Genomic DNA, 72,089 nt, shown 5'->3' with positions numbered 1-72,089 from the left:
CACACGGAATATTGTTAATTATAATATTATATATATATATATATATATATATATATATATATTATTATATTATATTATATATTATATATATATATTATATATATATATATATATATATATATTAATTTGTATAATTTAGTAGTATATGTTATGGAGTCGTACCCATGTCAGAGAGCTTCATCAATTCGAATGAAACATAAAAATACCTCCGAGATAATTAATGGTTGTTGTACTATTGGATTCAACACAAACTATTCCTTCATGTGAAATAAATCAATTAAGAATTTTGAATATATAATATACGTTATAGGATTTCGATGAACCGTCAATAATCATTTGAATAAAATTGAAAAAGAGGCATTGGTTATTTACGCAGCGAGCTGCTTGCCAGGTACGACGATCGACAAGAATACCGTAATTGGTCACAGACACCGTGCGATCGGGCACAGACTATTCCCAACGGCAGAACCGAAGACATATCAATTGTGAAAGGAATAAGGAATAATTGCAACTCCGAACCGCTCGTTCACTTCGAATCGTTAAAATAGACCGAATTGTCCACTGTCATACCTGATTCGACACAGACGATATTCTGTTTGCAAACATTGTCCTCTTCGACAGAATTCATGCTTAATTAAGAGGAAACATTGCCTTTGTACTAAAGAATACATTACGGAGCTTCTATTAAAAGGCGATGACTTTTTGCGACTATGCTATGTACGCGATTTGTTAGGGTTTCGCGTAAAAATAAACATTGAGACAGGCCAATTTAAAAAATGGTTTCGCAAAGTTAAGGTCGTAATTTTCGTGCACCTGTCCGTCGCGAGCGAACTCAACCTGCTTTTCTTGCGAATCAAAGATGGATGATTTTTTTTTCGTTTTCGATCAACATTTGTTTTTTATCGACGGTCGGAATAAGATTCCTGGGCACAAGAGCGCGGGGTGGACGCAGCGGTAGCCGCTCATATTTATGAGCCAGAAGTATCCAATAAAACGGATCGCTTTTGTTTCGAAAAGTCTTTAGATCCCGAGTTTTTTTCTTTGATTCGAACACAATCAAGAACCCAATCAAAATGTCTCGAAATACAAAGTCGAAGGCCCGAACGGGGACAAGTAAGGACGTTATCGTACCGAAGGATAATGGAGGAAGATAAAAATGCAATATGAGTGAGCTTTAGTATTTTCGAAATTTAAAACTTTGCATATTTTTGAATATTAAAAATCATATCATTTTTGATATTAAAAAAATAAATATAAAAGAAGAGCTATACTTGCATTTTCCAAAAACACAAGCAAGATGTTTTTTGAATCATTTTAATCGGATAATCCATTCTCGCTAAAATTGTTATTAAATCCACGATTTGCTCCGTATCTCTGAATCGTTTAAACCTACCTTTAGCAAAAACTAACCAGTACATCTCCTCGTCAATACCAACCGAGTTCAATTTGTTCAATGAGGGTACTGTATTCAAAGACTTTTAGTACACCTGTTATACTAATATTTTAATTAGGCACGCGCAGATTTTCTTCAAATAATTTTTGATGATTCTTATTTGGAAAGTTTTTTTTGCCAGAGAGTTCTGTTGTAATCACTATTTACTAACTATTAATACTTAATAACTATGTATTTATTTTTTATAGATGGCACCCCAAACAGTTGCCGCATCTCTTAGTAATCAATTTTATTATTACAGTATCTGTAGCAGTAAGGTGACAATACGTCCTGGTTTGGCCGGGACAATCCTAGAAATCAATCTAGTATCCTGGACTTTTCTAAAAGCAATAAATTTTCCAAATTTAGAACTTTTGTCCCGGATTGTCCCGAATTTTCGAGAAGTATAGGTTCAAATTGAATCTTTACAATTACTTGATAATAAAATTGTATATTGAGTTATTTAGCACAAAGAACACCTCCCCTCCCGGTCTCGGATTAGTACTTAGTAATTAATACTAAAAGTAACCTGAAAAAAATGGTTATCTTAGTAATAGTGTTGACTTTATTTACAACGCTGAGTAAGAGCTATTTTTCTTATAAACATATTGCTATTTATATGTTCAAGTAAAAACTGATTCACATTTGCTCGACAATCAGGCTGATCAAACCGGGTTTTACTTGGGACCTCTGATTCAAGTTTCAGTCTCTTACCTACGAGCAAGCTCTCATTTGGGAAAGTATACAACTATAATATTTCTATTACAAATTTCTTCATGTATCTGGCAGCTGCCTTTGGTCTTTTTTTTTAATTTGTAGTATGGCATCATCCTAATATGCATTCCTCATCTCTTTCTGCCAGGGGCATCAAGTGAAGATTTCATTTCTTTCGACCATCTTCTTAGGATGAGAATCTTAAGTCATCGATAAATAACAGTCGTGTATTGGCCACTGGTAGGAGTAATTCGTAATACTAATATCCAATTTCAGAACGGTTTGTTTATGAAAGCAAATAAAACGGCCGGAGTTTGTTGTTGCGCTTGTACTGCAGCCAAACAATTATTTATATGGCGCACGTGTACACATCAATTGTTGTCCGCTTTCGTGCAGGAATCTCATACGGTGCTAGGAGTAAATTCATAACATCACTAATACTTCCACAATGACCGTCTGCATCTAGTCTGTTCAATATTCATCTGGTCCAAAAAAGATTAAATAAAAATTTCATATGCATTTTAATGTAGATTTTGGTATGATAATTTATTGGAATTTTAATGGTAGATATTAATTACAAAGTTTTATTGGCTATAAATTATTTGTTATATGTTTATCAGCTAAGCATCAATATAATACCAGATCGTCTGGATAAAACAGCAGGTGTTTCCAAAATACCATTTAGATAGTTTGCAGTTTGCACTGTGTTAAAATACGTATACACATTCATAGTAGAAATGAAGTAATTTACAAGTTATCGGATCCAAAATGTGAATGAAATGCTAAAATATTAATTTATATTTGTTTATTTGATTGGTTATTTGTTGCGAATTAGTTGTTGACATAACTTGAGTGATATTGTTTGGAATCGGCGGAAAGATTTTGTGAATTGTGCGAATGTGATATTAATTTTATATAGAGCTCACTCGTGGGTAAGCTGCTAGAGCGACTGGACCTGAATCAGAGGTCCTGCGTTCGATCCCGCTTCGAGTGACATTGTGGCTTGGAAGTATCTATAACAATATGTTTCCAAGTAAAAATTGCTGCATAAATAGAAATACTCGACTTATTACAGATCTTGTAATAATAAAATTAATCACACAGAGATGAGATAATTGTTTGGGATGCTATGTGTAAAACCGACTTAGTATTAAATTAAATTAGCCTAATAGCTCATATGACTCATAAGTCCTGATTGCTGTTCAAAAACAAAAAAAAAACAATAAAAAAATTATATGCGAATATATGTTAAAGCTATAAATAAGTCATATGGTAATAATGTAAATTTTTAAAATTTCATAATAAATTTTAAATATACACTACAGTAGCAAAATTGTTGAATATAAATAAAAGGTGACTAAAAATATTGTAGCATTATGTTAAAAGTTTTTGTATTTATTCTTAAAAAGTGCAAGTGTTCAGCAATTGTTGATAATTAAAAATAAAATATTATAAACAGTATAGTTTTTAACGTAAATTACAAATGAGTACAAAATTTAAAATTTAACTTCTTTTATAGGATGTTGGCGAAGCCGCGTAGAATTTTTTTTTTCAGATCCTTAGGAAGGATTAAGTTTTCTCACAAATTAAAAAAAAGAAATAATATAAAAAATATTTATTTGTCACAATTAGTCTTCTATCAGTTTTTCCCAAATTTTTACAAATAATTAAAATGAAATATACACTCTTCTTGCATTTTTTTTAAAAATAGATTTAATAAAATATTTTTAGCTGATGATGATTTTAGTTTTTCTCATATTTCTGGCCTATGGAATATTTAGAATTTTGATACGAAAGCTAAGGATATATAAGGATAATCATAAACTTTATAAAATAATTATGTTAAAAGTAATTGATAAAACAATATTTTTATTTTTTTTTTAACTTTTTACTGCAACCTGTTTATACAAAAACACAATGAGCTGAGACTGCTGACAATATACATGAAGAATATAATATTGATTTGAAATTAGTTGATACACCCAATTAAGGGACCGTATTAGTGATTAAGAAGTATTTTTAAATGCGCAAAAGCATAGGTATAATATTATGGAATAAGTTATATAAAAAAGTGAGAACATCTATATAGCAGTTTTTTTTACATCATTCGTATTAAAGCAATCTTCTGATAAAATATTACTGATAATGTACCAAATTTCGTATAGTTGTGCAATAACGTGTTGGAAGTCTATCCAAATGCCTTACGGTAGTTAAAAACAATGTAAAATTATTTTTATATCTTGCGAATTGAGAATTTAAGCTGGTGTATTTTTATTTATTTATTATTTCCATCGCGGCCCTGCTTGCAATCAATGATGGTTTTGGCTCTGCATCTCTTTCGTGGCAGATGAAACGATTCACCGACTACAATTGAACAACGGCGGCGCCACAAAAGGAACATGGCGTATCTAGTTAAGATATTATTCCCACCATTTTGTTACTCGGGACCCATAATTCGGACCGCGCCCTCCAAACGACGTGTGGGGTCCCAATTTTCGAATCGTAACTAAATTAAAGACCGCGCGCGATTACATTATGTCAGAACCTTACCTTTATACCTGTATCAACATATCATGGTTGTTTTTTCTTTATTTTATCGATAATAATTTGATCAAGGAGAAGGATCGCTGGAAATGCCAAAATGTATCTATTATGATTTTATATTTTTTATTTGTGTGGTTGATTTTCGAGGACATATTTTATGAATGCCTTCTACTTTGGTATATAATTTTTCTCCGTATATAAAGTTTTCTATGGTTTTTATTTTGGTGTTAAAAGAAAAAATATTAACATTATAATTAAAAGGGAAGCAATTGTGAGATTGTTTCACGACGGAAAAGTTGCATTGTTCTGAAAAACCTGTACTAATTTATTTAAAAATACATTTCTAATTTTTTTTTTAAATTTTTTGAGCAGCAATCAGAACTATAAGTCCTATAAGCTATAGTGCTAAGTTGACCTAATACTAGTCCAAAAGTTCAACATTTGCCTTATCTCTGTGTGATGAATTAGTATTACAATTTCTGTAAAAGCTCGAATATTTATTGATGCAGCAATGCCGGATAAAGGCTATTTTCACTTGGAAACATATTGCTATCTATATTTCCAAGTAAACACCGTTGTCACTACTGCTTGACAACAGGTTGCTCCAACTGGATCGAACGCGGGACCTCTGATTCAAGTCTAAACTTCAAAGTTTATCACTCTGAATTAAATTGATCAGACTGATCATTTGTTAACGTAATATATAGTTCTTCAGAAGTGTAACTTTTGTTCTGTAAATAAATTTTGATTGGTAAAATATGTTGTACTTGGTCCGTTCAATTGCGCTACTGCGCGGCCAGCTGTTTCGTACAGCAGTGTCACTTCTGCGGAAAACACGGTCGTGTTTTTCCAGAAATGACATCACTGTAGCAAAAAAATTAATAGCATCTCGATAGCATTTATTAATATAGTTATAGCTTGATAGCATTATTTAATATATGCATTGTTCGGATGCGTAATTACTTCTGTTCTCGTGTTCGATTCTCTGTACGAACGGTGTATTTTCTTTTTACTTTACTACCAATGTCTGATTTATTTTTTGTTATTGAATTTACGCTAGCCGTTTTTAATTTTTTTACATATATTCTCCTGTTATTATTCAACAGTTGAAACTGGGTAATTAATTGCAGATCCCTTGGCCCGAGCAGCTGCCGACCGTGCACTGTTTCTTCTACTATATCTAAAATCTTGAAAACGCGAAGAAGTAACTTCTCGAGAACGGAAATCGAGTATTCTTACTTGTCACACAATCACAAATCAGTGATCATAAATTTGTGCTCCATTTCTTGTTCTTTTCGTACCTTATCTGGCTTGTGCATCTGTAGTAGTTTGTATATCAAATTGTTCTTCTTTCCAGATTTAAAGATTTAAATAAGTACCACTAATGAGATCAATGGTAGCAAACTAAATGTAGGAGCCATCTTGCTTTATGACCAAATTCAAATCACCGAAGTAAAAAGATATCTAATTGTGCTGTACTAAAATGGTTTTGTATGCTAGCACCAGTTGCACTTAAAATTTTGAAATTATCAGGCCCAAGAAATTATAAATTCTAAAAAGGCAATTTTGAAAGATGTATAAAATATTTCGATAAACTATCAGAAAGGTACTTGTTTCTGTTTAATTCAGTAAGCAATATTTGATTATGGTAGAATTAATATAAATTGCTAGAGTTTGACCCGAGTATAATAAAAATTTTGGGGCTTCGCGTGGTTAGAGCTATGAACATGGAAACGAAGGTTTCAGGTGTAATATCCGTAGTGACAGGTTTTTACTTAAAAATATACATGGCAATATGTTTCGCTATCAAAAAATAGCCTTTACTCGGCGTTTCTGCATCTATCAGTATCTATCTATATTATAAAGATAGGATAACCGTTTAACTTCCCATTTATAAATCATCATTAAGTTCTGATTGCTGTTGAACATATATATTTAAAAAAGAAATTGCGATTTTTTAACGTTAAATTATATTGCATTTTTTATTAATATTGCATTTTATATTCAAGATCATTTCCTTCGACCAAATTAAAAGTACGTTGTTATATCACTCTCCGTGAGGGTTCAAGTTATGATTTTGCAAGATACTGCATTAATCCTCTCGCTATATTTATAGCTACGCAAAAATTTACGACCGAGAAATATTTATTGGCTGACTTTTGAAATAGATCTCAAAGAAAATCTAGTTCAGCAATTTAAACTCGAATCGCCATCAGGCGAAATGTGTGGTGAAGATTTCTCATAAGCAGTTTTGCACACAAGAATATTATTGACCATATTGGAAAGCGGTTTTATGTCTTCTTAAAGTCTTTGTAGAGATAATTAGAAATGGTGTAATAAAATTAAATCAGTTGAATTAAATTTTAAATTTGTTGTAAACATAACAAAATGGCAACATTGTATACTTATCCGACCAAGTTGGAATGCATAATTGCAGAATAACGCAGTATTATCGAACTCGGGATATAAATTATAAAACACTTAAACTTTGGGACAAGCTTCAGAATGTAGTTACTTTGCAATATCATGGTTATAATAAATGCAAAATATAAATGAATAACATCAAATAATTTAAGAACCCAAGAGATTAAATTTAATTATTTATATTGATAGCATAAACTTTATGAGATAAATTAGTAAAAAATCTGCATGTAAGAGGCCAGGAAATTTGCACAATTAATGGATGTGATAAAATTACCTGCACATAGTGAGCAAAGTTAAATTAAAAATATTTTTAATTTATCAAGTTCAATTGTTTATAAATTCTTTAAAATTTACGATAACTCAAAGGGGTCAAAAATGCAATGTCTTCGAACTGAAAATGGGGGTCCATGATAGTGAATCACAATGCACCGTGTTAATATCTATTTACTTAACATTATAAATATTAAATATGATTTTATATTATAGATTATATAACAGGACAAAAGTGTAAAAAGTATTACATATTATTAAAAAATTGCAGGTTGTAGGTCCTTGTGGTCACAACATGTTTGAAATTATGAAAACCTTAAGCTCCTTAAGACTATTATAGAATTTTTAGATACTAAATTTTAAATTTTAATCTTTTCGTTCGTAGCAGAGACTCTGCTGTACGGGACAACGTGCCGCCCAGTAGCACTACTAAACAATCCAGTCACAGCATTATAATTTAAGAATTTCTAATTATTATCATCTTAAATGTATTTGAAAATTGAAAATGACAAGTTTAAAGAAATAAAAGTTACAATAATAAATTACAATTCTCAATAATGCAACTCGGAGAGATAAATTTTGAATCAAGGGTCAACGTCAATAGGCGACACTAGTGCTCTTACAATTAGGTCGACATGCGGATGTCGTCTATAGACGACGCTAGTAGCAAAAGGGTTAGAAGACAACTCATTGTGAATGAAAAATAGATATTGTCTAATTAACAGATTTTCTTGCAAAATATAATAATTAGAACAAAGTCGATTTTTTCAGCGTTTTTTATCGGAGTTAAAATTTCTATGCATTTTTACTTTAATGTTTAATGCTAATTTTCAGTATAGTTTCTAATTTACAAAAACTAAGGGGGTCTGTCTTAAAGCGAAAAACATTGCAAGGACTCCACGACACAACAGTTTTAAATCTATAGTTCAAAACTATTTTAATTTTTTTTTTACAATAAGTTTTCTTGATTTGACTTGACCTTCACTCTGTTCAAAACTCTAAATTACTTTTTCAGATAGACAATATAATATAATTTTAATAACAAGCATAACATTAGTTACATTCTATGAGCTATTTGGTTGATATTAATAAAACATAATTGTATATAGTAGTTACCCCAGTGGGTATGTACTATTTAATGCAGTTTTATTAGATTAAATTATTTGGCCATATTTTTTTTAGTCTTTTCAATTGTTTTGTTTAGAGCATCGGAGAAACGAGTGAATCATGAGTGAATTAAGGTGATTTTCTAATTTTGATTTATTAAAATATTTAAAAAATAATATTTTTTTCATGCTATAGATCAGAAGGCAATTAAAAATGAAAAATAGTGTAAAAAAGAGTTAGGTGTAAATACTACTGTGCCTTTAGCACATAACAAGGAGGCTGGTTATGTTAATAGCAGTATAATCGCACCCAATGTCTTCTAACCAGCAGGCATTGCGGATAATGTAGTTAAGTGTAGAAAACAAATAAATTGACCATTCGCGACAATGGATTGCGTGTTCGGACGAAACACAAAACGCACCTTTGTGGTCGGGAGTCGTTGTTCGGTGCCGACGGACTCGTGTTTTCAACCCTATGTTGCGGTCAAAATGTCTAATTCAAGGGTCATTCTTAGCTAGGTAATTGATAATCAATTTTACCTAATTTAACTAATAGTTGTGTTTATTTTATAATAATTGTATTCCAAATAATATCGGTCGTGCATGAATGGTAACTGTAAGGTGTATAAAATTTCTAGCTTTTTCTTTCATCTTCCAAACCTTATTCATTGATGTTATGACAATAATTTTTATATATTTTTATAAACATTTTCTCTTATTTATTGCAGAATACTGTAACTTAAACATTAATATATCTTTTCTTATATAATCAAATACTAAAAATTATGACTTTTTTTCAAAATTTTGAAAATGCTTACAGTTTTATGAGAAAAGTACTAGATCACAGTTTGATGTTATATAATGGTATAGTAAAGTTTAAGATTTTTTTTAAATATTTTTGTTTGTTCTAGAATGCTGTAATTTAAGTATGTTATATTTCAATATATCTCTTATAATAACGGATACTAAAATTGATGACTTCTCTTGAAAATTTTGAAAATATTTACAGGTTTATGAGAGAAGTATTAGGACATAGCTTGATGTTATACGATGAAGGATTAAAGTTTTAGATTTTTTTAAAAAATATTTGTGTTAGTTCAAACAAGCTGCAATTTAAGTATGTTATTCTTAAATATATTTATTATAACAACAAATAATTAAAACTATGGGGATTTACCGTGGCTCAGTAGTAGTGATTAGAGCTATGGGCAGACGTTTCAGGTTCGATAATATCAAGCAGCAGTGCCATCGATTTTTTACTTGAAAATATAGATAACATTTTTTTTCAAGTGAAAATTGCCTTTCGGGGCATTGCTGCATTCAATAAAAAATCTTTAGTAATAAACTTTCAAATAATAAATTCAATTAATACAGTGAGGACAATCGTTGGGTTTTCTTCTACAAAGCTACGTTATTAGGAAGTCATCACAATAAGTTTATAGAGATATCAAGTTCTGATTGCTGGCAGTGATGAAAATAAAAAAAAAAACAAAGTAGAACACATTTTGCTTAATCCTTCATATGCAATGAATTTTACCTACATTTTTCTGTATTTTTTTTCTACTTATTCAAATTAGCTTTGTATGTTTTAATTGGAAGTTGTATTGAAATGTTTTTTTAAATTTAATTATGTAGTATTTTTCTTTGGCCTGTATATTTACAATATTTTTTTATAATATCTGCACTCTTTTCATAATATTTGGCAAAATAGTTGAATAATTTTTTTAACAGATTTTGTTTTGTTGTTTAATTTTAAATTTTATTTTTATTTCGATGCATTGGCTGTTTAATAATAATAATCAAATAATTATATATATATATATATATATATATATATATATTTGCTTCCCTCTAATGCATATGTTATACAAAAACAATATTTGTTTTTTATAATTGTCCCTGTCATGTAATAAATATGTTACGTTTCAGTAATTGTTCAGTTCTCAGAAACCATTTAAATTGTTCCGTGAGCATAAAATTGTTCCTGTTCACAATAGTGGTCGCTATTAATTTTTTAACAAATAACATGTAATTTTTATGTGAATAGAGTTTAATTTGTTCTATTGTAGGAACATAATAAAAAAAACAATTGTTTGTTTTATTGATATATTTTTGGTAGAAGTAGAAAATTTTTTATATAAAAAATGAGAATGGGTCAATTTTTCATTGTGGTAAAATTTTGATATTCATTTGTTCTAGTTTTTTATTTGTAAATATACTAAATTTTTGGTAAGTGATAATTGTCACTATTTTACTATCATATTGGGTATCAGTACTTACGTATCAGCCCTATATTAAATGTACTACCATAGTAAGTCCAACCTTTATTTGTGTCAAGAAATTCACCAGACTATTATAATGAGGCCTGGCTTTTCAGTATTCATAGGTCGCGATGTATGTATAATTTGATGCAGATTTAAAATTGGCTAGACGTGCTGGAACAATTGAGTTTAGAATACAGTTATTTCATAATTGCCTTGTACTTAAAGTAGGCTTAGTCGTAAAATCCATTATAAGATAATCAGTTACGGACACCCAGCCATCGGATAAATAATCATTGGATTGGACATAGATTTAGGAAGCAAATTGGAGAAAACACTCTTGAAAAGAAGATTGCTGTTTTCGCTAGTCATGTATTGTTACATTAAATAGGTTTAATGATATTATATACTTAGTATGATAAAAAATATCAGAAATTGCTAAAATATAAATTTTTCTATACATCTATCAAATAGTTTTGAATATCACTATATAACACCAAGAAGGAGGGAGAGACCCAAAAATCCTTAAAAATGGCTCATGTCATTAATGGACGCCTCCTTGGTGAATCACGTGCTTTTTCTTTAATTCCTTTATGAACTATTTGGGTTATAACAGCACTTATAATAAATTTGTTTTATTGACATTTGTGCATTTTATAGGCTAGATTTTATGTGTAAAAAGCCTGATCGCACAGCAAATACATATTTTTTTGGAAGTTCCTTTCCTAGAATCACATTCACTATGACGGTATGACTTTTAGATTATTTTAGCCGAGTTTATTTCATATCTTGTTCTTGAAATATAATTACATTTTTATAACCTATTATAATAATAATTAAATTAGTATTAAGATTAGTAGTAATTTTATCAACTAATGCTCCTGTGAATATGTGCATGACGCATTTCTGCTTTTAAACGATCTTTTGTCGTGTGCGAAGTAGAGCGAATTTGATTATGCGATAACTATTAATCTATTTGCAATTAATGATAAGGTTAGTTAATAATAAACACTTTGTTCTAGTAATGTTTAATTACTTTCATATTGTTATGGAATTATGTGCACAATAAAACGAAGGGAACAATATGCATTTAGGTTAATGTCTCATTAATGTTTATATGGCGAAAAAATAAAATCTTTTTGTGCGTTTCGTATTGATCCGAGAATATTTATTTTTGGAAGAAGAATTCTGGAGAAATTTGTGCTCTAATTCATATCCGGACGTCCAATCACTGGATTGGCATTCAATTTAGACATTCTAAGTACTACCAAAAATTTGCTGATGTTTCCATAATGGAATAAGCCTAAAAAAAGATCCAATGTCAAATTTATACTAGTGGTGTATGGTATTGTGGTTTAAAATTTGATGCCTTATCTAATTGCTGCAACTTTCAATACCAAAAATTTTAATTTTTTAAAAAAGCTCTGACATATTTTGAAAACTGACAAACTTTGACGAGTGAAAAATGGTATAGAACCCATAGAATATAAACAAAATTTGTACTTATTATTAATATCTCTATAAAGTATCCTTTAATTGGATGTGCATGATTAATAATCATTTTTGACCTCCAAATGGCATTTTTTTATTTTTTTTTATTGGATCTGCGACACCCCTAGATCTGCATTTCCAAAAATATTAGCAGTTCTTAATTTTATCAATACAAATGAAATGTTTTTTTAATTATTTAAATCGATCGCTCCGTTATCTCAAAAACTGAATTAACATTTATTTCACTTTTTGCCCCGTATCTTCGAAACGGCTGGACCTGTCTTAGCCAACAATTAATCAGCGCGTCTCCTTATGAACTGTCACACACTCACTCACTCTCTCTCTCACACACACACATACTTATTTTTTTAAGGTATGCCAAAAGGCTCAGAAATCTATATAGAAATTTTACTTTGGATTTTTTGCGATTACTATAACTTATTCTACGTAAGTTAATAAGTAAAGAAATCTGCAAACCTCACTCAGCTTATTGTTTTCAAAATAATAAATGTTTAGATCACAATTTTTTGTTAAAGAATGTGCTTAATATCTATAATATTTTCTCAGAATAGGGGCAGTATACTAATATGGGCTAACAGAAAACATTTTGGACAAAAAATTGTTTTCATAATAACGGCGTTGTCAGTTAAGCGAAAACACATTGTTTCTCATTCATCAATGAATAATGAATAATTAATAATAAATTAAATATAACAATGTGATAATTAAATAATAATGTTTGTCGTTCATGTTCCGACAATAATCGCCGTTTTATACAATGCATGCACAAGGCATATTAAGTGCACATGAGCTAATGGCGTGTCTGTCCTGATAAGAATAAAAACCAGAAGGGGCGTATGTTACCACCGAAAAATAAATGAGATTTGTCCTGTTTGTATAAATTAGGAAAATTAAATTTGTAAAAGAATACTAATTTCTGCAATATTTCTAACATATTCATAAAACATATTTCGAAAATTTGATGCCTAATCAATTTTTGTTTCTACCAATAGCCAGTAGAAAACATGGTAATAAGGTATCTTTTTATTTGGCATGAGGTAAGTTATCAAAAATACAAATATATTCTTATATTTATCTGTATATGTTGCCCACGTTTCTATATAAAAAAATATTCGATTTGCACTGACGGTGTGAAAAGTTTTTTTTTATTATCTGCATCTATTCCATATCAGTAAATTTTTGGTAGTACCTAGAATATCTAAATCGAATGCTAATCTAGTGATTAGTAGGGTGTGAAATGTCGATGGAAAAAGTTTTCGAGAAAGACATGTGCACCAATTTAAGAGATCCGGAAGAAAGTGCCAAAAAAGATGACCATTTAGTGGTTAAAAATAATCATCGAATATTGGTCAAGGTTTTTGTTTGTTGTGGGGTAGGTTATTAAAACTATAAGAAACGATTTTTTGTATATCTCTGTTTATGTCAAACCGTGTGAAGACGGTGTGAAAAGTTGATTAGTTTTTGAAATAGGCATGTCTAGCGATTTTAAATATGCGGAAGAAAGTGCCAAAAAGATGACCATTTGGTAGTTAGAAATGATAATCGGAAATAGGCACTTCTTTTTGTCGGATTATAAGCGATTCTAGAAATGTTGATTTTTATATAATTTTCATCACTTGTTCCGGGAGTAAAGTGAGTATAAGAATAATACCTTCTCTTCAGCAAAAAACTGATGTAAAATTTTATTTTTATTTACAGTAATCTGAGTAGGTTTTGCAGTTTTATTCACCCAAAATAATTATAAAGGACATTTTAAAAAATAATGATTGTTGTTTGAAACATTGCAGAAATGAAGAATTACTTTTAAGTTAAATTTTCATAATTCTTTGGCGTTTTTCTTTTTATGAGAAATTGTTATAAATACATTTTCATAAACAATAGAAAAAATATTTATAGTGTAAATTTTTGTAAAGACTTACAAAAAGTGGGTACTGCTGTTGCGTTTCTGTTTAAATATTTATAAGCTTACCAAGTAAACAATACTTACAAATAAACACATCGAAAAAAATGATTTTAATTATTTAATTAATTTTTCTTTTTTCTTTTTATATAAATAAAACCTTAAAAGGCATAACATTAAGCAAGAAACAGAAGGTAAATTCTTAATTTCAGACCTCAGAATTTTTTTGTAGGTTCACTTAATGAAGGCTAGGACTATAGCCGAAACGTATGGATTTTGATTATATAATAATTTTTAAAAGAAATTCATGTTTTTTATTGATGTTATGTCCGTTTTTTAGACTCTGTCAATATACGACCATACAAATGAGAATCATTAAACAGTTATTGTATCTAGCTGTTACTTAAATATTTAGTGGCGTATTGTAAATTGCACATATGGTCTGGGAAATAAAGTAGAAAATAGTGGTGCATGACATTATATCTTAAATGCAAAAAAATGTATCCACACATACATACATACATCCACATCCATTTTTTGGGGTACGCCAAAGTGCTTAGAAAGACTTTGAAACGTGAAGATATGCAAACATTTTCAATTTCGATTTGTGGGATATGCAAACATTTTCAATTTTTGATTACCCTACGGTAGGTTACAATTCTAATCATTATCAGCAATTAAGTATACATGAATATTTATATGAAGTCGTTAAAAATTACTTTACTATATACCAGCAGTTAATCTAAATATTTTTTTTCTTTTCAGGATCTTCACTTTACTGGACTACTCGGCGTAGTGCTCACTGCTCCACAAAAGTAGGGTTTATTTTTTTCACATTTTTTTAATCTAAGGCGACATTTTATAATAAGATCATAATGGTTGCAATTTTTCGATTACATGCAAAACGCGAATAATAACAAGAATCGCGTGTGACCTGCACTTAACTTCGCCGTTCTGGATGTAATACATCATTAGAAAATAAATTCGTTAACGAGGAGCCATTTAAAAAGAATTGTTGGGATAATATTTCACCTGGGTTTTTGATATTATTCATGTCACGTAAACACTTTAATAAAGTGTTTGTTTTTAAGTAATTTAAATTCAAATTGAACGATTAAAGTTCACGAAAGTCTGTTATGGAATTGAATTGAGTTTCGGCGAGACTAAATGAAAAAGTATCCACCATAATTAAATTGTGCACCAGGCTACTTTTGCGTTTCACTTTTTACAGTACATATTTTATGAAAAATATTTGTATTTCATAATTGTCCTCGTCATGTAATAAATATGTTACGTTTCAATAATTGTTCAGTTCTCAGAAACCATTTAGTTTGTTCCGTGAGCCTAAAATTGTCTCTATTCACAATAGCGGTCGTCATTAATTTCTTAATAAATAACGTATAATTTTTTTGGAATAGTTTTATTTGTTCTGTTGGATGAACACGATAAATATCGGTTGTGTTTGTTATTGACGTGTTTGTCTTGTTTTTAAAAATGTTTGCCTGATGTATATCAATATTGTTTTATTAAAATGACGTTCTGATGTATCAATTTACCTAATTTTTATTTGTTTGCATTTAAAAATTTTAAATTAAATTTTTCAATGCCAGTTTTTCTATCGCATTTGTTAAATCTCGATTATATGATTTTACTCCATGGAAGCATATTTTTTTTAATGATTTTTGATAAACTTTTTAACTTCCTGTAAGTTATAGTAATCGCAAAAAATCGAAAATGAAATTTTTTATGTATCTTTACGGTTCTGAACATTTTGGCATACCTTAGAATAAATTAATGTATGCATGTGGGTGTGCGTGTGTGTGTATTTATGTGCTGATACAATTTTTCTCCAGGATTTCGAGAGCACGTATCAACCGATTTGAATGATTCAAAAACATTCAAATTCTATTGATTGATTAATTTTTACGATTTAAATCTTCATATTTTATTCATTTTAAATATAAATAGAATAAAAATTTGAACGTTATTGCAAAAATGTTATTCATAGGGGTTATATACTAAAATGCATACTATTAGCATAACCATCAAATTCAATTTAAAAAAAAAATACATGAGAATTTATTATAATTTTTTCATAATTAGATAATTTGAAGTAGCTAGTATTTGTATATTATAAATCTATGCATTTTGTTCATAATATTTGAATTTACATTATGAATTATATTGCTGCAGCGATAATAACATGATAATAATATGGTTTGAATACTGTTTTGCGGCACATAATATAATTTGATGTTCTTTATAATAGATATAAGAATCTTGATGTATTCCCTCGTTAAAAACTAATTCAGAGGAACGAAAGTAATAAACTTATATATGAAAATTATTATTTTATGAACGAAAGTTATATCATTATTTTACCAATTTATTTTTATGCGAAGTTTTTATGTATCGATATGAATATAATCATTAGCAATGAAAATTGTGTTTGTGCGTCAGGATTTATATTGCTTTATTTCAGTTGATTTTGTTTTATATAGAGATGGTAAAATTTCTACTGCAGCAACAACAACAAACATTTATAGTAATCAACCGAATTTGTTATAAATTATTAAAAAAAAACAGGTTTGATTTTGATGTCAACAATCTAGATACTAATATATAAACATTGTTTTCAAATTTCTATAATGATCTGCAATGGATTTCTGATCAAATATGGTTTCTGAAATTCCGCGTTCACAATACAAATAATCTGAGTCATTTTTAACCTATTCATTTAAGTATCTAAATATATAAAATCTTTGATTTGCACTTGTTAGGATTAAAAATCATTTTGGATTGTTACTAAGAAACATGATATAAGGATTCACGAAAGTTTTAGAACAGTGACTTGAGAATAATTTCAAATTTTATGGGCATAGTTTTAAACTATCACTAGAATGATTAGATAATAATATGATTCTTTATATAAAAAAGAGACTAAATTTTTTACAAGTGCGAAAGCTCATAAAATATATTATTACCGGTATACCCATGTTGATTGCTAATAGTTCTGAATTTATTTTCTCTACTATTATATTATTCCCTATAAACTGTGTTTTTCTCACATATGTTATAATCTTTTAATTTTTTTAATATGCTATTACAGACGATAACTTCAATAATATAGAAATAAAGAAGTAATAAAAAGTTTAAATAAATGTAAAGACATAGATGTAAAGTAATGTATGTATATATCACACATACATTACTTTACATCTATACCTTTATATTTATCATTTTCTCATTTTTATATATGTATTAATATTTTTATGGTTACAGTATACTAAAATTTTATAATTAAATTAAATTAAATTTTCATTTTTTTTAAGTAAGAGCAAAATACAAATACAAAAAAACCTTGATAGTACTATGTTTGCATTATATAAGTGTGGTATGGAACATGATTCAGTCTCCATTATGAGCTTCTTCAAATTTTTGAAGCCTGTACTTCAATTTGTTCGAATCAATTAAGTTTTGACAACCAAACACGTCTGGATTTTATCACTTCAAAATTTTGAATCTAATATTTCTTGAAATGTCTAAATTTTTCAATGTTCAGAATATGAACGCCAAGGGAAGCTGCGGATCTTCTTACAAGAGATTGCGCAACAGTTTGGATAAACTCCCACGCTCCCGTGGTGACTGGTTTATGTTCCTTCAATGCATTGTACTGCTTTGCAAAAGTTGACTTATTTAATCAGGGCTTGCAAACTAACAGAAAAACTTAATCGACAATTAAAATTATTTAATGAATTATTTCACGACGAAATACTACCGACGATAAATGTTCAGCGTTTCATTCATACTACTTACCGACTTTTTCTTTGATCATATTGTACTAGTTCTGTCTAATTTCCAGTAAGTTGATAATAACTCAATTGAGATTTTTCGAAAGATTTTTTTTATAACTAACTATATAATATAGGCATATATTGACCATAACTTTATATTTTAAAATCGTAAATTTATATAATGATTCAAACTCATCTAAATGCATTACATCGTCTCCGAGAAGTGTGAAGTGTTTCACAAAAATCAGTTGACAGTTTGAACTTAAATTTTAATTAAACTGAATACCACATATTACATAAAATTTTATGACTATTTTTTATTTAAAATGTAGATAAAAATAATTATATGGATTTTGGCAAAATTTGTTAAAGTTATCTTCGAAATGTCCTCGTGTAAGGTGTTTCGTTTCTCAAAAATTATTTGTCTAAAACTGAATACCACATATTACATACGATTTTATGACTAATTGATGAGCCTATTTTAAATTTTTACATAACATGTAGACAAATATAATTATATTAAATTTTGGCAAAATTCAAAATTTTATAAAATGTTTCCAACTCATCCAAATGTATTCTCCCGTCTCCGAGATGTCCCCGTGTAAGGTGTTTCACAAAAATGCGGCACCTTTTCAGAGAAAACCTGCACAAATTCTCGATGATCATGAGCCGGTGCGTCATTATTTTCCTATTTTTTTCGTCTTCTTCGTTTTTGTCACACGTTTGACCTCTGACGGGGGTGCCGGCTTCGGACGCGGTCTCAAAGCGACCCCAGTTCGGCATGGGGCACGGACCACCGGGCTAGTGAAGATCATCACAGATACTCTATCTCACGTCAAAAATTCAACTCGTTATTCTCGATTCACAGTTTGCTTTTGATTTTCCCAGTTTTTTTTATAAAACAGGACATCCATTATGTCATCTCCGGCACGTCATAAACACGGGCACGTCGAATGAGAGTAAAGGATTCAAAAAAGTTAAATTTGATTTTGATGATGATCCTCTGGACACGGATCTTGTTTAGAAATCTATGTAATAATCTGTAAGAGATGCTTGTCGGAGATGTGGAGGAGAGCGTTTAATTTACCACTTTATATTAAATGACATTTGACAGGCTAATTTCATTCCGACAACCGCAACGTTATATTTTGGGTGGATACTTGGAATATTTTATTATTTGGTTAACCCATTGTCGACTTGTGTTATCAAGCAAACTTTCAATCATTCACTACTTTTTCTCAAATTCTGACTGTACCCTGAGCTTTATAATTTGTCCAAACTGTATATTTATTGTAAAAGTTGAGTTGTGACAAAGTGTCTTCAAAATCTTCTTTTCCGGCGGTATCCAGTCGCGAATTGACAATACGAGCAATATTGATTTTTTTTATTGTGTGGATGCGCAAGTGAACAAGTGCGCGCTGAATTGCTCACGTACGATGTTGCGGTAAACCGTTTGTCCCTGACTTTGGGCTTCAACAGGTACCGCCCGGGGTGCTTTGTCACTTTGTCCTAGTGGCGGCGTCTTCACACAAACATTGGAAGATAGGTGTATTATAAATTGTGAATTTTATAAAGTTTGTGAAAATAAATAAAGTTTCGAAAAAAATGAAATGTTTAGGATCGTTGAGATCTGTGATGTCCAAGTAAGAAATTGCAACGGACTTCAGGAGGACACTCAGATTGTGCGTTCTCAATTGATTTAGTGTTATTTTTATTAGAACCTCAATAATTTTAATTCGTATTCATTTTTTAATTTTTAACTTTCTGGAAATATTTCAAGTTCAACAGAAGTTAGATAACGGACGAAGGTAGTGCAATAATGAAAATACTAAGTCGTTAGGATAAAGCCGCATATGCTGGTTGCAATCTTTGACACAACCCCGAGCATTAAGATTAAGAAAAAAACGTTTAATAACTTTTATCAAACTATCACTTACGTTCGGGGCAGTTGTCCAAGTATGGCGCATTAAATTGTAAGCAGTGACATCAAAATTTCCTCAAGTACCAGCATCAATTATTTAGGATTGTATCTAGACCGTAGGCTCACGTGGAGTTACCATATCAGCTTTGCACTGGCTTTTTGGTAGAAAAACAAAAATATCATACTCAAACAAAATATACGAAACGGTACTAGTACCAATATGGTGCCACCGAATAGAATTATGGAGATGTGCAAGTACATCAAACATAAAAATTATACAGCATACCTAGAACAAAGTTTAAGAGTGGTGGTAGTTGCGTCTTGGTATGTGGTATGTAACTAATGAGATCATTCTCAGAAATCTAGGAATTAAAATAGTAAAAATGATACAGACCCGGAGTTGTTCTCATCACAATAAAATCGACGAACATTTGAACGCATAAATGCAAATTATCAACAAAATGGACCGAATAATAAAAAATTGCCGAAGGACCTACAATTGTGATTACAGACAGCTATAGATTTATTCTAGCAGAGAATCTATTGACTAGAAGTTGTTGTCTATTTTAAAGAGGACTAATTGTAAGTAATAAAAAATCAGTTGGGAACCACTGATTTGAGGGAAAATGCGGGACGTTTCAATAAATTCCGCATCGAACGCATGAACGGATCGTTTGAGTGGAGGCTTTGTGTGGTCAATCGCGATTCCACCAGATAACAAAACAATGCTGGTGCTTTTTTCACTTCTGATCGTGATTTATTTCATTTTCAATTTGTAACTGGTTACGTACAGTAAGAGAGTTGGAATACGGTATATTAGTAGGTAGTAGGTACATATGGGATAAAATGCAGGGTACAATACCACTTATACTTTTATGACATCAAATGGAGGATTTTATCAGCATCGTCTAATTACCAAATTTATTTTATTTTAAAATCTTTTAACGCAAGATATTTATATTCAAGAGCTCGCATTTAAGCCATTGGAGTTCCAAATTGATAGTACTACGGTATTGTTAGATATAAAATAAAAATGATTTCAATTACATTTTTAATCAAGAAAGTGCTCTAATTCAAGATTTCTTCGTATATTTTTATATCTGATTTCGAAAATTATATGCCTTCAAATTGAAAAATATAGTAACTCAGCTCTCTGTCTCTCAGTTGACATACATGCTCGTAATTCCTACCTTTCGCGTAAGTCGATCTATGAAACACAATATATACTGATACAAAATAGATTATATGTAGGTTTGTTGCTCCACCGGATTACTTTGACTTTTGTGCAAGTCAAACGCAATTTTCGAGCCGCCTTTAGCGATTATCTGCTACTTTGATCCAATACGGAGATTATTAATCTTGTGCTGTAAACTCACAGATGTATATAGAGAATGAATATTTTCAGTGTGTTGGAGAAAATTTGTGTTTGTTGAAAAACAAACTTATATCAAAGTAGTGATACCCTCTAAATGATTATTAAGATTTGGCAAAAATAGCAGATGTTAGTAGGTGCAAACTTGATAAATATCGGTATTAATATGATGATTAAATATTTGATAGATTCAAAAAATCATTTAAATATATTTAATTAGTTTTCTCCAATATTTAGAAAAAATATGATCTCCCCTATGTAATATTTTATGTAACCCCATTCATTTCTATATCTGCAATAACCATGGTCTATAACAATCCGTGCAAATTTAAAAAAAAGTAAAAAAAAAATATTTACGCTACGTTTTCCAACTTAAGTTATAAGTTAGTTATAAGTTCTATTGGGTATTGGATTCAAATGCCATTTTTGTTCATAACATGAGTTGTTTGTTCTTAAATTATCCCTTTACATGGAAATTTTAATCAATTTCAAAAACTTTAAAATTAAAATTAAATTAAAATTTGTTTTATTACCGTGTGCAAAATGGGACCTCACGTGTACTATTAAAGTTGAAAATTAGAACTTAAAAGTGCAGTACTAGATATAGTATTAAAATAGCGATTTTGTTAATAACTAATATTAAGATCGCAGTACGTTCAAATTACTCTGAAATTTTCTCTTCAAGCCTTTAACAACATTGTGTTCTCAGCTAAAGATATCATGCATTACACGCCTTTGAGCGATTCTAAATTGTACCTCAGATTAATAGGTGTGCGTAGGCAACCAGGTAATGGCCGGTACAGAATATATGATAAGTATTAAGCGGTTTATGATGTTATCATCTAAATGCGCAGCCAATGCAAAATAATGATGAGCAATTGAGATTTTGTCATTACGACCGGTCCGAAACAATAGTTATTATCTCCATACCAAAATATCGTTTGTTCTACATGCATAAATGTATATATGTTACATGTACTTTTTCATACTTCAAGTTAGAGAACTTGGTCTACAAAATTAAATATGCTTCTCTTTGAAGTGGTTAGAGCTGTGAGCTTTCAATCAGAAGTTCCAGGCTCGATTCCCGCCTTTGACAGCATGATGTCATTGTCAAGTAGTAGTTACATAAGTTTTTACTTAAAAATACAGATAGCAATATGTTTCCAGTTGAAAATAGTATTTACCTGGTGTTGCTGCGTTCAATAAAATGCCATCAGGAATAAAGTAATACAATTAGTATTCAGATAAGAAATTTATGAAAAAGATTTATGCTAACCTTATTATTAAGAAGTCAGCACATTATTAAGAAGTCATCACAACAATGTTACATGACTCCTAAAGTCTGATTGCTGTTAATAATTTAAAAATTTAAAAATAATAAAAATAAAAAATTAAAAAATTATACACTTTATCTTACACATATTGTACAGTGGCTTTGCGCGTCATAATCAACTATTAGTATTAAAATAGTCTCCTTTTGCTGAAAAAAATATTTTTAATAATTTGTATATTAGTTTGTATTTCTATTTAAAAAGGTCTCACAGTTTTAGATATTCCAAAATTATGGCAAATCCTAGTTTTTTATATGAGCTGAGCTGTTTCCCCTTATTTTGCAATTAAAAAATTGTCTCTTTTTGTTAAGAAAATTCTATAAAATTTAACCAAGCTGTTTGTTTGAATTTACATTCTGAAAAAGTCACACAATTTTAGATACTAAATTATTAGATAAAGCCTAGTTTTTGAAGTTTTTAAACATATAGCTTAAGATTTTTAATATAAAAAGATATCAGTTGAGAACTTGTGTGTAATAAAACTGTGCAAAATTGGCCGAGTTGATTTTTTTTTTTATAAATTGTAACTAAATTCTGGTGGCGGTGATCGTTGGTTTGATTCTAAAAAAATGAATTATAGTAACGAATTTGTATATGATATTAAAACTGTAATTGAATACATTAGTCTATAAAATTTGTAAAATCTTGAAAAGGTATCAAGCAAAAATTTCGACAGAATTAGAAGAAGGCATAATAGTATTTGTAGAAGAAAAAAAATGATGGATTCAGAAGGAAGAATTACTAAAATTAAAAAAAAGTTAATAACACAGAATTTTAAATGTTGAGTTAAAATTAATTGGAATTTGCATTGGGAATTTGAAATTGCATGAAAAGATAATTAAAAAGTTGAATTTAAAAAATAGTATAGAATATAAAAAATTAAACGTTGTAGGTGGCTAAATGCTCCAAGTAAGCGAGGCTAATAAATACTTTAAAAAAACTAAATTCTGTAATGCTCTTTTGTAGCGACTTTACCACGGTTTAAATTATTATTATCATATGTTTAGTTTTTGAAATTTAGTGTGTCTCATTTTGTTACTTTATTATCCTCGTGGGTAAAAAATAAATTCAGTTAAAAACTCAACTTGAACTTCACATAACCTACACCTAGTGAATACTGTAAAAGTTGACATATTCTAGTTTATATTCTGTTTTAATTAATCTGCCTATTGCAATTTAAATTTAATTTTTTTTTCACAAATGCCGGTGACGAAATATTATTTGAATCTATATGTTCTGTTTTCCGACGGCTTTCGTATGTTCATCTTCGGCTTGTTTTTACGCCTGATATCACGTATTCGATTTACCTCAACGCTTTCTGCCCAGATGGTGTCAGAGACATAATTATTTCATTTGTTGCTAAAAAATAATTAATTATTATATAGTTAATTACTTACTAACTACTAACGTGTTTTCAATAATTTTTATAATAATCGACAGTAATATTTACTCATTATACAATCATTTTGTTAATAGTGATAATTTGTAGAAAGTATATTTTTACAGCAAAATGATGAAATAATGCATTCTTTATTTCTATCGTGTTTTTCATCAATTTTATAATAATCGATAGTAACATTTCCTCAACATTCAATTATTTTGTTATTAGTAATAATTTATAGAAAGTATATTTTTATAGTAAAATCATTGCCATATTCGTATTTTTAATTGCATTATTATTTAATATTTTTAGCTAATATTTTTACACTTATAAGCCAATAAATACTTTGATATTCTAATATTGATTTTGAATACATTATTAAGTTATCGCAGGCTGTTGTTTTGAATATTTTGGACAAAATCGTGTAGATTAAGTTGTTGATATTTTTTATGAAATGATTTTTCAAGACGGGGTTACATTAAATCCATAAATTTTTATATTAAATTATTTGTGTGTTATTATTTATTTAATAGACAACTCCTGGATTTTTTCATTAAATTGATATATATTTCTTTTCCGAACAATAAATCCAATTAATAAAAAACAATTCGTTGTTTGTAGATGTATAATTACAACGTTTCGGAACTAGATACGTTCTATCATCAGTTTTTTTTTCTGTCAACAAAATTTTTTTATGTAGACTAACACTATTAATGACGAATAAATATTGTATTAAATCCTGTTTTGCATATTTTGGAGCGTATTCATGCGCATGTCTATTTTTATATTTATATTTTATACTTTAACACGGAATTTTTATTTGTTACATTGAATATTTAAATTATAAGTTTATTCCTTTCGCTATGTGTGTCGTCCATAGACGACATCTACTCGACTACCTGTGGATTCAAATGCCGTCCATGGACGACATCCGCATGCTTTTGTTGTGTGTATAAGTGTCGTTCATGAATGGCATGTTTTGTGTAATAATTTTTATAGTATTGTACCAGCATTTTTATAGTTTTTTTAGATCTTTACAGTACTACATAATTGTAGAAGTTATAAAATAATTCAGCATTATGCTATATTATACAGTTGTATTGATTCAACTGAATACAATTTCAGTTCTAAAATGATTATTCTTGCCAGTAGAACATTCTCACTACTTTCTAAGGAATCAAATCCAGTTAAGGATTATTATTGCCTTCGTTGCTACGTTTTTGACATTTCGTGAAAATTGTGTTTTCTCACAGTGTTAATTCTGTTTTGACCTAGGTGTGCAATATATATGAAATCTGCCAGGCAGAGGTACTATGCATGCAGTAATTGTGTTTCATAAATATGTATAAAAGCAATAAATTTCAGACATCCATTTCTGCGCGACTCGATCATGGTTCTCGATTATTATTTTAAAGCTGCGTTTACGATGCGAGCACTAATGTCGTATATTACGCTCCGAGATTACACCAATCTGTAATGCTTTCTGTTTTCCGACAATAAATACGCCAATGATACACGGAGGAGGAGGAGGACATGTGTATTTGGTCGGACATTATTTTGGCTTTATGATTAAAAAAATTTTCAAATGACTTTGCGAAACAAATAGTATTGTAAAGAGCAAACTATCAAAGTTGGAAAGAGTAACTATCAAAAATAAACTTATAAGAAAAGTATAACACTGTATTAGAATTTCTGATCGTTTTATATATTCGAAAATTTCATCATACATTTTATTTTGTTTTTCCACTGCAAAGCCAACGTTTGGCATGTAAGGTCCCAGTTTGGCCGGAACAGATCTAGATTTTCACCTTGTGTCCTGGGTTTTTTTAAAAGTAATATTTGTTCCAGATTTATTTATGTACAAATTGAATTCTGGCTTTTACTTGATATTAAAATTACAACTACAAAGCAAATATCTGAAAATGTAATGTACAACTAGTATGCTTATATGGAACAATACGTTATCATTGTTGAGAAAGTTGTTGAAAACAAAATTTTCATTTTCAATTTTATGAAAATTAACAAGAATTACGAAAATTAACAAAAAGGAGTATGAATGTATAATAATAAAAAATAATATAATATTAATTATAATATAATGATAAAAATAACAAATGTGGTTCGCCCTTTGAGATGTGAGGTTCAAATTTATTATTTTTTTTTTAATAATTTTATAAATACAATTCATATTTATTTTTATTATTTTTTCATTAACATGTTTTCAAGTAACCATTTTTATTTATAACGTTTTCGTTTAGTGTTTAGTGCATATTTACTTATTTTGTTTTATTGCCACTGAAGAAGAGTCAAATTGGGACTCTTCAAACAATATTGCTAAATTCTGTATTACATTAAACTATTACATTAAACTATTTTGTGTAATAAATTAGTTATTGAAACGCATTAATAAAATCATTCTGTTAGAAATATCTTTGGTATGTAATTTACAATATATATGTTAAAAACGTAATAGTACTATGTATTTTTCGATATAAAAGTTGCCTGCTGTTTCATAATCTGTGAAATTAGATACTTTTTGAATATAACAAATTATTAACTGTGTACAAAATTACAAAATCGTTACGTATATATTTTTTTACAATTTAATGAAAACTGAAATGAAACTTCTTAAGTTATTAATATTAATTAACTATAATGAATTTATGTTTATTAACATTAATTAAGTTGAAATATGCGTCGTTAATAGACTTGTATTAGATATATTAAATTTATTAATATATGTATGTATTTTAAAGTTGATTTCCGTTAAATATAGTTAATTTATGTTTAAATAGTCTACATAAAATTTTCCCAGGGAATTAATGAACTAGTTTAGGTTGTTTCAGAGACAATCTAGGGCCTGGTTTGAAACAAAAATTGTTTTGCATTTTGAAGTAATGTAGGGTGGAGGACACAGGTCCAATTTGAATAAATAACACATATCAAACAAACAACTGTCTGACTATGTTCAGTAAAACTGCCAGCTAATTAATCATTGTAGAATAGTATTTTTTTGTTCACACTTTTGCCAGGGTAAAGGTTTAGTTGGTGCTTTTTACCCCATCCACGTGTAAACTTTTATGAAGGTTGTATGAAAAAAAAAACTGTTGGATCTGTCTTAAAATTAACAATACCTCTTATAAAACAATTAAATAACATATACTTAAAAATTATATAATTAAATAATGCATGCTTAAAAATATATTAAGGTTTTGTAAACTAAACAACAGTGCTCACTGTCAACAAAACTAACAACGAAAGAAAATACTTTGATATGGATTTTCGATCATCCGCGATAACGACGCTGTAAAAATCAAAGTGATGGCTGCCTAAACATCTTTTTCTCTCTACTTCCAAAAATTGTTATTAGAATATTCGTCACTTTATTTTGAGATACCGATGATGGACCTTTTCACCAGTGAACCTATAAGCCCCGCTTGACACTATATGTATAGCGTTAAAGATGACAAAAATGCGGTTATTCAACATAGCCTCTCTCACTTGTTCAAAAAATACCAAAAAAGTCTAGACTAGTTTTATCCACGTTTAGACTTGTTACATTGTAATATTTATAATTTTCTCATCTAACATGACCTTATGTGGTAACTCGTCCATCATCTCGATCTGTTGACATTTCTAATTTATATGCGAGAGATCTGAAATAAACTCATTCCCCGCAGTGAAGTATCAATGATGAAGAGGTTTTCGCGGAATGGCGTACGAAATCATTCGGCCGAACAGCAAATGCTTCATCGCGGCCGATTTGATTGCCGACGCAGTCGCTCGTCCAGTAAAAACACACGCAAAACCGTAACCAATTCATATTTTCAAAACATATAACCATTATATCACGACCACATCCGAGCTTTTGGGTGCGATGGCTTAGGGTATATTTATAGCCGGGTCGCTGGAAAGGATATTTTCAATATTTTGGATAATGGATGAATAAAGCATAGTAAAATTTGTTTTTTTTTTATTTATTTATTTATTAATAAATAAATAAATAAAATTAGCAATCAAGATACAATTTAATCTTATAAGCTATTGTGACACAAACGAAAAGAATCGAAAGAAAAATAATAATAATAATAACAATAAAATAAAAAGAACAAAAAGAAAAAAAAATTATCTAGAGTTCACTCCAATGAGTGAAGCCTAGTGTTTCATTTAAGGTCGCTTAGCCAGCATCTTTTCAGTTTTTTTAGTGATGAAGAGTTGTTTAGAGAAAATGAAAATATGTGCGTATTTTGTTATTAGATAAACGTGTAAAGTGAATGATATAGAAAAATTGTTTAAAATATAAAGATATTGCATAGAATATAATGTAATGTAGTAGGTTTAGGTGATAAATGCTCAAAGTTGGCAAAAGTAGTGAATTTTTTTTAAAAAAATGGATGAATTATTTGTAATATTTGTAACACCAATTTTGCAATTAGTAAAATAGCAATTACAAAAGTTTAAATATAAAACATATCTAATTGTAAATGTGGAAGTGTATAGTATGTAAGTGATAGGGTCAGCTAACGCAAAGTATATGAATACTTTACTCACTACGACGTATAACACATTTGCTAAAAAATGCTAATTGTTTTTGCTTAAATTGCTCTTTTTGTAAGCCATTCATGAACTTTGTACTGTGTGGGCACACCGGGAAACATTTGAGCAATGGGATAATTCTACTTATCAGTGATCATGCAAAATTTGATCGATAATTTGACGCATCTAATTATATCGATGGTAATCTTTTCGTCGCCAATATCTAAGAACTTTCTCTTTTTCTTTTAAGAAAATATTTTAGCGGATAGATCGGATAGATTTAAGCTTTTCAATAAGCTCTGATCTAAATTTAATGAACACATTCACAAAAGACGATAATCGATCAATTATATCGATGAAAGATGATTTGACTATTAAAATGACTATTATGAAATAGGGATTTGTGGAAGAAAGGTACAAATTTAAAGTTGTATGTATTTTTCAATTCCGCATTAAAAAAAATAGAAACAATTAGACAAATACTCAAAAAATCGTTAGGGTTGGACAACCCTTGATAAAAATACATTGTTTTTTGAAATAATATTTAAGCTTTTCCACAAACTCAAAAAAAAGAAAAATAATATTAAGTTTGACTTAACATTATTTAATTTAACTATTACGAATTAGGGGATTGCAATAGGAGAGTGAAAGTTTAGGGCTATATGTATTTTTAACTTCCCGTAAAAGTTCAAAAATCCGAAAATAAAAACATTTATTGGTATATATTTGCGTTTAAAACCTTCTGAACATTTTTGCATACATTAGAAAAAAAATTATGTATGTGTGTGTATGTATATATGTATGTGTGTGTGTGTATGTGCGGATACAGTTTTCGTCGAATATTTCGAAAATACGGATCAACCGATTTCAATGATTAAAAAAACATAGGATTTCTATTGACAAGTAAAAGTGCTGATCAGTTTTTGACCAAAGCAGGTCCAGCTGTTTTGAAGGTACGGGGCAAAAAGTGCCAAAAATGGTAATTCAATTTTTGAGAGAACGGAGCGTCCGATTTGAATGATTCAAAAATCATTTTACTTGTATTAAGAAAATGAAAAACTTATTAAATACAGGATTTTTTTCAAAAGTTTCAATTTTCTCAAATCTATTTTTTTTTAAATTTTCAATATATTTTACAACTTAAAAAAATCCTGTACGGAAAGTTCCAGCAGTTTGCCTTAAGGCACGGTACCATGAAATAAAAGGATTTGGTCCAAAAAATAACAAAATTCACATAATGAATATTATATTTTTATTTTTCAAATATGAAGATATTACAACAGATTCTTGAGCCCTCTGTCTACCGTCTATCGAATGTTGTGTGTGCGTGCCCTACGTGAATATGGATGTTACCGGTCGAAGGTGTGTCTGTGCCTCCGCCAGGACAGCCGAGGTATACGGAACGCAAAATGAGATACCGCAGCCCGGCATCCATAAATAACCTACTTCATGAATTTGGTATAGACGTCATCCTTGTCGGACATCGTTAAAAGCACTTTCAGAAATGTTTGCACCGAAACACGTCAAAATATTGTCGAGTATAAATCGTCCCGTGAGAAGGCGAATTCGGCATTTCAGAAGGTTTTCTCTTTCTTACCTTCGTTTCGGACCGAGCAAATTACGGAAAGGTATCTGAGACTAATTTTTCAAGGAGAATTCTATGTCGTTTGTAAAAAATATAAATATTTCTTACCGAATCGAAGTATACAAAGGGCGTTGAAGACACCGACTTTCTCATAGAGTTTCCTTTTCAAAAAATGTAATTCAGAAACGGTCCGTTTCAGATTTCCTCGTTCTTAATTGACCGTCTTGTAAGGTGATGTTTGTTTACTTCTGGCGTTTTACGCCTGTTTATTCTTAAGTTTTTAATGAGATCTGGATACCTTCAGGGCTATGTAGTCGAGACCTGTTAAATTGAAAATTGTTTCGCTTGACGATGGTGTGTGAAGAATTTACTGTCCTATTCATAACAACTCGGTAATTGCATACGAATTCCTTCATGTATGAAAAAAGTCAAGAATAAGTTCGTTTTACATTAAACTTTAATTAGTTATTCAGCAAACTACCCTTAACTGCTAAAGGAACAAAAGGATACTCTAGAAAATACTTTATTTAAAATGCTTTCAATATAGACCAAAATTAAACTTTATTCCAAACGTAGTATTATTAAATAATATATCATACATGAAATTTTTCCAGTGCGTTTTCAATACAATATTTATTTTAGCAACACATTTTCAAAAAACACGTCTTCAGCATGATGAATTGTTAACATGCAAATTATTAAATATTCCTACTTGGTGTAGACATAATGAAACTATTTTCAACTTCCCGTAGGGTAAGTCATAGTAATCGCAAAAAAATCGGAAATGAAATTTTTTATATATCTTCACGTTTCAAAGGTTTCTGAACAATTTGGCATACATTAGAAAAAATAAATGTATGTGTGTGTGTGTGTGTTCGGATACAAATTTTCGTCGAGGATTTTCGGAAGATGAAACAACCGAATTGAATGATTTAAAAAAACTGATAAAAAGACGTGCTAATTAGTTTTTGGCAAAGGCAGGTTCAACCGTTCTGAAGATACGGGGCAAAAAGTGCCAAAAATGGTAATTCATTTTTTGAAAGAACGATGCGTCCGATTTCAATGCTTCAAAAAACATTTTATTTATATTGACGAAATGAAGAACTGATGAATTTTTGAGAAGACAAATCTAGCGGTTTCGGAGATCCAATAAAAAAAGTAAAAAAAATGCCATTTGGTGAACAAAAATGATCAGTTTTCCATCACATTTCCATGGATTTCGTCATTTTTATTTTTTTGAATATCAAAAATCCCCAAAATCTATTTTTTAAGTATAAAAAATTGAAACATTAAAAAAAAATTTAAATCAATTTGATACGGAAAGTTCCAGCAATATCAAATCCAATGTTTTCTAACCATATGCACTCAATCCCAACTCCACTTAATCCATCAAACTAAATCGATTTATGTATACTATTTTGTAAAAAATTTTGTTATAAAACTAGTTAATAATAATAATTTTAAAATAAATATAAATGTAATAGCAATAACTTTGAGGTTTGAGTTTTATTTTAATCACGTTTACATACTTTATATTTGAATCACAAGTTTTTTTCTTGATCTGGTTGATCTCTTTGATCTAAGTCTAGCAAGTTAATCTCTGTCAGCTCGATACCAAGCGGTAGTGATATCTATTTTTTGTTAAGATTGTGGATCTGAAATTTTATCACACAAGATAACAGCTTTTTGGGGGAATTGCTGTAACATATACCTCATTAGCATTAAATCAATAATCTAATAAAAAAAATCTCATCAGATTATGGTCAAGTACTGGTTTGGCCATTCTTATAACAACATTAGGTTAGTGATTTACATCACAACAGCTTATAGAATATGTATATATATATATATATATATATATATATATATAGAACCAAAAACAATAGAGTTTACCAATTATTGACGAAGTCTGTACTTCTATTTTTTCTTACCAGTTTATTTTTCAAGAAATACTTGTTCCAATATTTCTATTTATCTCATCACTTGATTTTATTATTACAAATTTCTCATCATTAGTCATTTTGATATGATATCAAATTTATATCAATTATAATGCAATATGTCATTTCGATTCAGCTTGTGGATGAGATTGTCAAATGCTGAGACATCTCATCATTATCATAGTGTCAGATCTGGGAGATATTTTACTGAATTTGCTTTGAACAACAGAATTTCAACAAATCTTATGATAAAATAAATAAAATGTGTATGACCGTATAATAGAATAAAAAAAAATTTTTTTGGGTTGTTTTAGGTCCTAAATAAGGCTCTATAAACGCTGAAAAATATTTATAAATTTAAAAAAATAGGAAGAAATGAGACACTATTTTTATTGTCGGAATTTTATTATTATATGTTAATTACATAAGATGGTAACAAAAAATTGTAACTGTAGTAACTTTACCTAATTCGAATAATGCGCAGCACATCTTTTTGAAAGATCTGAAATTTCATGATAGTTTTTAACCCATATATTTCATACTTACTCAAATTAGATAGCAAACTCTGATTTCAATGATAGTCTAAAATCACTGGATTTTTTTATAAAATATACCTAAGAGCCATGTCTAATGAAACGAATCGAAGGATTCAACATTTTGAAACATGTCAACGCTTTGTAAATGTTACACTAATCCCTGGATCAGTTCAGAAGCCAATAGCGACTCATTTATATCTTTCTTTTATTTTATACATTGATATCTTAATCTATGTCATGTTTGACATTTTGAAGATTGATCGACTATGACAGAAAGAATGTTTCAAACGTGTTCTTGTTTATGGTCAGTTAGGTTTCAATAATAATGCAATGTAGATTAATACTAAAATTAAATTTGAATAATAATGTTGAAGATTATGTTTGAATAATATGCAATGTTCTTTATAATAAATAGTAGTAATAGGGCAATATTATCACATATTCAAGCTCTACGTTGCATACTTGACCGGAAAATGTTGTCACACCAACTTGCAGATTAAATATATAAAATTCTGAACAATAGTGTAATCAATAAATAGAATTATAAAAAAAATAACTAACATGGAAATGTATTTATGGCAAAGTCAAATGATTTTGTTACTGTTGTTTATGTATTTTATAAATCAGTTATTTGCCATCATCATTATTATTATTTTAAATCAATTCATACAACAACGTTTACATTAAGTATATTTAAATCACTTAAAAAATTATCAGTAGATTGTGAATGATCCAATCGCCATAATTGCATACGTGTTTGATTTCACAAAATTCTTCACAATTTGTTCTAGAATTTCTTTGAGAGAAAAGTCATTACTTTCAATTATTATATGAATTAAATTTGCATTATAAATATTATTATATATTGATTTGCAAATATGCTTTTTATTTATTTAATTTCATTGCCCATCAACTTTCTCTTTATAATATTTAATAAAAAAAAATGATTTCTTTCAGAATATGATGGTATTGCGTACAATTAATTTGAAATTTTCTAAATAATGCAATAATGCAAAACAAAAGTTATTCAGTTTTGTAGAATTTTGTCTGCGTAATTATTGCTACTCATAAGTTTTTAAAATGATTTTTATTTAAATATTGGGGCTTCCAAAATATTGTGAGATATGTTTAAATATATTTGATATTTAGTGAATAAGAAATTATTCAACAGTTTTTAGCAAAAAAAATTTTGAGCCATTTGAAATTAGTTTTTTTTTTTAATTGTTATTAACTCTTTCCACTTGGATGCCGCCGCTCCGGTAGAAAAAAACATATTAATTTTGCAATTCGCGAATGTAAAACCATTTTTTAAATAAAATGATTCCTAAATATTATTATATTATTGACAAGCTTTTAAAAAAAATGTAGCAAAATTAAATGAAGAACAAGCATTTTTACCAATTGACCTGGAGATAACTTTGATATTGACTGAAAATAATATTTAAATAGAGCTTATTTATAGTGATTTTAAATACAAATTAGGAAAAAACTAGCGGTGAATGGTATCGTACCTTAAGGCAAATTTCTGGAACTTCCCGTACCAAAAATTAAAATTGTTGAAAAACTTTGAAAATAAATCTTTAAAACGGCTAGACTTGCCTTTACCAAAAACTAATCAGCACGTCTCCTGGTCAATACGAATCGAATGTTTTTTAAATTATTCAAATCGGTTGATGCAAATTCCCGAAATCGTCGACGAAAATTTGTATCCGCACACACACACATATATGTACATCCATTTTTTCTAAATTACGCCAAAATGTTCAGAAACCTCTAAAACGTAAAGATACATAATAATTTCCAATTTCGATTTTTTTGCGATTTCTATAACTTATCCTGCGGGAAGTTAATTAAGCTAGTACCCTTCGTTAAAGTAAAATTATTATTTCAATTACCTTTGCCTTACCTAGGTGTGCTTAAGCTTGGGCTAGTTTTCGTTCAATCTATACAGGAGAATAGTTACTCATGTGTTGTCTTGAGCTTTGCTAAAGTAATTTACTGGCAAGATATTGCGAACAAACTTAACTACACGAATGAATTACTAACAGATACATCGGCCAGATGATATATGGCCAAGTGCTTCGTAATTTTAATTGCGAGTACGGTACCCGATCGTTGTACAAACATCGCGATCGATTGATATATCACCATGGGATGATATTAAGATATTCCCATAAGAAATAAAATGAAAGAAAAATCACAGGTGCAATCCGTCAGAGGAGTATCAACGATGTGTGGATCAATTCGTGTGTGCAACATATTATTAGCTAAATAGGGATTGTTTTATCTACTTCAATTCAACTACGTTTCCTGTTTTAAAAAGGCATTTTTTAACTTCCCGAAGGAGAAGTTTGTTTTTATCAAAAAATCCGATTTGCTAATTTTATGTTATGTGTATGTGAACAGATTTTTTACCTTGAATAGTCGTTTCCTCAAAAACGGCTGGACCGATTTCAAAAATTTAAAAGCCATTCGAAGTATCTCGATGAGGACTATCGTTTGTGAGTTTGGGCGACGATCGGCCGAGCCGTTTCTTTATAAATAGCAGAAAAGTGAAAAAATTTTCGTCCACGTTTTAGCTCGCAACTGTTCTGCAAAGATATTAGTTGGTAATCGACATGATTAGTTTTTAGTAAAGATTTATTTTCGACGATTTTTATGATTTTTTTTTGCGACAGATATCATGGTCTTTTAGATCATACTAAAATATTACAGTCTTACGACAAGTCGTTTAATTTTAAAAATCCGTCAAAGTTTGCAAAACTTAGTGACGTTTTTTGGCGTTTGTCAAAATTAGACCTTTCATTGACGTTTTCTCAAAAACGCCTTAACCGATTTCAACAATTTAAAAGCTCTTTGATGTATTTCGATGAGGACTATCGTTTTCAGTTTTGTGGGACGATCGGCCGAGCCGTTTCTTAGTAATTAAGAAAAAAGTGAAACATTTTCAATTTCGAAAGTTTAAAGCAAAAATTCTGACTCGATTTTTAAAAGTCAAAAACTATTTGAAAGATATTATTTGGGAATCGTGCTGATTAGATTTGGACAAAGATCGGTCGAGCCGTTTCTTCGTAATTAACAGTTGAATTTTTTTATGTTGATAGTTATTATGGTCTTAAAGAACATACTAAAATTAAACGGCCGGTAGTTTAATTTAAAAAAAATATCAAAAATTGAAAAGAAAATTGTGTCGTCGTGATGTGATGAGACAAAATTTGAATATCACAAACTTAAAGGTCATTTTTATGAATCAGCGGAAAAATAAATCAATACTTCTCTAGTTGTGTAAAAAATGTTACCATTAATTTAAATGATTAAATAATATTAGGAACTACGTACATAATTTAGTAATCGTGCAGTTGAAAAATTATCTAAATATCTAAATCTTAATTTCGGTTGATTAAGTGAATTATCACGCAGTTCGGGAAGTTCATGCAACTTGCCCTAGGGCAAAATGCCACTCTTAGTTTTTTTAAGGTTTTTTCTATATAGATGATTATTAAATTGATCCTAGTAAAGAACTAATTGCAATTGATTCCAAGTGGAAACCGATTTCACTACTGCTTGATGTCAGGCTGTTTGAGGGAGGTGTTGAACCTGAAATCTTCTGATTGCAAAGTCAGAGCTCTAAACACTAACCCACGGAGAAGCAATTTGGCAATAATACAATTCTTCATATTTACCATATTTTCAATCACATATTTCTGACTTTCACCTACTATTCCTACTAGTGCTTTGCGGCCATCTATATCTTAAGTATAACATTAAACATGCAATGTAATAAATGAATGACAATATAAAATTTAATTTACCGTACAACGATTCATAAAAACATTTCACTGGAAAACAAATACATAATTAAATGACATCTTGTTATTAGCCATCAATAGACAATTGTACAGTTATTTTATGCCGAAGCTTTTTTATACAGTCCGATTGTTCTCACACAATAAGAAACCGTATACTTTTGTTTAATAAGCTATTAAAGAAGATACTATCCTATCCATTTCCATATCTCGATCGGAGATCTCTGGCGTTTTCTCAAGGTAGGCCAAAACGTTATTTTTTTCTAGAGATATCTAATTTTAATCTATTTCGAACCCCTTTTTTGTTTGATTGACCTCTGACACGTCGTGACAAATTAACGGAAATTCCAAAGTCTGTAAAATTCATCTGAATTGGATATTTGGGACTATGTAGAATGGTTTGATATCTTTTCTGGTGATTTAGGTTCAATTCTAAGTTTGGTGTGAGATCATAATTTTTCTGAGTAATCTTGATAGGGATGTAATTGAAATCAAAAATATTTATGCATAAAATATAAGCCAAAAATAAATTGATGAGGAGTGTAATTTTTTTCAGAAGGGTAAAAAGCCACTAAAAGTAAAAACAAACGTAATTTTGCTGAAATTGAGCGGAATTAAATTTTCTCGGATGACCTGATGTGCATTTAAATTCTGCTTTATTAATTGACACACTTCTCAATCCATCAATTTAGCTAGCATTATATTTTTATATTGAAATATGTGGAACCCAGTTTTTCTTATAAAATTAATCTGTAAATTAATGGTAAATTTAACAATCAATATAAAAGATTTGATATATGACTTCCTTCGAATATTACATCCGTACAAAATCACACACTTATCGATTTCTAATCATATTTTAGTTATTTTTGATGTCGATATTTATCTGAGCTTTAGAAATCACAATATCCCTTCCGAAATTTATGGTTATTATATTTTGTAATTGGAAGTTTTTATATTTAAATAATAATGAAATTCTGTTATCAGAAATGTTGAGTCGGATATGGTTCTGAATACGTAATATTAAATTTCTCATTCTCATGAGTATGATTTTATGTCCGTTACATCGAAGATGTGGGAAATATGCTCACAAAGTATGTTAAGTTTATAATATTATAGAGGAAATCGGGGGAATGTTGAAAACATTATAAATGTTTTTTTTTTAATTTTTAAATAGACTTTTGATAAAACTTTTAAGAAAGAGCTTCTGATTTGAATAATTTATAAAACATTTTATTTGTATCCGTAAAATGAAGATCTGATCAAATTTTTGGGAAGGCAGGTCTAGTGGTTTCGGAGATCCAATAAATAAAGGTAAAAAATAATGTCATTTTGGCGGTCAAAAATGATCATTAGACATATGCACATCGAATTATCAGATATTTTATAGAGAATTTAATAACAAGTTCAAATTTTGTTTACATTTCTATGGGTTCGGTATCAATGTTTATTCATCAAACTGCTACGCGGCGCTTACGCGCTTCAATATTTTGTATCTAAAACAGCTACGCAACGCGATTTCTTCGAAAAAAGTTCAAAACTTTGAAAAAATTCAGAATATAAAAAAAAATCATTTTTTTTCTGGAATATCAAAAATTTTAAAAATTTCAACAATCTATTTTTTTTAAGTTTTTAAAAAATCTTGAAGCTTTTTAAGTTTCATCAATTTTTTCTTAAGGCACAATGCCATTTTATTACTAGTTTCATTTTATTCATCTAATTTTTATTGATTTTTTTTTTCAATTTCTATATAACAAAAATCACTTTTGGTAACTAATGTTTAAAGATAAAACAGGTAGTTGTAAATAAAAGAGAGAATAAAAAAAACATAATTGTTTTGTAGTATTTCATTCATTTAATGTGGTTTATGTGTTTTTTATGTTTTCCAAATACTTTGTGTGTCTTATCCACTGATAAAGGGTCAAATCGAAACTTATACAAGTCTTTTAAAGAAATATTTAGAAAACCTAATTTAGTCTTTCTTCTATTACTATATTGTGCAGTTTCACCTGGTCTTTCCCTATATCTTTAAGAAACTCGATAGTTCTGTACAATCAAGCGATTACGTAATTATTTTTGACGTTGCGACATTAAAATAACAAAATATATTAATATCTTCCTTTATCTTATTATTTATAACATACAAGATATGTCATGTTTTATTGCTCTTTGATATGTTTACAATTATTTTATTGATGGAACATCGTCTATTGACAATAAATCCGATGCGATGCTGTTATAAAACTGATTGGTTATATCGTATTTTATATTAAATGAGACAGCTTCGTGGTCCTGCTGACGCCCAATTAGTAGATAAGTTGTTTGTTGCCCACAAATATTTATTTCATCTGTCAAGCGTTTAAATTACCATTAAAATTATTCTCGCTTCGGAATAATTGTTTATATCTTCACCGAGGCTACAGCAGTTTCTAAAATCTCCGTTATGTTAAGTTATCACATGTCTATGTACAGAATATTTTTCGTAGAACAAGATACACGTTAACTTAGTGGAGTTATCAAGTTCGTGCAGAGAAACTGAGAAATTAATGTGGCGAGTTTCACTCGTTGATTAGATTGTCAGAATAGAAATTGAGTTTTTTTCAATATTTGAGATTGAGTATTCTCAATACTGATCGAGAATTTTTAGATAATGATTCTTTGGACACGAGATTTATTATTTAAAAATAAATAATGCTCATCAATTGTATAAAAAAATCATTAAAATTGATAGACTGCGAAGTGATGGGATATAATTTTGATTTATAAAGTAAAGTACATACTGGGCGTACAAAAGTGGGTTTCTAATTCTCGATTAAAATTGATACAAAATATGCAGCATTAGTACAGTTGGCTAATGTTAGTTAGTTCATTGTGAAGTATATATCGCCACAATGATATCCAATTTACAGTCGGTACGTTTTCGTCAGAATGCGGCACCGAGTTGCTAGCAGATTGTGCCGAGTGGTAAGGGTTAATTTTGTAAGTTAACAGACAAGTTTGGAAAAGATCAATTTAAACTTTTGTCATTATAAAAATATAATACAAAATCCATATCGCTTGTAGAATATGAGTAGAAGATACGGATCGTCGAATCGAAGAATAGATCGATCAACATCGACAAATCGAAAGTGATGAAAACATCGACAAATCGAAAGTGATGAAAACATCGACAAATCGAAAGTGATGAAAATATCGAAGCTAGATAAACCCCTGAGGATAACAGCAGGAAATCGAGAATTTGGAAAATGTGGATCACTTCAAATACTTGGGGTTCATACAGACCAAAGATGGATACTGCACAAGAGAGATCAGGGCAAGGATCGTAAGCGCCAATGCGGCATTGACGAAAAATAGAACAAACTGAGTCTCCACATCCAAAAGAGACTATTAAAATGTTATTCCTGGAGCATAGCTCTGTACGGGTCAGAGACATGGACTCCAACAAAAACTATCTGGAGAGATTTGTAATGTGGTGCTGGAGACCCCTATCCTGAAGAAAGGACTCTACTGAGCATAATCATGTAAAGAAAAGGAAACTGAATCAAACCTACTTTGCAAAAAGACTGCCTTCTACACGACGTCGTCGAAGGAAAAATAGTAGCACTGAAAAGAAGAAGAATACAGATGGTGGACCATGGACTTTTGGGGTAACAACTATTTTTTATTATTTATAGACCGATTCTCCCGCACAACTGACCAATGTTATGGCAAGGCTATGTTATAAAGAACTTTTCATACTAAATATTGACAAAAGTTATGAGGTTGCTGTGCCGTCAAGCGTTTTTATTAGGTTGTCAGATAGAAAACCTAACCTAGAAACCGCACAAATGTCAAAAAAAAAACGATCTTAGATATCACGGTCTTTTTGACACAGCTTTATAACATGCAAGTGACGTTGCAGTTTATGTGTAAAACGTCTAAATGCACAGCAAACACATGACATTTTGACAGTATTCAGTATGATTCAGTTGCATAATGTATGGAAGTTGGCGCCTAAAATGGCCTTGCCATAACATTGGTCTGTTGCGCGGCGGAATCGGCCCATTAGTTTTATGTTTTATTGAAGAAATTGAAGATACCTATTAAAACCTTACATTTTAATTAAATATATTAATATATTTTTTACGAAAATGAACAATAGATAATTTCATAGTGTATAATTATGAAAAACTTAAAAAAAATTAATCTTTCACGCATATATCATATTAGCACGTAATAATTAAACGTCATTAGAACGCGTTCAGCATAATCGTGAAATTGCTTCACATCGAGGGCAATTGCGCTCGGCAACATAGTTGCGTGCACGATGCGACAAGTTTAATAATTCATTTAGTTAACTTATTCTGATTCCGTATATTTACATCCAACAATTTCAAAAAATAATATTTTCCTCTTACCAGTTCAGTAGCTAGAGACGTTTATCAATTGAATAGATTGAGGAGATATAAATTATTTTCAGATAAACGTATTGGTTGGTAATCGATTTACTAACCTGTAAAGATCTGATTGTTGTGTGAGTACTTGTAGCAATAGCATAGAAATAAGTGAATCGATGAAATCTATTTTGATGTGAGAATATTCTTAATCTAACCCTTTTGCCAAGGGAGTGCTTTCCACAGGAGTGTCGCTGCTGTACGGAAGTAGCGCGCCGCACACTTGCATTTTGAACAGACAGGCACAATGATATATTTTAAGATATTTCTGTCATCAATAAAAATTGAAGATTACGCTACCAATAAACTAGAAATTACAATAAAAGACTAGAATTCTTAATATTTTAACCTATAGTAATAAATCTTGAAGCAAAGACAAACACATGTCGTCCAGGGACGACCTCCGTTATCACAGCTTGTTACGTGGATTTCGTCCAGGGACAACATCTGTAGCGAAAGGTTTAACTACAAAATATTTGAGCAAAAATGTGAAACTGTTCTTTATCAAAACCAGTCCCTGGATGGCATTCCATCTAGTTGCCATTATGCGAGTTTGACTTTTCAAGCGCATAGAGACGCGAGAATATAAAATTAATAAAAAAAATAACACACGCACAATATTCACGCTGAGCGTTCCCAAGACGCTTGCTGACATTAACCAGGCACACAGGGATGTCTACGAGAAGAATTGCTCGAGAACTGGTCAAGAAGATTCAGGAAAATATTGAAATAAATACTGGAATTGAACAGATACTACATGTTGTCATTGATAATTATTTGAATAAGTGAAAGATTGCTATTCATTATTTTTAGTTGATTTATTTTTATATGTTTTCGGATGCAGGATTAGGCTGTAATTGACATTAGTGCGAAACTAAAATGACATTAAGCCTAATAATAAAATAATGGTTTACAATTGGCAATAATTTAAAAATCACTACAACAATGTGACAGATTTCTTGAACCATGATAATGTAGTAGGAGAGAGTGGGTACAATTGTGCCCGGGTACAACCAAAGAAAACAGAAGATTTCACCAAGATTTCTTGTTCCAAAAATTATGTTTTGTTATATATTGTTATATTCATAAGATTTGTTTAAATGTTTATGTTGTGTTGTGTTTCATATTTCTGTCAAAAAAAAAATTATAAACCATTTTGGTGTTTTTAGCTATTGTTTTTTTACCCGTCCTGGGGTTGGACACTCGCCTTTTTGTCTGATTTGATTCTAATAGTTTTAGATAATAAAATTAAATTATAAATAGATAAAGATGCATAGCGATTGTTCTTGCTTTTTGTTATCATTATCATTTTCATCTCTCTACAATTTACCTCGCGCAATCTACTAAACATTCGCTTTGCTGGCTGCTACGAATGTTTAATATTTTACAACCAAACAGTTTCATTTCATGTTGAAGTTGTCATTTTAAGTGTACTTGAGAGTTGTTTCGTTATTTATTATGTAGAGATCATATGAAGCTTGTTCATATCGTATGAAAACGCCAGTCAAAATCAGAAGAATGAATTTATGAAGGCTCTGTTTTCTACGATGTTGGCAGTTTCTCAGCATTGCAAACATGAGACATGAGGAGGAATAATATTAAATATAAAACAGAAACATGGATTGATATTTTGAAATAGTTTTTTTTGTTACATATGCATATACACACGTATGCATACACGCATAGGATAAGGTTATTCAAGTCGTATTCTATAAGGAAATTTTTTAGTGCATTTTAATTAGAAAATTTTTGGCGTTTATTGAATCTACATTTAGTTGGCTTTGGATTAATAATTACTGTTTTTTATCTATATAGGTATATTTACGTTTTTCAAAAATGCTTTCAATACTATTAAGGCGCCTAGATGCTTTAGTAGTACTAACTATAGCCTTAGTCGTGCTTTCTATATTAACTCTTAGTTAGTATTACTTTCTATGCTAAATAGTTCTAAATATTGTCAAAAGCCATGTGGTTGTTGTGCAGTCAGGCGCTTTTTCCAGGTTGTCAGATAGAAAACATAACCTAGAAACCGCACAAATGTCAAAAAAACGATCGTAGATAACAGGGTCTTTTTGACCCAGCTTCATAACATACGAGTGACTTTGCAGTTTATGTGTAAAACGTCTGAATGCACAGCAAATACATGACACTTGACAGTATTTAGTATAATCTAGTAGCTTAATGTATGCAAGTTGAAGAGTAACATTGGTCTGTTGTGCCGTGCCTTGCCATAACATTGGCCAGTTGTGCGGCAGAATCGGTCCATCAAATACAGTATTCTTGCAAAACTATTAGGATTTTTGATTTTGTACCATAAACTCAAATTTTTAATGCCAATCCGCCAAATACATGACTTTTGACAGTATTTAGTATAATTATGTAGCATAATGTATGCAAGTTGAAGATTAACATTGGTCTGTTGTGCCGTGCCTTGCCATAACATTGGTCTGTTGTGCGGCAGAATCGATCCATCATATACAGTATTCTTGCAAAACTATTAGGGTTTTTGATTTTGTATCATAAACTCAAATTCCTAATGCCAATCCGCCAAATAGAAAAACAGACAAGTATAAAACATAGATATACAAACTGTTAGAATTTTGCTATAGAGACAATATAAAAATGATATACTACTTGACATATATTCTCACACAAATGTATAATTAATTATATATTGATTAGCGATTGATTTGGTTGCTTCGGATCCAAACAGTAGTTCTGGCTCATGTTCCGAAAGACTTCGTCCGAGCCGCAAATATAGAGAATCGATAAAAAGGTAGAGTCCATTAATAAAGAGCAGTATCTTAGTATGAGCTCCATAGAGATAAACAAAAATATGGTGTGCTGGCGCATAAAGACAGATTATACATAAAGGTTTTGGCTCATATTAATAAACACTCTTCAGTTTGAATCTCAAAACTTAAAACATGAGCTTAATAATTCTATTACCAAATTCAAAACACCTTGCTGTCTGCACCTAATGCCTTTTTTGATATTCATATTGTAGTGGAAGTTAAGAAGCGATGCTGTAACGGCGTGTTTCTTCTCTGATGCATTTATAAAGAGCATATAATTACGTTCGAAGCCTGTTGATGTATCCCGCGTACGTTGATATCGTAATGGAAGAGAAAATATTCTCGTGTCGGGCCTCGTGTGGAAATTGCAAACTCGCGACCGCCCCGAGACGTCATTCGCACAACATTACATTACGAATACGTGATGCGGTCACTCAGCAAACAGTACCCTGGTTTGTTATTATATGATTGTAGTGATTTTTTGCACTGACAGCTAGCAGAGTACTTAAACGAATATAAATTTCTTGAATTTTCATGTTTAAATAGGTAGGTGTTCCGGGAAGGTACAGGGATTACTCAGCAGCACTAAAATCATCATTGCAAATGTAGCTTTTGCTGTTTAATTCCAGATACATCTTTCGCAACTTTTTGAATACTTTTATATTATTTTTTTATTATTTTTAAACAGCAATTAGAACTTAAGAGTCCTATGAGCTGTTGGGCTATTTTGTCTTAATACTATATCGGTTTTACAGATGGCAACCCAAATTGCAGTTGTCTCATCTCTGTGTGGTTAAATTTTATTATAACAATTTCTGTAATAGAGCAAATATTTTTATTGATGTATTGATGTAATATGTATTGATGTAGCATCGCCAGATGAGTTCTATTTTTACTTGGAAACATATTGCTATCTATATTTCCGAGAGGAAACCGATGTCACTACTGCTTGACATCAGGCGCCTCGAAGCGGGAACGATTCAGGTCCTGTCGTTTTAGCCACGAGTGAGACCATTATTAAATAAAGTGGTTTATTCTGTATTTCAAACAATAGTATACAAATCATACACATCAGTATTCCATCAACATATTCCTAACTGCAGGTTTTCGGGTCTTGTTTGACCCGAGCTCAATTTGGTAAACGCTTGCGTTAGATAAGCACATGTACCTGCATGTTATCAGAAGCAATTTATTTCTACTCCCTGACATTGTTAGAGCTATTATTGATAAATGCTGATAAAAATGAGTATTTATCGCGTTAAAAGACGATATATTTTGTAGAACAAGTAGGGGACCCAGGGCAGACGACCGAATTGTGGGCGGTAACATAAATATGTTTTCATATCGATAACGTGTACATGAAGGGTGCAGGCGGTGATTCTAATTTGCTGGATTTTCAGCTGTAAATAAAATATCACTTAGGTATTACAGCATAGGGCTTACTCGTGGATAAGTGGCTAGAGCAACTGAACTTGGACCACAGATCCCGGGTACGATGCAGGTTTGAGGAACCCGATGTCAAGCAGTAGTGACATCGGTTTTCACTTGGAAATATAAATAGCAATATGGTTCCAAGTGAAAATTGACCTCATCCGGCATTGCTCTATCGATAAAATGTCGGCCCTATTACAGAAATTGTAATAATAAAATTTATCACACACAGAGATGAGACAACTGTTTGGGTTGCCATCTGTAAAACCGGCATAGTATTAAGTAAAATTACTCAAACTGCTTATAGGACATCTGCTAAATTCTGATTGCTGCCAAAACAATCAAAAAGGTATTAGAGCAAACATTGCACACGTAAACAAAACAACAGAAGAATGTAGTTTTTTGAGTAATTTTTAATTTATAGATAAGCGTTGCAATTTTAAATAAAAGCCAGATTAGCCAAATTACTCAAGAGAAAATTCTTATTTATAACATTGTAACATAATTCAATTATTTTCATATAATAATATAAAACTAGCTGTAAGTGGAATTCTGTCTTAAGGCAATTCAGGCATCGTGCCTTAAGGCAAATTGCTGGAACTTCCCGTTTAATTTTTTTTTTGTTTTTTTTTTTTTGAAAAAAAGATTTTTTCTTTATTTTGACATATTGTGGAAGATCTGAACTTTTTTTCAAAGCAATTGTACTGCTTTAATTGCATAGGAACAAAATATAAAGCGCGTAAGCGCCGCGTCGCTATCTAACGCATAAGCATTGGTACGGAACCCATAGGAATGTTAACAAAATGTATACTTATTGTTAAAATCTCTATAAAATATCTGATAATTTGATGTGCATATGTCTAATGATCATTTTTGACCGCCAAATGGCTCATTTTTTTACTTTTTCCTTCATATCTCCGAAACCGCTGGACCTACCTTCATGAAAATTTTATCGATTATTCATCTTGTCAATACAAGTGAAATGTTTTTTGAATTATTCAAATCGGACCCTCCGTTTTCTTAAAAACTGAGTTACCGTTTTTGGCACTTTTTGCCCCGTATCTTCGGAACGGCTAGACCTGCCTTTGCCAAAAACTAATCAGCACGTCTCCTTATCAATACAAATCGAATTCTTTTTGAATTATTCAAATCGGTTGATCCGTGTTCCCGAAATCGTCGCGGAAATTTTGTATCCGCACATACATACACACACGTACATACATACACACACACATACACACACACACACACATTCATCCATTTTTTCTAAGGTATGCTAAAATGTTCAGAAACCTTTGAAACGTAAAGATATATAAAAATTTTCAATTTCGATTTTTTTGCGATTACTATAACTTGCCCTACGGGAAGTTAAAAATAAAGTTTGATAGTTTTCTTTACATGAGTATTTTTTTCTCAAGATTTTTATTGTCCATTACATTGCACTTCATGGAGCAATATTCATTACTATCATTGTGACCGTGAGGCATACTTAAGTAGCATAAAATCAATATTTAATTAAATAATACTAAAGCACAAAATGCGCTGATAATAACACAGAGAGAGTCATTGCAAAAAATATTACTAGTCACCACCAGTTTCATCTTGTCTGGCTTTTGCGTTCCTGCACAACGTCGATTTATTCACATTGCATACGTAGCACGTAATGCCCGTTTATGTGTTCTGATTACAGTGCATTTATCATTGGTTTGCAATTAAGTGAAAAGATGAAAAAAAATAAAAAAATCAATTCTGTTATTAAACTGGAATATCAATGTGATCAATAACGCAATGTTTGTCTTTGATACGTTGGCTTGCAGTGTTAAGTAAATGAGTGAACTTAAAAACTTATCATTTTCTTCATAAGATGCATTCAATGCAAATATTGAGATAATGGTATGTTTCTCTTGCAAATCCACTTAACTTGACGGCCAGTAAGTACGCATTTATACTATACTAAGGTCCGTGTAAGGAAGTCAATAATTGACAGTCAGCTCTGTGTAAATGTTCGCTGGTTTCGCAACTGTGAAAATATATACATATATGCATTCATGCATATATCATTATCGATCATTTTTTATGCAAATAATATAATCAACGATATTAAAGAAATTGAATTGTTGATTGTTGTTTTTTCCTGGATGTTTTCATAATTTAAATCATATAATAATATGATAAATACTTAAAATACATCTTTTTTTATAAAATAAGTACTTAATTAAAGATTGTTTCTAATAATATTTATTTTATAATAATGGGTAATATTGGTAATATTGAATGGAAGAATATAGTGTGAGATTACCCATTGCCATTTCATATCGAAGTGCTCAAAATTGTCTATTTTCAATTGGAAACATATTCTTTATCTATAAATTCCAGTCACTACTGCATGATATCAGGTTATCCAAAGCAAAGGCTCAAATTCAAAACCATGTTCACACAAGGCAATGTGCTTAACCATTACGCCATGGAACACTCTTGGTGTACTATATATGTGTGGGATCAAAGTAGACTGGACATTCAAACCGAACAAATGAGAATGGCATGTCACAATATATATTTTTGCAAACAAATATTTTGTGATACATTTTTATGTGATGATCCGGACTTTCATCGGCCTATTTATCCACTATGTCCAGACCTCGGGTCATCGCGGGGCACAAGAACTAGCTCTGACCACCAGTCTTTCGCCGGCCTAACTATCCAGTACGCTAAGACTTTGGGTCACAGCGAGCTAGTCAGCATCAGTAGTACTATTTGTACCAAAAAAGGATAATGCTATATGTACAACTCATCTACATTCAGTCTACACCCAACTAAGTACAACGTGTTTCTGATCACCTGAGGGTTGACGACAACACTGAGCGCAGAGTGATGTGGGATCGAAGTAGACTGAACATCCAATCTGAACAAGGGAAAATGACATGTCATAATATACATTTTTGTAAACAAATATTTTGTAGTACATTTTTATAAAGTTGGAAATTACAATTACATATAAATCATTTTCACATGTTCATAGAAATACGTTAATTACGTTTTAGTTTTTGCTACGTTAAAATTTTACATGACATAAGATTCTAGGCTAGAGGATAATAGAATGAATATTTGTTGTCTTTCTTCTGGAGTTTAAATATTATAGTCAATTTTGATAATTTAACCCTAAAACTGGATGCCGTAAAAAAACCCAAAGAGATCAAATTTATATTTATTATGAGTAAATTAAATTTATATCTAGGTGTCCTATGAATGTATAAAAACACGTTTTAAATTGGAAGATAATAAGATAATTTGTTTTTTTTTTGCAAAAAAATCTTTAAACTAGATGTTGTAAGTAATGTACAAACAGAAATAATAATTTATTAATATAATTTAGTTACTTTCTCTATGATAAATAAAATTTAATCTAGTTGTACTATAATAATCGGCAATGAGTAGTACTGTCTTAGGGCAGGTCCGAGAGCTGAGTGAAACTACAACTCGGTTCAGGAAGGAAATTTTTCATTGCCATTTTATACCGCAATGCCCGAAAATGGTCTCTTTTTAATTGAAAACATATTTTCGATCTATATATCTGCATGATATCAGGTTATCTAGTTTCGGGTTCGAACTCACGACCAACACACAAGGCAGTGAGCTTAACCGATACGCTATAGAACTCTTTTATTGTCCTATATATGCACAAAAATACGTTGATTACGTTTTCGCAAATGTTATTAAAATAAAAAAAGTGTTTAATTAAAATTAAATTAAAAGCAAATTAAAATCTTAATTAGCAAAGAATTTTAATTGACGCCATCCTGATAGAATAGAAATCGTTCGCCTCTTGTTAATATTCCGTCATAAAAATGTTGGCGATATAAAATCTCGGTTGAGGTTTTACGATTGGCCGCGAAGAAGTAACAGCGTGCAATTGATCCGTCGTCCTTTCTGCCCGTGGTAGTTTTCTTGAGTTCGCGACGGACGATACGCATGGGATGAAGGTTTTGCAATTACACTGCGCGTAGTTTTATAGACTATAAAACTTCTGTATATGCATTATTATCGCCTCTCGGTACGTGCGGTTCACGCATTCAAGCTTCTCTCGGAGGCGTCTTTCGATTTCCAAAACCATACCTCATTAAAATCTCCAGAGATTAATTAACACCGATGAACGCGCTAATTAGTCCCGGCTTGCGCACCGTTGCTGGATGGATGGTGAATGTTTTATTAAAATATGAAATTATTAGTAAATTGTAAGTTTATTACTTTCATAAAATAGTTAATTCTGGGGTGATAATGTGATACTCATAATTAAAACAACAGCTAAGAAAAGTGTATTAATGATTTTTAATCGATAAGTCTCAAATCAAATACTATGATGTGTAAGATGCCTTTCAATATTTTATTCGTTTATAATTGTTTATTTAAAATTATAAATGTTAAAATGCATCTTACACACCATCGTATTTGGTTTGAGACTTTCAAGTAACTACTTGAAATTAATGCACAACCAGTAAAAAAGATCTACAAAAAATCTTGCCGGTGGATTTTTAGAAGTCAATGTATATCTTGAAGCATAAGGTAAGAAAGTATCAAGAATACCAGAAGAGTATAATGAATCTTATATGTAATATATTTTTCATTATATTCAAAACGAATTACATTTGGGTTAATTATTATTATAGCGTTATGAGTGCTTAAATGAAAATCGAATGCACCAAATGTTTAAATACATTTTTATTTTACATAATGTTCAGTTCAATACCTTTATTAACATGTTAATCGGCACGATTGTTCAATCAGATCCAATAGTCTTATAAGCTGTTGTACTGATATGATTTAATACTCTGTGTGATGCATTTATTATTACAATTTATGTAATAGGGCGAATATTATTATTGGTGCAGCAATGCCGGGTGAGAGCTATTTTTACTTGGAAACATATTGCTATCTATATTTTCAAGTGAAAATCGTTGTCACTGCTGCTTGACAACAGGCTGCTACAAATGGGTATCAAACCCCAGATCTCTGAATCAAGTCCCGTCGCTCTTGACCGCTTACCCACAGGCGAGACCAATCGCCACGATGATATAAAAAAATCATTTTGTTAAAAATGTATCAAAGAAACTTGATGCATCAAACGAAAAACTTTTTCTTCACAAAAACTCTTTGAAAAATATTATGTCACACATAACATGACTGACATGGTCCTATTATTTTCAATGTATTGCAATCGCTCATAGCGTCAACGTGTAATTTTTTAAATTTTCTACATCGTTTTCTTTGGCCCCCAAGACAGAGATTACAAAATTTTATCTCGTACTGAAATTTATCAGAAATTGGAAAACATTTACTGCAATCATCGTTCGTTTTAAGCCATGCAATATCATGTTATAAACATTTCTAAAATTTGTTAAAAATGCTGACAGATTCAAGTGGATTTACGTCAATCAATCGCGCCTTATACATTGTATGTTCACGGTTCAATGGCGAGCGTGCATGTTGGCACCTTTGTAATTGATATAATCCTTACTCTTTGAATTATATCATCTGCGGCATTGGAGACAAGGTAAATTAAGTTTCAGTACATTGTTTTTAAAAAATTTCTTATATTCATTAATATAGTCCAAGTTTATCTACATTAAAACTTGAATAAATGTGTAAGTAGCTTTGGTGGTTGTTAGTTGTAAGTTGGAAGATTGATGCTAATAGCTAAGCATTGAACAAATTGATATTGGAATATTATTATTATTAAGTAAGTATACTAAAAATATCAAGAACAGTTAGTTGATTGCCTAATTGATATTTTTCAATATAAAATTTTGTCGTTAAATATATATGAAAATTATAAATAAATCTATCTGATAAACTATAAAGAAAACCATTTTAATTGCTTTAAATATTATCGACTATCGCTTCGAAGAAAATATAAAGATTTGATTAAAAATCCAAAATGCAAAAAAATCCCGTAGTGCGTCTGTGTTTTATTTGCACTCCTCTTGGGTGGTCGGCGGGCGACCTCCAAAAACTCCCACCGCCTGGATCAACCTACCGGTTCCCGCTGCGATGCTAAAACACGTTTACGAGCGGCCGCCGAGAGCTGCGCGAACGTGATAAGCTCGATTGATCTACGATAACCTCTACAGCGTAGCCCACGAAAAACGCTGAAAGTTGCATGATTTTTGCAAACTTTTCTACCTCAAATCGGACCAGAAACGAAAATTATAAAATTTTATGGGTATACATGCAAAAATCTTATGTTTATCTTAAATTGTTGAACAATGTTACTGTCTGTTTGTCTGCTACTCTACTTGTCTATAAAAAATGTGTAAATATCGAAAAATTTCAAGACTTATGCTATATTACTGTCGATAGCAATAAATACCGACAAATGTGTATTTTTTCTAACGTTCTATTCAGATGGTAACTCAACGGTTGATCCATCCATATTTGATAATTTTATTATTATAATTTATTTAATAGGGTAGACTTATTATTTAATTTGTTGCAGCAATGCCAGCAAAAGTTATTTTCACTTGGAAACATACATAAAATTTATATTTTCAAGTAAAAATTGATATCGAGGTTGTTCGTGACTTGAATTGAACACGCGCCTAATTTCAAACCTATACGAGGTCTGTTCAAAAAGTACCCGGAATTACTAATAATTAAATTTCGCGGGTCTGGAGTGTCTGATTGTCAAAATTTTTTTTTATTGTGTTGGTATACATGCCCCTAAAGTATGATGAAATTTTCAGCTATATACTGTTTACTTTGTCTGTGGTAGTCGCTAAGGTTCGACGTGTTTTTCTGAGCTCGGCGATTTTTACAATGGAAGAATTGAAAAGTCAAAGAATTTGTATTAAATTTTGCGTAAAAAATGAAATAAAGTGTTGCAAAGTGCAAAAATTCACCAGATATGGCTCCGTGTGACTTTTTCCTATTCCCAAAGTTGAAGAGACCCATGAAAGGACGGCGGTTTTCCTCGATTGAAGAAAATCGCTGAGAGTGCTCAAGGACATATCAAAAAGTGAATATCAAGGGTGCTTCGAAAATTGGAAAAAACGCTGCATAAGTGTATTATATCTGGGGGGGACTACTTTGAAGGGGACCACATTAATGTAGACGAATAAATAAATATTTTTTTGAAAAAACGAAAATTCCGGGTACTTTTTGAACAGACCTCGTATGTGTTGTAATTAGATCATCAAACACTTTTATTCAATTGAATATTGTATAACGTAGTCACCCCAAACATTTGAGTATTTTTTTGTTTTTGTAACTATTTTTTGCATATATTTATTGCCAATCAAAATATACATTATTTTTAAGACAATATCGCGGTCTTTATGCCTTTAAAGAGTTCATCTCCAATGAGATATCTCCTTTTTTATTTTTTGACATTTTATTTAAGACCATATGGCAATTTCTTTAAATATTCGAGTAAGAGATTCCTCACTCAATTCGTTTAAATATTTTTTGATAACCTGGTAATTTTTTGTGGTATTTTTTACTTTTTTTCGTTACTTTATTAATAGTTCTTATTTTCAAGTCTTTATGTAGAGTACCATTCGTAATATACCATAGTGCGTTTCAATGCATTTTAATATTTCAGATTGCGCTCTTTGTATTAATTTTATATTTAAATTATTTGCGCACGTCCATAGTTCAATTCCATATGTCCAGACTGAGATTATTATTGCTTCATAAAATAGGAGTTTTCATAACACATATTTGAATTCTTGCCAATTAACCAGTTTTTGTAACTTGTTGTTACAGAAAACCATAGTTATTCTTCACAATTCTGCTTACCCAGACCCATGGACCTAATTTCATTTATATCCGTGTTTCAATGGTTAAAGCACTCGGTGAATACGTGCACTCGATGTTCGAAAGATTGTCGCGGGCGACCATTAATGATGCGAATTATTACAGTAATGGCGTCAATTGCGACGCGTTGGTTCCGAGATAATCTTGCGGCGGCGGTCATTAAGCCGAGCTACGTTGGTCACAATCACCTGTAAAAATCATTCATCATCTTGGGGAGAAAATTACCGCGCGAATGAAAAAGCCACGTAGTTTTTTTATTAATCAGTGACCCTACATGCTAGAATAACAATGATTACATTACGAGACGAGGGCCCGCGACGGTGTTACATGTTCACGACGATATTAAATCATAGCGCACGGAGACGTTAGTTGGCGCGGCGCACGGCAATTTCTTATTTTATGTAGAACGCGAACACGTTCTCAAAATTGATATATAGCTCGCTATGAATTACTGATATTTTCTCATATTACATAACTTTCATAATTTCTGATAATCTGCTTCACTTTGCATTCAAAATTGTTAAATCTTAGAATTAGAAATTAGCTTTTGCCATTTGACTTATTATTAGATGTTGGCTTTTCATGCTATATAATATTCCAGCCCAGACACTAATATTTAAAATTATATTTAAACTTGCAGTGCATTGCATCGTGCCTTTAGGAAAATTTCTGAAACTTTCCGTATCAAAATTTAAATTTTTTAAAAACTTGAAAATTTTGTAAAAAATAATTTCATTTGTGAATTTTAAAATTTTGAATTTTAAGTGTTTAACAGCTGAGTAGCTGTTTTATAGATGAAATATCGAAGCCCGTAAGAGCCGCGTCGCAGTCTAGCGGTTAAACACTATAAATCTTGGTACAAAACCCATAGAAATGTAAACAAAATTTGTACTCATTATTAAAAACTCTTATTTTCATATGTTTAGTGATCATTTCTGGTCAGTTTTAACGCATTTTTCAACGTATTTTATTGCAATCAATCAATTGCAAAAATCAATTTTTCATTCCGTCCATACAAATGAAATGTTTTTTCAATCATTTAATTTGGATGTTCTTTCAAAAACTGAATTGCCAATTTTTGCACTATCACGTTCAGCGTTATCTCTGAAACGACTGGACCTGCTTTTGCTAAAAACTAACGAGCACGTCTCCCCATCAATACGAATCGAAAGTTTTTTGAATAAATCAAATCGGCCTCTCAAAATTGTCAACAAAAAATTGTATCTAAACATACACACATACATAGTACATACGACAATACACATACATCCATTTTTTCTACAGCATGCTAAAATGTTCAGAAACCTTTGAAACGTGAATATATGCAAAAAAAATCATTTTCGATATTATTGCGATTACTATAACTTACCCTACGGGAAATTAAAAATATAACTGTAACCATTTTATTAAATGCTACTTATAAAAATCTATTCAGTATAATAAATAGTTCTGTTAAGTTAATTATTTAATTATTATTAATTGGATGATTTAATTCTGTTATTGATAATATTATGATAAATTTTAATATTAATTTCATTTTAATAAGGTGACCATATCTGATTCCACCACGTATCCCGGGTTTTTCTAAAAGCAATATTTGTCCCTGATTTAGATCTTTTGTCTTGGATTGTCCCGGTTTTTCAAAAATTAATAAGTAAATTAACCAAAATTATAAAAATAAACGAACAAGTGCTAATTTTTTTCAAATTAATTAATTAAGAAAAAAAATGAATAGAATTTTATACAAAGCTCAAAAGCATAAAAAAACATGTAGATAGAAAAATATATGATATAATATAATATAGATAAAGAACTGTTTTTTTATTGAATTCCTTAATTAACATTTATTATTATGAAACTTCCCTCCCATCCCGGATTAGCATAATTAAAAAATAAGGTCACCTTAATTATAATCATTTTTACTTGAAGATTTATCAAAAATGTTATTTTGGATGAAGTGAATTTGAATTTGATCGTCATACTGATAGACTTAAATAATAATTAATTGTTTTTGAAATTAATGTAAATTATTTGTTTTGGAAAGCTATGTAAAACTCAACCCACAAGCTCGTTTCTATGCTATAATATTTCATAACATTTCAATAAAAACTCGTTAAATCTTTTACGTGTTGGATGTTATAAAATTTCAGTTTTTAATCAGTGTTTTCTTCTTGCAGCATGCATAATGTCGTAAAGTGTTAAAATTCATTAACTGTACATTATAACCGCACACCGATAGTTGTGGCAACGAGTGAGCCATAAAAATGTTATCACAAGAAGCGAGCGGACTCTTGATCCATTGTTCAATTCACATGTTAACTAATTGTCTATTAGCTGCGCTGCGTATTGCTGGAAACGAACGTCTTTATCACGCACATACGTATGTTGCGTTCCCAATATAGGCACGAATTCAGAACCGTAGAAAATTGTTGATGTAAAAGCATGTTTTTCTATTTGTGCTACTAGAGAATTATGCCCATATCTGATATTAGAGACTTTCTTATGTTTCATATATGTTTCATATATGTTTCATATATGTATCTAAACTAAACGATACATCTCTATTAATTTGATTTTTTGAGTAGTATTAAGCCAATTAATATTTTATTTAAATTCTATATTGTATAGGGTAGGACGGGGCACAAAGTTTCAATTTGATTTTAAACAATTATACTGTCTAAACCAAATGAACTACATCACAACACATAACGCGTTTCAAACAAACAACTATCGTACTCTGTTCCCGGTTAACTTCTCATTATGAAAATGTGTTTTTTTTACTGTTTTTCTAAAATTTGTCCCATAAGCGAGGTAAAGTGAGACATCCCGGAGGCAAACAGATCTTATGGCTCATTTTCAATTTCAAAACGATTTTACTAAATTATAGCTACAATATTCAATAAAAGCAAAATATTAATTTCATGGGCACATTTTTTACAAAGATAACACTGTTCAACCAATGTTTTTCAGCAGAATTTGTTTTTTTGTCTTTTCTTAACAGAATATACATTTTTATTTACTATTTTTTTATTGTTTACATCTTTGCCAGAGTAAAGGTTCAGTTGGTCCTTTTTACCCCACCCACATGCAAGTTTTCATAGATGTTATATAGAAAAATCTGTTGAATCTAACTTAAACATAACAACTAATGAAACAATTAAAAAACACATACTTAAATATTATATTAAAGTCTCGTAAACTAAACAACAGTGCTCACAACCAAAAAAACTAACAACGAAATAAAATATTTTTGTTATAGATTTTCGAGCACGGCCATTTATCTCCTGATAGCAACATTGCTTGATTTAAGGCGATGACTGGTTACACATTTTTGCCCTCTAATTTCTAATATTGTTGTTACAAAATTTCTAACATTACTTGTTTTTGAGATATTGGTATTGATTATACCTTTTTACTCGCGGACCTTTAAGCCCCGCTTTACCTTATATGAAGATCCTTTTATTTTCAATATACAGTAGAACTCCGGAAAGAGAATCATGTCTGATACAATTTCTCGCATAATACGCTATCTTAAACTAGTACCTGTACTTTGAAACTCATTGTCTCTGGTCTACATAAGACGTGTTTTTGTCTGATTCCTAAAAAATTGTTATATCTATATCTTGCAATAATTTTTTAACATTTTTATACCGAGTCAACAAGCAACAAGTTTTCAAAAAAGCTTTCAGTCCTAATTAGAATCGTACAATGCGTTATTTGTAAAATATAACAGGTGTATTTAATTGTTTATCATTAACTCATTTGAATATTGTAATTCAAACTTTCTTATTATTGCCCCTGAAATAAAGTTATTACTATTCATATTTATTCATTTGCGGCATTTTTATGTGATTTGTTATTTAACAGCGTTGTCAACAATACTGCTTGTTAGCCGTCAACATACGTGATAGTTTGTTATTAATATTTTTATAATTACTTAATCACTCACATTCATATCGAGATGGCGGATATCATGGTTTTTATGCAAATATTATATATTATTAAACATTTAATTATAATATGATGATTGTGAGACTTGCGTGTTTGAAATCGGTTTGTTCCTGTGTAAATTATTCGAGATATTATTTTTTCTGATTGTACAATTATTACGTCGACTAATTTATTTGTAAATAAGCAATGATAATTGCGATAATTGATTTGTTGAGATATTTAAAAACTATTTAAACTAATTTTTTACCGACAAATCTATAGATATATTTAATCGGGATTTATTTATTAGGTATATTCATATGATTTAGTTTAATTTTATTTTGGAGTTTTATTTTGTGTTAATAATTTATTTACATCTTCATATTATAATTACACTATAATTATGCAGTTAACAAACGAATTGAGAAATTTCACATGAACATTTAGCATTTTTGAAAGTACACAATCCGACAGATAACATATGATCAGTGGGCTTTTCTCGCTCAGTTGTTCGCAGAGACCCTACGCGTGAGCCTGGGTCTCCGATCGTGGGTCCGTAGGTAATGCGGCCTAACTCCACCCATCCGCGGCGTTTCAGAGGAGTGGCCCGATTTTTTTTTCATTACCAATCGGCTCGCAAGAGGCCCAGGTGGTGTCTTCAGGCCGGTAACGCCGTGCACGTGAGCTTCGGCATCGCAGCTCTTCGTTTGCCTGCGCTCGTGTTCATCGAGCCGCCGCTTTTTATTTTTGTCTTAGCGCATCGAAACAGTAAGAGAGGGAAGAGTCTTGTTTGCGCGCTCACAAAGGATGCGATGCGCGGCGGCCATATCTCCGAAATTGAAATTTCGAAATTGGAAAATTAGTCCGGCTTCAAAATCGTCTTGGGTGGCCATGTTGATCGCGATGGTGTTGGTTTACACGTATTTCATTATTTGTGCCCGCGACGATGTGTGCGCATCATCATTTTATTCAGTCTTACAGCGCCGACCTCCGAATCCACGGCACGTCTTCAATTTATTTGTGCTTTGTGCACGAAGATGCGCCTTTGGTCTTTATCACTAAATTTGCGATGATTTGTTTTTGCATGGCCGAACTGTTCGAGTGGTGGGTTCGGGAAGGGACACACAACGAGGGGAGGGGGGCACGTTGATAACTGTATTACCGAGTGCGCAGTGTTGTATGTGCTGTGTAATCGCGCATTCATTTGCCGACATGCGAAGTTCAGTTTAACTGCGAGGGGTTCGCGAGGACGTGGCGGAGAGGTTTAATAACGATCGATCGCGGGATCTATACTGCACGTTCTCGTCGACACGGTAACGAATCGATGCACCGTGATCTGTTACAGTAATGTCTCTATAAACACAACAACAATACGATGGAATGTTATCTTCAAGTTATTTGATCGTTTTCAATACGCGCACATCGTCACTTCACGGCAATCAATGTAAGAATGTCTGATGGGATATATTCGGACTATGTTAACAATATGCGCCGAATGGTAGTTACATTCGTTTCAACGATGGTAAGGTCACCTTTTCAATTTCAATTGAACTAAGTTTAAATCAATTGTAATGATATATTGTGCATAATTATTAATGAGTACAAAATCATAATAATCATTATTCTTAAAAGCATTATTATAAAATATTTTTTATTAACATAATTTATTTGGTTCAGTAGATCCTTAGCTACCAAGTTGTTTCAAAAATAGTGCGATAAACGTCACATTAAACTGGTCGACGACAGGAGTATCGTTTACATCCCGGCATCTTTATCATCGGGTCACATCTCATACACTGTTATAGGACGGCTGGTTCTTTAGACGAACTAATGAGCATTTAAACATAGAGAAGAGAATGCACGAAGTCAACTTTCCGTCGGTCGACATATAAATTACAAACGGCCTCAGTCAAAACAAATAGCATGGGTAGGATCCAAAAAAATTCGAATAAGAAGGATGTTTTATGCGTTGTTGAGTTGTTTCTTTTCTCTACGCTGATTATATCGTTTTCGGTTCGTATTTTGTGGTGGGTTTTATTCTTCTGCCTCTCGACTCCGGTACCGTTGCGCGTTCGTATGATTTCCCACAGTCGCCGAAAGCGATGGGACGGGACCCGCGGACTTTGTCTGCCCAGGAAGCGTAAATTTTATAGTTGTCATGTACGATGGCAATCGGCGCATCTTAACCGCTTCGTATCGTAACTTATTAAAATACAAATAAATTAGAAAGAGAAGATCTTTATTGAAAATATTTAATTTGTCTTGATCAATATGGATAGCAATCTAAAAATAAAATATGTATACATATTCCTGTGTAACACACACATTTGAAAACCAATGCAAGGCGCAGAACGGAACCTAGAAAAAATTTAATGTAACATCCGGCATACTAGTTTACAATTTGAAAAATCTATTGAAGTATAAAGCTATTGCACCAAAATCTATTATGAATTATAGTCTTATGACTTTAAAGAAATTATTTTGATATGCGACTGAAATCACGAAGGGTTGGACCTCATGTAATTAGATTGTCAATTTTATTTAATGTATTGTCATAGCAGCATATGACTAATAAAATCCGTAGATAATAATGCAATTGTAAACAGTGATTTTTAAATTAAAAATTAAAACTAAAATAAAGATGGTCTTGGTTTCATTGGTAATGAAAACGTCATAATGGTCGCTGTTTTACGCCTATAGTAGCAGTATATTCAATCTTCATCTGCATCCGTGCTGATTAATGTTAAAATAGTTAAAAATGTTTTTATTTTTTGAGAAAATTACAAGAAATATTATATTACAAAATTAGTACCTATTATATAAAGCATGCCCAACTTGACAGTGTGAAAACCTTTTATTTTAAGAACAAAATATTGAATTTTATATTTATCATCTGCAATTTATTTTCAGAATTAAAAAATATCATTACATGTCTAATGTTGCTTAAATCACCAATATTACAGATTTAATTCACCTATTCGAAATACCCTGATTAATGTTCATGCATATCATGATGTAACAAACATAAAACGATTCTTCTCATTTCATTTAGAGAAATCATTAGATTATTTAACGATTTCAAGAGTTTTAACTGACTGAAAACTAAACTTTGCGTGCGAAAAATAGTAATGGTATCAAAATCACGTTAATAAATTAAAATTAGAATTATATGTATCATATAATCCTTGAAGAATAATTTTGCATTATATGGTTCTGAAACTCTTTTTGCATTGGCATTAAGTAGCAAACAATCCAGTTAATTATACTAGTTTTTTTGTAAAAGGAAACTTATAGAAAGCATTTCTATTAGAATTAATTGTAACAAATCAACAAAATATGTTATCTTTGAAAGTGAATTCATTAAAAATGATATTATTACAAAGGTAAAGCCATTTGAATTATTTCGTTACTTTTACTGTTTTCATCGATGAGTGCTCATATTCCCCTACGATACTCTGAATGGTATATTATTTATTCAAAAAAATTTAAACAAACAATGGCTCAAGTTTGCCACCGGTAAGAGACCGCAGGCATTGCGTTATATTTAAGCATGATTTAAAACTGTAATTTGTTTATAATATTAACTGAACGCATGCATATCAGTTGTGTTATTATTAGAGGAAATATTTAACGTAATCAGCCATCCAAAAACCGCACGACCACATCTACCCGCCGAGCCGTCTCAATTATCGGAACTAGGAGCTATCAAGGTCGCCCTGCGCGGTTCTTTATATTTAAATTATTTACATTATATTATGCTGTGAAGGTCTCGCACGAATGATTTCCACGAATTTTATTCCGGCCTTGAAATAAATCACTACGGTATTATTTCATTAATTTTGACTACGGTAAATATATATATTAATTTTGTTATTCATTTCATACAGATTATTTAGTTATCAGAACAATACCGCTATTTGGTATTGAAAACATAATTAAGAAAGATTTTAGAGGCAAAATTTATGTAAATATCATATGTGGCGAATTTGGCTATTTAGTTGCATAACATGTTGGCAATCACATTTTTTATTCTGCATTATTGTATTATTCAATATATTTTGAGTGATTACTAATAATTTTTATGACAGGCAGAGTTACCCTAATTGTTGACATCCCGTAGCGTAAGTTAAAAATTTTTCAAAAAAATCGAAAATTAAATTTTGTGCAAATCTTTACGTTCCAAGAGTTTCTGAATTTTTCTTAATATTTTACAAAAAATTTATACATGCGTGTGTATGTGCAGATATAATTTGTCGTCGACGATTTCATAGAGAGTACGGATCAAGCGATTTGAGTAATTTAAAAAACATTTTACTTGTATTTATGTAAGGTGGCCATATTTTTTTAAATCAAAACCGGGACAGCAATTTTTAGTTGTGCTAATCCTACGACGGGAGTGGAAAAAAATAACAAATGCTATTTAAGGATACAATAAAAAAACAGTTTTTTAATTTGAATCAATTTTTTAATCAGAATTGCGGACTTTTAGTAAGAACTTTAATATTATTCAATTATATGTAATACTTTTTTATCTATTTTATATTACATCATATATTTTTGAGCTTTGTATAAAATTATATTCAATTTTTTTCATAATTAATTTGAAAAAAATAGCACTTGTTTGTTTGTCTTTACAACTTTTGCTAATTTACCTATAAATTTTCGAAAAACCTGGACAATCCGGGGCACAAGATCTAAATCCGGCACAAATATTGCTTTTAGAAAAGCCTGGGACACAAGTGGAAATCCGGGACGGTCCTGGCCAAACCGGGAAGTATGGTCACCTTAATTGATGGAATAAAGAAAATTATCATTAGGCACATGCACATAAAATCATCAGATATTTTATAGAGATTACACTAATAAGTATAAATATTGTTTACATTTTTATGGTTTACTAACAATACGATTTATAATAAAATTATTAGTGTAATATTATAAAATTACTCTACATAGCCGATTGGCGTATATAAATAAATAAATAAATAAATAAATGAAAATTATTTGACCGCTACTGCAACGCGGCGCTCGCGGGCTTCGGAAAACGCAGAGATTTGAAAAAATATCAATTTTTAAAAAGTATTAAAATTCTCAGAAAAACTAATTATTAAAAATCTTGAAGCTATTAAAAATTTTAAATAACGGTGCGGAAAGTTTCAGCAATTTTCCTTATGACACGATGCCATGTGCCAATTGTTTTTTTTATTTTATTTATATGAATTTAATTGAGTAGCAAGAAGAACTTGAGAGTCCTATAAGCAGTTTTGGTGATTTTTTTTAATTACGAGACTTATTTAGAAGGCAATCCATCGATTGCTCTATCTCTATTTCATGAAAATATAGATTTTTTGAAACCAACAGATGGTTTAGTTACGTTTTGTGGGTTTTCGGTAAAATGTCTTAAATATGAATTAACATTTTGTTGCAGGAAGTCATACCGTATAAAATTCACGAAAGATTCAAGTTTAAATTGCAATTGCTTTATGGCACAATAAAGTACATTATATTATTAAAAGCTGTATAAAGTAATGCCGTAGTATACGTCTGAACGAACGAACTTCTTATGCGTTTTTTACCATGCATATTTTCTTCCTCAACAAAATTATACACAGCCGCATACAGGTTTTTCGATATAAATGAGTAAATTGTACATAAATTGTATAAATATTAATATATAAGCGATTTAACTTATTCTAATCTTATCTCTCTGGATGAAATTGCTTTTGCATGTCTGTCAATTAATTACGAATAAATTCTGGCATTGGCATGCAGCAGTTAAGGCAACACAATTTATTTAATGTTTCATTTTATTGAACGGGTTGCGATGTTACGAGTTCGAATACCGATGGCTCGACTTAAGCGTCCGCGACCAAAAAGGCGAGATTCATTTTAATTCAGCGCGCGCGCTTCGTGTATTTTACGATAGAGGTCTGAAATTTTCTGAAAACCGGACGGCTCTAGTTTGCTTGATAATTTGCCTTGTCCGGTTTTGCAGTCGATAAATTATTCATGTTTATACAGCAGCCGCTCGACTGCTTATTAAACCGAGAGCATAATAAATATAAAACGAAATGAATATATAACACAGGCAAAACTTGAAACCCCGCCGTTTTCACGGTAATTTTTCAAGTACGTACAATCATTACAAATTACAATTAATAGGTAAAAATACTTTATAATTTTAAATTTCAATTTAAGTTTAGTGCACGTTTTCTTTCAAGACATGCATGTACAAACTTATTTTGAGAGACCTGTCTTATAATAACCATGACCGTTACGGGTAAATTGCTCACTACCATGTTTTCAATTTAAGCATAGCAAAAGTTTATCGATGTATTAAGGTACGCAATAGTGACCTTCAAAGAAATTTTGAAAAGACTTCAAAAAATTTAAATTGATTTGCAATAGCTCAAAGTATTTGTTACGAAAATGAAAAAACATTAATCATGAAAACTATGTATAACTTCTTACAAAACTCAAATTTTCACTTAGTTTTATTCAACAAATATATCCTAACTACCTGATGTGACATTTTCTTCATTCAAATCAACTCGACAAATATGATATGTATACAATACAATACAATATGTAAGAACATATATTTTAATAAATAAAATATCGTGCATTAAAGCAAATTGCTGGAACTTCCCGTACCGTAATGAAATGCTTGAGGAATATTAAATGTTTTCAAATAGATAATTATAAATACTGTAACATTGTCTAATATTTATAAGAATTATATAAACTGAATCACAAAATTAAAATTATTTATTTAAAGTATATAATTGAGCTTTAGAACTTTAGCCAGAATTATAATTAAAATCTGAATTATTTTCGATGTACAAAAAAGTTTTTTTTCGGCAAAAACTAATTACTTCTCCCAATCATTACAAATTGAATGTTTTTTTGGATCATTGAAGTCGGACACACCTTTCTCTCAAAAACTCGATTTCATTTTTCTGCACTCTTTGCTCCGAATCTCCGTAATGTCTAAACCCGCTTTTGCCAAAAACTAGTCAGCAAATCTCCCTATCAATAGGAATCTAATGTTTTTTGAACCTTTCACATCGGTTGATCCGTGTGCCCGAAAACGTGGACGAAAAATTGCGGACACACGAAACACATACACACACATCAGTTTTTTCTTAGGTATGCCAAAGTGTTCAGAAACCTCTGAAACGTGAAGATATGCAAAAATTCTCATTTTTGATTTTTCGGTTCATTACTATAACTTACTCTACGAGAAGTTATAAAAGGAATTGAATTATCCGAATTCAATCGGCTCATCCGAGCTATTCGCATGATCCGATTTGAATCGTATCACTCAAGTTACTCGAATGACTCGAATTGAATCGAATCCGGCAAGCTCGGAGATCGATGGTTCGACTCCTGGCGCTTTCAAATAATTGTTAATTTGTAGAATACAAGAAAAAAAAATTGAAGTAAATAGGAAAAGAAGAAGTTTAGAATATGAGAAGAACATATTGAGAAACAAGAAGAAGAATGAAAATTTGATGGAAGATTAGGATTTAAGAAGAGATAGTATATATATGATGAATGTATAAGAAATATATATGTAAGAATTATATAGAATATGATGAAGAATAAAATGAATAATGTATGTGGCTAAAAATGCTGTAAAGCGGAGGCCAATAAAAATTAAAAAAAAAAAAAAAAAAAAAAAACGGCAAGCTATTCAAACATAAGCTTCTGGACATATGCGCAGATACAACAGCGTCAATATATTTTTCAAATCAAATAATTTTAGTATCCTTTATTCATAGATTTTTGTACTATATTTTTAGTATATTTTTATAGTTTATTTGCCCTTCAGAATCGCGCTTTTTCCAAATTATTAAATTTTTACGACGATACACTTGATTGATTTATATCTTTATAATAACAAGTTATGAAAAATGCATTAAATAACCAATTTTATTATTAACGTTGACGTTTAATATATCTATAGTTGAATCGGATGGATGCCATATTTTGCCTCGGGCGAAGAAGTTTACCGACAAACTTTCAAAAAGGTTGATATCAAATTACTATTCGCATAAATCTAGTACAATTAAATATCACAAACTATTACTGATATCAACACATTTTCATATCAATCCTCATTTTAATCATTTGCGGAAATGAATTTTTTCATCTACCAAATAGAGTATTTAATGCGTCTAAATCAAAATGAAAACTTATTGTATTGAGTATCTTACAATACATTCATAACGACTGATATGATACTTAAATTTCAGAACTAAAAACCACATGTTCGAAACACGCTATTTTCAAGAGGTATAATTAGGTATGACTTTGCTTACCTGTTCTAGATGTACTCTGTCAGACAGATCCGTTTTGGAATGAAATATTTTAGTTGATAGATAGTCTAGTTGATGCAGTCTATTTATTTAATGCTATCCATTCGTATTTTAATGGTGATGTAGATTGTTTAATACGAAGCTATTTTTCTTCATATATGTTGCGGATCTTTATGACACGAGCAACTGTCTCACCAAATTTTTAATAGTTAACCGATACTGCATAAAATTTCAGTGGAAATAAATAAAACGCGAATGCGACAATATTCAACTCCATTGGTGATCGAAAATGACGTTTCCCAAAGTTAAACATGTACAGACACATTAAGTCGTCTCACTTGAAAGGCCTTCTCATCAGCTTTACGATAATTTATAATCCATAATTTGTTTCAATATTGATGTTGGTTTCATAATAATCATAATATTAACTTGAAAGTTATTGTGTGGTATTTACATAAATTTTCAATTTCTCCGTGTATGATCTCGGCTTTTCGTTTTGGCCCTGTGAAAAAAGCAACACAACGTAGTGCTGACAGAGAACGAAATAAAAAAAACGATTTTAACTTTTTACAAAACATGGTCAGCACGCAGAATATTGCGAGACGATGAAGTTTGATAGACCGAAAGTTCGTGGTAAAATAAAGGTAAATGGGTGATAAAAGTAACCAAACTTTAGTAATTCTCACTTGTATTTAATGTGAAAATAATTGATTGAAAAATATAGGAACGAGTTTGGCCATTTTATTATTAACAAATATACTATATGTTACAGACTAATTTTTCAACCTATAACAAGGGCTTATGAATAAGACCGTAGATGTATATCGATGATAATAACTAACCAAATTCTGATTCAAAAATCGCTAAAATCTGTATTAAAATTACCAACAAATAAAAAAATAAACTGGTGGTGCACGGCATTGTGCCTTAAGGCAAATTGCTGAAACTTTTCATACAATAATTGAACATTCGATAAATTAAAATAATCAATACTCACCAGAATATGTCATTGATTAATAACAATTGTTTTAAATGTTTTCAAATAGATTACATTAAATACTGTTACATTCATACATATATTGACAAAATATGAGAGCTTTTAAATTAGACGACGACGTTTATATATGTTTTCAGGAAAAGTAAATAAACGAAATATAATCAAGCAAGTTAGAATCAAGGACTTTATCGTAGATTTTATCATGTATTAGAGGGCCTTCATATAATGAATTCATATAATGAACTTTGGATGTTTTTGTTTTGAAAACTCTGATTTTTTTTGAAAATTCTGAAAGTGCTGGGCATTTCTCCCATAAAAACTGATTATTTCCACACACCGTGCAAAATGTTTTTTAAAAAACTGCTATTTTTTGTACTTCAGTTGTATCACCAAATCGGTTGGATCTGTCTTTGCCAAAAACGTCTCCTCGTCAATACGAGTCGAATAGTTTCTGAATCATTCAAATCGGTTGATCCGTGCTCTCGAAATCCTGGACGAAAAATTGTATCCAAACATACATACACACTCGCACGCACATACACCACACATACATCCACATTTTTCTAAGGTATGCCAAAATGTTTCGAAACCTTCGAAATAAAAAGAGCAAAAAAGAAAGCAGCACTCTGATAATAACTTCTTTTGTAAATTAGAATAATTTTTTAAATGTCCTAATTATATGTAAAATATATCTTATAACTATATGACCATATTTCAAGCTACAGAACGAATTAATTTTATTTTTAACTTCCCGTAGGGTAAGTTATAGTAATTATGTATTTGTATGGAAAAACGCGTGAACTTTTTTATGGAAAAACATAGTGAACTTTTCACATAACAAACTTTATCCCGGAACGAATTAAGTACGTAATGCGGGGTATCACTGTACTTTTATACTTTTTATTTCAAATATTTATTATTTTAATTATCGATTTGACATTACCAAAATATTACCATATGTTACCAGTTGCGTTTTAATAATACAATCACAAATTAGAATCGCCTCCCGCTGCGATCATGATTATTATTTTACAATGCAAACTACACTTGTCCATTCATTTCGATTTTTGTCTGATCAAAATTAGAAAACGCTAGGACACCTTTGTGACCATTTCGTGCCTACGCGATTCATATCGGCTTATAAATCATATTTTGAAGAATGCCATATACACAATATTCAATCACTCCATTAAGGAAGTTGAAAGCGCGCAGAGTGTATTAATATTGAAAAAAAAATCTCGTCATCGTTGATGGCTGAGATGAATAACGATGCATTGTCTGTTGAGGGCACAAAGGAAAAGTCAAATAAGCCACGACAAAATACCTTGTTTATTATGTAAGAAACGCGTTGCCCGACAATGACTGGTCTCTCGGGACTGTCGGAGCCAAACTCAAGCCGCGAACACCTCATGTTCTAACCGCAGACCTACGATGCTGGAATCGTAACTGTCCAATTTCCAAATGGTCAAGATGACCGTAACCGAACTTGGTCAAAATATTAGGGATAAGACGGGTGTTAGCTGGTAATTGATTGTAAATATGGATTAAGGAAATTTAATTTAAAAAAATCCAAGAGGGAAGATAATCGTATTATGTTTTTTTGAAACTAACCACATTTAGAATATCGAATTAACTAGAAATAGGCGAGGAAATTAAATATTTTATGCCTGAGTGTTTATGCATTACACTTATTCTTCAGGTACATGAATTAAGTTAATCGTGCGTATGTAATATTTTGATTAATCTATTATTAAATCATAATTGTTAGTAATCGTACATATTTGACACTTTCGGGACGGCATCAATTTCAAAACAATCTCTTGTACCGGCTGTAAACTTGATTTCATTGTGTATGTAATGCAATTTGTTTAATAAAAATTATATTGAAGGACATACATTTATAATATTAATTTATTTTTGATCATTTTATAAAGAATGGTGACGTTCAAAACAGTTTCCAAAAATGCATAGCTGATTGATTTTGACATGTTTTACAATAAAATGTTGTTTGCCGCCTCCCTCCTGGTGCTTTTCTGTTAAAACAGACAATACAATCCCTTTTTCTTTCACTCGCATTTAGAATATTTCACTGATTAGTCAGAAAATTTGTTCATTTTTTTTGCTGCCATAATGGTTTTTTCTATCATATTGTCTAATAATTCATTTGTAAAATATAAAGTAAAATAATCTATTGAATGTCTAATATTGCTTGGTATTTGTAGTTGGGGTGTTTGTTGATCTATGTCAAACTCGATTATTGAAGGAGAATCGGCGTATTCGCTAATGTCTTCCCGCTCTTCATTTATTTTGTCGAACTTCTTCTTTTTGTTGGTTGGATAATATCATCATCACATTCATCACTATCTTCGGTGCGAATAGTAATTTCGTAAGATTTGTCTGTATGAATGTCTATTTGAAACTCATCTTCACTACTGCTTAATTCACAACATTTACCAGTCGTTTTGCCATATTTAAAAGCGATCGGTCGTATTAAATATTAAAAAACAGACTATAGAGCAAAGAAAAAGGCGAAATACTACTAAAATAACTTAATATTATATTCAAAATACAATACTGTTTATCACTGCTATGTGTAATTTATTCAACTTTTCGACGCAAACTGAGTCATTGTTTATAAAATAGCCTGTGCCTAACAGAATATGTTTGTCCACTGAGGTGGACAGCCGTCCCCAAAGTGTTAACAGTGTAGAATAAATATCCACAGTTAATTTCAGACAATATTCATAATACCTTGATTTTAACTTCCCGTAGGGTAAGTTATAGTAATCGTCCAAAAATCGAACATACAATTTTTTGCTTATCTTTACGTTTCAAAGTATTCTGAGCATTTTAGCATACATTATAAAAAATGGATATGTGTGTGTGTGTCTGTAGTATGTGTTTAGTGTGGATACAAACTTTCTCCCAAGTTTTCGAGAGCACGGATCAACCGATTTAAATTTTTCTAATAACATGCGATTTATATTGGTAAGGAGACGTCCGAATTTCTAGACATCTTCTAGACATAGATTTATATTTCAATATATGCTTTAAATTAATAATCTATATACTTAATTAAAATAGTTGAATTGTTTTCAAACAATCTCCTCGTTCTCCATCGAAACCAAAACATCAATATCCCCCTGGTCCACATCCTAAATCGTGGTACAAACGAAAACCCATCTCCCGCCTCTCCACGGGGATCTTGAATCGGCTACGCCATACATTAGACGATTACATATGGCCAGGTATCGGAATGCCTATTCCTCTTCATCTATAGAATCAATTTCGATTTCCGAAGCAGATGTTCTAATTCCCGTCGACCCATTGCTGCTCTCCACCTCAGATTGTGAGAATATTATTTGTCGGATCATCATCATGGCGGATGTGAAATATCCAGAAGCGAAAAAAATTTCTTGTACATTTTTCATTCATTCTTCTGTTGTTCGACCGCGAATGAAATTAAGCAATCAGTCTTTTTTCAACATTGACAAGACGCGAGATCTCTATGCGTGTGATGAAGTAACAATTCCGGGCAATAACTTATTTTCGTGTATTGGAATTAATTAACTTGCTAAAATTGATTGACGTTTCGTAAATTGATTGTAAACGAGTTCGGAATGATAATTTGTATGTATTTAAATACATAATTTTCAACGAGATAGAAGAGATAGCCTTGAGTGCAGGTTTTAATTATTTTATAAATAATATTAGAATTTTGAAAAAACAATGATTTGTTTTAATCGCATAACTATTTTTCAAAATAACAATGAGTAAAATGCAATAAAATAAGCTAGCAATAATTTTAAAATCACATATGTAGTAATTAATAGAAACAAGTATCTCCCGCTTAAATATTATTTCAATTTATCTAGTTTTATTTACATATGATATGAGTATCTAAATATAGTAACAAAATGTAGGAATTAATAGAAACAAGTATCTCCCGCTTAAATATTATTTTAATGTATCTAGTTTCATTTACATATAGTATGAGTATCTAAATATAGTAACAATATGATAGTAAACTCAACATTGTAAATTTTACAATGAGTCGAATTATTAACAGGTTTTATGTTATTTTAAAATACACATAACAAGTGTAGAGATTAGTGTAAAATATCTACATGTGATTATGCTATTAAACAAATTGCTATTAAATATTAGGATATAAGAAATTTGATAAATTACTTAATAACATTTTTAAGAAATTCGTTTTTTACACTATTAAAAAATATATATTTTATGACTTCTCGGTGCTCAGACCAGAAGCAACAGTGCTCACAACCAGAAAAACTAACAACGAAAGAAAATACTTTTGTTATGGATTTTCGAACATGGCCGTTTATCTCCTGATAGAGACTTTGTTTGGTATGAAGCGATGGCTGATTATATATATTTTTCTTCTACATTCAAATATTGTTGTTAAAAATACTTAAATTTAATTGAAATATATATATATATATATATATATATATATATACAATGTTACAAATGAGTTAACTACGTACGCATCTACAATTATCTTAACTAAGATGGCTTCGTTACCGGTACGACGCAGCACGTTATAAAATGCCACTCATAACAACAGTAGAATTTAATTAATACAGGTCTTTATCGCATGCGTTTTGTATAACTTTTAGCTGTTATCTGTTGTAAAATAAATTACACGACGGGACTCCGAAGGGAACAAAACACTCTTTCGATTTGCCGGGTCCGCATAGTAAATTATGATCGTCGGACCGCGTGGACTCTTTCAGAATGTTGCCGGATAGCTAAGGTATTCTTGGGGCAGGTGGAAAAATGGAAAGGAAATATTAGTTTACTCATGAATTTTGTAAATAAAACTAGTGGTGCATGGAATCGTGCCTTAAGGCAAATTTTTGGAACTTCCCGTACCAAAAATTTAAATTGAAAAAACCTTTAAAATTTTTTGAAAACTCTGATAAAATAGATTTTTGAGAATTTTGAAATTTTTGAAAATAATGATTTTGTTGGAAAATTTGAATTTTTCTTTATATTTCGAGATTTTTAATACTTAAATTTCTCTGAAAATTTTGAATTTTTTTTCAAAGCAATCGCGGTGCATGGCTGTTATAGGATAGAAATATCGAAGCGTGTAAGAGCCTCATCGCAGACTAAAATTTGTATCCGCACATACACATACAAAAACACATTCATTTTTTCTAAAGTATGCCAAAATATTCAGAAACCTTTGAAACGTAAAGATATATAAAAAAATTCATTTTTGATATTTTTGCAATTACTATAACTTCTTCCCCTGCGGAAAATAAAAGTAAAGTTACAAAATTGCAAATCCATATGCGTGAATGAAGAATTTCTCTTTAAATAACTTTATTGCAACCATATCAAGTAATTTTTAGTTGGCAACTGTCTATAATGTCAACTTACTTCAATTTATTTTTACTTTTTTACTTTTATGTATCTGAAAAATACTATACAATTAAAATCTAGCAATAACGAATAAAGAACAATTTATTTAATATTGAATTTACATTAATTTTTTTAGCATTTAATTGAGTAGAAACGGCACGGCTGATTTATGTCAAAAACTAACCAAAACGATTTCCAAATGATATTTTTCGAACAGTTTTTAACTTTTTGAAATCCGTTCTGATTTTTTTGCTAAAAAATTTGGCAATTTTTTACTACATCACGTTAGCAGTATAAATATATTTAATTAGTACATATATATTATCTAAATTGTACGAATTTATACAGGTAATATTTTAATTAAAAACTTCTTCTAAATTATACATAAAATTTATAATAACATGATGGGTAAAATAGAATTATCATTATTATATGTGATCTCTACAAAAATCTACTTTTTAAAATAATATCATTAATATTTTATTATAAAGATTTGAAATATAAATTCAAAAAATAATTAGAAATTGTTTTAGGTGTGTAAATGAAATTTATAGTAATGTGTGAATAATCCTCCATAATCCCACGCAGGGGGAGACTTTGTGACAGACGTAAAC

This window comes from Ctenocephalides felis, unplaced genomic scaffold (genome assembly GCF_003426905.1).
Source record: "Ctenocephalides felis isolate EL2017-DRISC unplaced genomic scaffold, ASM342690v1 CF-g0.4_SCAFFOLD_01886, whole genome shotgun sequence".
NCBI lineage: Eukaryota > Metazoa > Arthropoda > Insecta > Siphonaptera > Pulicidae > Ctenocephalides > Ctenocephalides felis.
This window is presented reverse-complemented; position numbering follows the sequence as displayed.